The sequence below is a fragment of the Mirounga leonina genome, unplaced genomic scaffold (assembly GCF_011800145.1).
Source record: "Mirounga leonina isolate KUSES-001 unplaced genomic scaffold, KU_Mleo_1.0 Mir_201, whole genome shotgun sequence".
Taxonomy (NCBI): Eukaryota; Metazoa; Chordata; class Mammalia; order Carnivora; family Phocidae; genus Mirounga; species Mirounga leonina.
In genome coordinates, this window is record NW_023270504.1 from 6,642,784 (window position 1) to 6,714,872 (window position 72,089).

General features: G+C 39.4%; 1 protein-coding gene and 1 non-coding gene across 5 annotated transcripts; both read left to right on the top strand.

The window, feature by feature from the left end:
• Window positions 1–34,456: 34,456 nt before the first annotated feature.
• Window positions 34,457–47,015, top strand: PTHLH (parathyroid hormone like hormone). 4 transcript variants are annotated; one of them, XM_035027995.1, is made up of 5 exons: window positions 35,382–35,719; window positions 36,048–36,076; window positions 36,262–36,384; window positions 41,992–42,414; window positions 46,539–47,012. In XM_035027995.1, exons 3-5 carry the CDS (start codon window positions 36,284–36,286, stop codon window positions 46,546–46,548), a joined length of 534 nt encoding a protein of 177 aa, XP_034883886.1. In that variant the 5' UTR covers window positions 35,382–35,719; window positions 36,048–36,076; window positions 36,262–36,283; the 3' UTR covers window positions 46,549–47,012. The 4 variants fall into 4 exon arrangements, with proteins under 4 accessions (XP_034883887.1, XP_034883886.1, XP_034883882.1 ...); XM_035027996.1 differs by lacking the exons at window positions 35,382–35,719; window positions 36,048–36,076 and adding an exon at window positions 34,457–34,552; XM_035027991.1 differs by lacking the exon at window positions 36,048–36,076.
• A 15,066-nt stretch (window positions 47,016–62,081) lies between these two features.
• Window positions 62,082–62,221, top strand: LOC118025835. Its single transcript, XR_004683398.1, has one exon. It is a non-coding gene; the product is annotated as a U4 spliceosomal RNA (small nuclear RNA).
• Window positions 62,222–72,089: the final 9,868 nt, after the last annotated feature.

Below are 72,089 nucleotides of genomic sequence, written 5' to 3' on the forward strand. Positions count from 1 at the left end.
AAGGCAGGTCCTGTGAGGCAGTGTGCACCTCTGTTAATTTAGGGACAACTCTTTTCTTGGTAAATTAGTTTCTCTTTTTCTAGCTTTTTAAAATTTTTCAATGTATTTAACTCCCAGAGAGGTCATGTCATTTGAAGTAGGTTTTCTTAGAATGTTCTCAATTTGTCACTTCCCTGCTAATGCCCTTGTACTTTTCTGAGTTTTGGGGGAGCTCCGAATCTCTATTTCTCCTTGACCAGTTGGATCAGGCAGACTTCCAGGATGATTGGAATCAAGGTTTTTCTCCAGAAGTGGTTGGTTAAAGGTCTTTACTCTGAAACTAGTGAGATTTTGTTATTTCTCTCTTCGTTTGGGAAGAGCAGAGGATTTCAAACATATATGACATAAGTCTTTTGAGAGCTAACACTTATGCAACTTTAGAGTTTATATCTTGCCTCATCAAATCTTTGTTCTTCAATATATTCTATCCATAATCTAGACTTATTTCACCTACATTCCTCCTCAGTCCCCTAACCTCCAACAACCCATGACAGTTAGACAAAGCATAGATTTTTTTTTTTTTAATAAGCTAAGGACACTCAGCTATTCCTTCTGAATTCAGGACAATGATCTCTAGTTCTTTCTTCATGAGAAATCTACAACAGAATCCTCATTTTCATAAGTTTGGGTTTTCCTCTTCTCTCTCCAAGAACTCCTAAAGCAAGGTAGCAAGAGCAATAGGGGACACTGAAGCCTTGTAGAAAGATGATTGCTGTCTATTTCTAGTACTTCTCTAGAGCACTAGAGACAATTATTAATTTCATTGAACCTATATTTCTCAACACCATCTACATTTTAATTTCTCTCCTTTTTTGTACCTGTCTTCCCATTTTTAGTTGCTCTCAATCTAATGGACACTTTTAATTATGGTTAATTATAACATATACTTGAAAATATTTCCAGATTCTTCTTGTGCCTTTAAGTCCCTCCTGAATAAAAATATTTAAGGGTAAGAATAAGACTATATTCTAAATACTGTTAAAAAAGAAAAAGCCAAGTTACCAGGTGTCCAGAATATCCTTCGGATGGTGGTCATGAATCTTTGTCCAAAAACCCAGCTGTGAAAGATGTAACTTCCTGTATTTTTCTATAACTGAACTTAATGTTCATTATAAACTCTCATGCTTCAGGTAGGAGAAGCTTAAGCCCAGTCTATGTAGGCCTGTCATTCTCCCCCTGGAGTTGTGTCTAATTTCTAGGAAGTCTCATGTGGTACCAAAGCCTGATTTTTATACCGTCATCACCTATCCACGATGACATTTGTCCTGCTGTCCTGTTTCTATCAGGTCTTTGATTCTATCCATATAGGTCATTGCTCAGTTGTTCTCCCTATTTACAAGGCTTCTCCATATCTGTGTGTTTAATCTGTCTGTCTATTTGTCTATATCTTACATCTGTCTGTCTGTTAAGTCATTCTCCACTAGTGTCCATGCTTCTCCCTTTCTGGGGCATGGGATCCTTCTGTTTCTCTCACAAAAGGCTGGGCTACAGAAAACCCGATGGGACTGTGAATAGGCCATCACTCTGTCTGAGCTGCTCTTGGGTAGCTCTGGAACATGTGGAAATTCTGTGAGGCCATCCCAGTCAGCCTGAACACACTACATAGCAGACTTTCTCCTTGCCACCTTTCTCAGTTCTTCCGGGGAAAGAGAAGCCAGGCCTCTACTGCTCTCAAACCCGCAAAACCAAATTGAATTTCATCTGGCCTCCTCCTCTGAATCTGAGAGAAAGAGAGAGGCAGGAGGCTTTCTTTCTCAAGGACTCACACCTTGAAATGAAATGTCAGTTCACTTTCTGCTTCCTCTTAAATTTCCCCCCACTCCCTGGCAGAGGGACACTTTGCTCATGTGTGTACTTGTAGGAGAATGCCACAGGAATCCTCCTTTGGGCATCATGATCTTTTCCCCAAATCTATTTCATTTCCTCTGCACGCAGCTTTTCTTTCCCCTCGAGGACCTACACTTTTGAAACTCAAAAGCCAGGGGGGAAAAGTTCTTGCTCTTTTCTTTCAGGTTCTTCATCCAGCCACTGAAGCAGTTATTGCAGAGCACCCATCAACTTCCTGAATGAAAGTAGAAATCTCTAGAGCTGTGCTGTCCAGTATGGTAGCTGTAGGCCACGTGAGCCTATTGAGTACTTGGAATGTGGCTAGCCCAAACGGAGATGTGAAAAGTACATACTGAATTTCAAAGACAAAAAGAATGTACAATATCTCGTTGATCATTTTTTATGTTAATACCATGTTGAAACGATATTTTGGATATATTTGGTTAAATAAAAATACTATTAAAATTAATTTTACCTGTTTCTTTTTACTTTTTTTAATGTGGCTACTAGAAAAATTTAAATTATATATGTGGCTTGCATCTGTGGCTTACATTATATTTATATTGGATGGCACTGCTCTAACAGAATAAGTAATGGGAAACAAAAATAAATAAGTCAATATTTTAAAACTATTATCACACATCTGCAGCATATCCTGCCCAAATTTGCTGTTTAAAAAACATTGTGAAATTCAGTAATTATTCAATATGTGTTATGTACCACATCTGCACAATAAGCTGGGGGAATAAAGATGAATATTATATTATCCTTTCCATCAAGGAATTCAGTTTGGTAGGACAAACTCATGAGTATGTAACTAATGACCAAAAATGCCAAAAACTCATGAGTATGTAACTAATGACCAAAAATGACAAACTCATGAGTATGTAACTAATGACCAAAAAAGAGTGGGGGTATTATTTCTTCTTTCTGGGTAGAATGGGGAAAAGTAAGATGAGAGACAGACTCCTCAGAGGAGTTGCTATCTGGGATGCATAGACCTTGGTGTGGAGAGGACATTCCAGATACAGAGAACTACCACAGAGGAGTCAATGTGTTCAGGACATAATGAAAAGCTTAGTGTGGTTGCAGATAATCTGGGTCAGAAAGGAAGAATTTGGAAACTCTGACTGGGATCAGATTATGAAAGATCTCAAATGTCAAGCTGAGGGGATTAGACCTATCTTCTAAAGGAATGGTGACCCATCAAAGACTTTTAAGCAGAAAAATAGCATGGTTAGATTGGAATTTTAGAAAGATCACTTTGGCAGGAAAGTGGAGTGTAAATGAAAATGGGGAGAAACAAGAGGCTGGGGGGGGCGGGGAGGTTAGATTCTTATCACTACATTTTCCTGTGACTTTGGGATAGACTGATTCCATAGCAGATCCATTTGGTCTAATCATTGCTCATACGTGAAAATAAAGGTTAAAAAAAGTGCCACTTTTGGGATGCCTGGGTGGCTCAGTGGGTTAAGCGTCTGCCTTCGGCTCAGGTCATGATCCCAGTGTCCTGGGATCGAGTCCCACATCGGGCTCCCTGCTCAGCAGGGAGTCTGCTTCTCCCTCGCCCACTCCCCCTGCTTGTGTTCCCTCTCTCGCCATCTCTCTCTCTCTCTGTCAAATAAATAAATCTAAAATCTTTAAAAAAAAAATGCCACTTTTTTCAAAATCCTAGTTAAAACAGAACTTTTCTAGTCTTCTATTCAAAGCTAGCTTGGTAACATTCTATTTCTGGTTGCTCAGGAATCAAATGTTCGGGGGAAAAAAGCTTTGTCTCTTCCTAGAGAGCACTCAGTCCACTAATGGCTTCAGTTGGTTATATGCAGTTAACTCTTGAATTTTCTTAGTTCCATTTTCGGGTTTGATACAAAAGAGCCATGGGTAAAGGTGAAACAGTCCTGTGCATATTGAGCAATGTGTGTGTTCTCTCTCTCTCTTTTTTTTTTTTAAAGATTTTATTTATTCATTTGAGACACAGAGATACAGAGAGAGAGAGAGAGCACGAACAGTGGGAGAGGCAGAGGGAGAGAGAGAAGCAGACTCCCCGACGAGCCAGGAGCCTGATGTGGGGCTCGATCCCAGGACCCTGGGATCACGACCTGAGCCGAAGGCAGACGCCCAACCATCTGAGCCACCCAGGCACCCCTGTGTGTTCTCTCTTAATTGGTCTAAAAGTGATCCAATCAGCTCATCCTCCCACCCCCTAAAATTGGTTTCTTTTCTCTTTTTTTTATATTTGTAAACATTTATTCTCTTGAACTGAAAAAGGCTTGCATCAGCACACATTGTACAGCCTTGCAAATTACACAGAAATTGAAAAAAAGTTCCTTGTTCATAAGTGCAATGAATCTTTGATGTCCAATGATCCGCTGCAAACAATGAAAACAAATTTTAAACTACTTAAGAAGTTTCCAGCACTCATCAAATGCATTTCCTTAGGTGACAAAAAAATCCACAAGGAGGGGAATGCAAATAAGTGGCATTTAGTTATCAGAGGGACACTTAAAAAAAAAAAAAAGTGGAAGTATTTTCTTGCCTAAAATGATTCCTATTCCCCTTTGAATCTAAGTGGTTTGATTAAGAAGTGTTAAGAACATAATTTACTTTACACTTAATGTTCATACTACCTAAATGAATAAGGAAAGGACCCTATGAGGGAGCTCTGCATTTTCTGAAAATTGTTTCTGTGTTTAGAGATACAGGGGAAGAGTAATCTTCTATTTGAGGGCTCTCCTTAGGTACCCTCCAGCCCCCCCCCCAAAGATAGTACATGCTTTTGACTTGGTTATTCCACTCCTATATTCTTTTCCCCCAAATTCTGTGTTGGGTCACATTGTGCTGGCTGCAAAAAAGAAATACAGGTTGCAAGTGGGTTGGTTTCTTTTCAATCACAAGGCACAACGAAGGGGCAAATATCAGCCCCACTCCGCCCCATAGAGAAACAGCTGATCAACACAGCTAGAGAAGAAAAGAGAGCCTGGAACCATTAATCTCAAATTGCACCTCTACTTTGGTTGGGGGATGAATCTAGGAGAATACATCAAATTCTTAAAAAAAAAAAAGGATCCTTCCTGAATATGCTGATTTGTTGGCTGGGTAGATATGCATTCATTCTCTGGAGTTAACTGAAAGCACTATTGATCGCAGTAGATAAGTCCATCTGAAACAATGTTTAGAAATCAGCAAACAACATTTTGACTCTTCCAATGTGAGATGCCTCTTAGTTCTCTTGCAGCTAAATAACATAAGTAATCACACATCAGTCCTATATTGTATCACCTTACTACTATGAACAGCATCATGGCCTCTAAGTATACAATTTAAATAATGTGAGAGATTATATGACAGCTGACTCAGAGTTTAAATATTTTTTCCAGTAAATATTTCTGAAAATTTTATAGCATGAGTCAAGAGATTCTTGAGGATAACCCTTGGATCTAGGTGAGTCTGAGAATAACAACTGGTATGCTCAAACCTGTGTTTAAAGGGGCATTTCCACCTAATTGTCTGCATTTAGCTGGTCAGAGGCATAAAAGGCTTTGGCCTTCTGGTTCTTAGGCTCAAAAAAAAGAAAGCAAGTAATTTAGAACAAATCTGAGAAGTAAATCAGTATCAGTAAATAATATGTGACCCTAAGTGTTACATTCTTTAAATTGGTATGAACAAAATCCAAAATGCAGGTCCAATGGTCCCAGGGGGGTGCACAATCACTATGTTTGCCTCACTATTCCTCTGCAAAGGGACATGTAAGTTATTCTGAAAGCAAATAATACCTTGACATATTTGGGAGGCAGCACATAAATCAAGAACAAACTTGCTCAAGTTGACCCAGACTTAAAAACTTTTGCAATTGTATGGTGTGACTAAGCCTGCTAAAGGCTTAATTTTACCTAGTACCATAAAGAATCTCACTTAGAGCAGTGAACTATAGTTATTTAGCACAATGGTCAGGTTTGTTAGCAATAGGATAGGCCTACAAGGGAATCAGAAAAGGACAATCAAGGATAGATAAACCCAAAAGTTTTTAAAATAAGGGGCGCCTGGGTGGCTCAGTTGGTTAAGTGTCTGCCTTCAGCTCAGGTCATGATCTCAGGGTCCTGGGATTGAGCCCCACATCAGGCTCCCTGCTCAGTGGGGAGTCTGCTTCTCCCTCTCCCTCTGCCCCCCCACCGCTTGTGCTCCCTCTCTCTTTCAAATTAATAAAAAAATAAATCTAAAAAAATAAAATAAACATCTTGGCTGATTTAACTCAAAACTGTCCTCTTTTGTTTTAAATAGAAAATAATTTATTAAGCAAATGAAATTTACTTAATTGTTCTGACTTATTTCAAATATTGTTCTTTGATATATTTTAGGTAGCCAAAAAGCCTTCAGAGATTTTTAAAAAGTAAATATTGATGTCTTTTTTTAAATTTTATTTTAAAAACTAAAATACTTAGTTTAAATTCTGGGAAAAGTTCAGAGTCCTAGATTGGAGTGTTAACAATAGCAAAGATCCTAAATGCATGGCAGGAAAAAACCTTCTTTTCTTCTCTACTTAAGCCGTATTTGAGACCGTCACAGATTCTCTTACTATATTCAAACAACACAGAATTAATGTGTGTAAAACAAAATCCTTAATGTCAACCAAAATCCTAGTTCTTGATGGTACACAATTTGGAAATCATTTCATACTTTTGTTGTGGAATCTCCCATCTCTTTTTCAGGCATAGGGCTTGCATATCTCCAGAATTAAAACCACTTCAAGCTTTATAATCTCTGTAGATCATTGTTTTGCTAGGATATCCCATGCTGGTTTCATCAGCCCGATCAAATCTTTGCCTTCAGGCAAACATCTGCAGTTGTTGGCCCCCAGGTGCTTGAGAGTCCCTGTACTTCAAGACACTCCCCCTAAAGAAAAAAAAGAAAAACCTCCAGGAAGTCTGCAGGTGCACGTGTGTTTTAGGGGAAATTAATGATGGATTGCCCTTTTATGTTGTATATTCAAATAGGCGGTTATGTGTTTGCACTGATTTAGTTCTGACCTTAAGCACACAAAACATGAACTCAGAGCCTTTTCTTGGTACTTGTGATGGAGTTCCCCTTTCTCTTGGGCAAAACATGTATCTTTAAGAGTACTGACTAAAGGATTGAAGAAATGAGCTTTCTGGGGGGGAAAAATATCTACAGAATCTCTGTAAAGAACCATCGCTACTAGAGAGAATAAACTCATAGATACCATTGCCTTATCACTTTGGGAATTTATCTATGACAAAGACAAGATTCTCAGGGCTGTTTTGGCCCCAAAGCAGAAGACAATGCGAAGTAGATGGCTTACATCCAAGACCTCAGATGCCCAAAGGCACGGATTGCCACATACGTTTCTGCAAGTTTTTGTTCTTTATCCTTTTGGTTATTTTCTTCCTTATCTACTGGTTCAGGAATTTATATTATTAGTAGACACTCTTATTCTTAATCATGGTACACCCAATATCCTTACTCCCAACAATCAGTAGAAATAAGCTTCAACCTCCAGACAGCAACGAAGTTGAACTACCTCTAGCAAATCAAAGGAAAAGCCCACTTGGCTATTGAAAAACAGATTTAAGTAGTTTAAGAAACATATGGATCATGTTTGCTTACATACTTTTTTGTCTCGGTGTTTCTGTGTTGCAGTCACTAAGTGTGAATAACTCTGGAGCCACTTTCCCTCCAGAAGATTCTATATATAATTATCGAACAAGAAGAATCAGGACTGTCAGTTGAGATAGCAACACTCAATGCAAGATCACAATCAACTGAACAGTGGTGCAGATTTGGATTCGTCATTTTCCTGAAGGAAACTAGCCTATCCTTCCACTTAGACCAAGGAATGACCAGAGGGAGAGACGGACAGACGAAAACTGGCTCTGCTGGCAGCTAGTGAGGAGGGTACTAAGAATTAAGACATAAATCATAACTTGCAAATCTGCACAACTCACAAAACAGATAAACTGTATCAAAATATGATGAAGACAAAATATCTAAGCTCTAACTCTCTTAACTCCAGCTCATTCAGACCCCAATGCTCTAATAGTAATTCCAGACAGATCGATAATGTTCTAAAGATAAGACCATGGAGTATTCTAATAACTCACCTAGTTTACAAATTCTTGAGCTATCCCTGCTCAGGCCTTCCTATGACTGACTCCTGCCCTCCAAACCCTTGAAATACCCTTCCTTAATTACCCCTTTTGAGATGCCTCACTGTTCCCCTGATGTTCCAGTCCTTCAGCAACTAATGAAGCCTTACTTCGTTCGACTAAGTCATGCTTCTTTAGTCTGTGGATTTTTCCCTAAGTACACAGGGATGGGAGTGCACTACAGTATTATGCTTAAGTGCATGGACTCTAGAACCAAATCGCCTGGGTTTGAATATCATCCTGCCACTCACTAGCTGAGGGACCTTAGGCAAGTTCCTTCTCTATACCTCAGTTTCCTCATCTGTTAACTGGAGATAATAATTGGATCTACGACAGAAGTTTGTTGAGATTAAATGAGTTAATACATACAAAGTGCTTAGAAATAATGCCTGGCATAAAGTAAGTTGTTGCTGTTACCACCAGAGGTAAATCAAGGGTTTAGTAACCACTGGGGAGATACAAATCAAAACCACAGTGAGATATCACCTCACACATGTTAGAATGGCTGTTATCAAAAAGATAAGAAATAACAAGTGTTGGTGAGGATGTGGAGAAAAGGGAACCCTTGTGCACTGTTGGTGGGAATATAAATTGGTGTGGCCACTAGAGAAAACAGTATGGAGGTTCCTCAAAAAATTTAAAAAAGAGCTATCATATGATCCAGCAATTCTACTTCTGGGTATTTATCCAAAGGAGATGAAAACACTATATTGAAAAGATATATGCACCCCCATGTTCACTGCAGCGTTATTTATAATAGCCAAGACATGGAAGTAACCTAAGTATCCATGAATAATAAATAAATGGGTAAAGATGGATAAATGGATAAAGAGAATGTGATATATATACACATATATACACAAACACACAATGGAATATTATTCAGCCATAAAAAAAAAGAAGGAGATCTTGCCATTTGCAACAACATGAATGAAACTTGAGGGCATTAGGCTAAGTGAAATAAGTCAGACAGAGAAAGACAAATATGATTACACTTAAATGTGGAATCTTAAAAAAAAAAAAAAGCAAGCGAATAAACAACCCACAGAACTTAGAGAGAACAGATTAATGGTTGCCAGAGGTGAGGTTGGGGGTTGTGCAAAATGGGTAAAAGTGCTCAAAAGGTACAACCTTTCAGTCATAAAACAATTTCTGGGATGTCGTGTACGGCACGGGGACTATAGTTGATAATAGTGTATTGTATATTTGAAAGTTCTTAAAAGAGTAGATCTTTAAAAATTCTCATCACAAGAAAAAAAATGTGTAACTATGTGAGGTGATGGATGTTAACTAGACTTACTGTGATGATCATTTCACAATATATTCAAATATCAAGTCATTATGTTGTACACCTGAAACTAATAATGATGTTAAAAATATCAATTATATCTCAATTTTTTAAAAATTTTGGAAGTGAGAACCCGTCATTTGGGGAAAATCCTCTAGGCAAAGAGAAAAATAATCCTAGAAAAGCATTGATAGAATGGAGCTAGAGAGGGTGGAAATCTTCCTCCTGGACATCGTCTTGGGCTGGGCAGTGTTCCTACGACAGTCGTGCATAGTAGATACTGATTCTTGGCTATTTAAAGACCATTCCAGGTCTCCTTCTCACTAGCCACCTCCCACTATGGTCTGGAGAGCTATCTCCAGTCTTGCCAGACTTCGTTGCAGCTGGGGTAGAATGCCAAGTTCTGGCCAAGGAAAAACAAGACATCTTCGAAGGGAACTCCTGGGAGAGGTTTTTCTTTCTAGATAAAAAAATGAACCCTTCATTCTTCATCTTGCCTTAACCATGAATGTGATGCCTAAAGCTGTGTTGGCTTTACTCAAAGTTACAAGTACGAGGAAGAAAGCAAGCATATGAGGATGGTAGAAGATAAAGGTAGGAACATTCTGAATCCTTGGTGGCATGCAGAGCTACTGGACCGATGCCAGCAAACACCTAACTTCAGATTTCTTGTTAGGAGAGAGGGAAAAAGCGCCTATTGTTTAATCTACTATTAATCAGATTTTGTTGTTGTTGCTTGCCCCGAAAGCATTTCTATCAGATACAGCATGTTATTCAGAGTCTTTATGTATATGCACGTGGAGAAGTAACATCAATGCTTCATGTCCCATCAGTTCTAATAACAAGTTCCTCACCCTCTAGAGCTGCACAAAATTGGAATACTCATCAGAATCACCTGGACATCTTTTAAGAAATAAAGATTATTGGCTGATACCCAGAAATACTGCCTCAGGAGATCAGACTGATCTACTGTGCTCATGGTTTGGGAACCACATCAAGATCCACTCTAGGTCATAAGTTAAGTGAAAAAATTCTAGTTTTTGTGAGATAGTCCCTTTCTAAAAGAACTAAGGAATTCTAATTGCTGAGGATAATCCATAGCTATTATCCAAGTAAATTCAATCAATCAAGAATGGAACACACATTTTAGGACTTCATTTCTCAGTCTAGAGTTTTGGGATCCCATCCCCAAAGTACTGAAATATTCTAAGATTGGGACCCAGAAATTGGCATTTTAAACAAACACCAGACAGATTCTGATTCCTCTCCTCTAGGTGATTTTACAGGCTACCACTCACTCCCTTAACAATATTTATTAATGAATCACCATATAGCAGGCATTGTTCCAGGCACTGTGTCCAGCTGTGAGAAAGAAAAACTAGGCCTATATCCCGGTATGGCCTACATGATGGTGGGAGTGGAGTAGGGAAATAGACAAATTAAAAAGGAAAGAAATAAATCAACAGGAATTTCAGATAATAAGTTCTATTAAAAAAAAAACAAAACACCATGATGATGTAATAGACAATGCATGCTTGCAATGGCATGGAGGAAGTCGTCAGAGAAGGGCCCACTACAGAAACAACACTGAAGCTTAGGTCTGAAAGGACAGAGAGGGCCAACCTTGCAATGAATTGGGAGAAGAGCTTTCCAGGAAACAGCAAGGCAGAGGCTTAGAGCAAGAATTAGCTGGGGCAAATGTGAGGAACAGAAAGAAGGCCAGTTTAGAGGGAGAGGTAAGAGAGGAGGTCAGAGCAGAGACGTAAGGTTGTTGGGCCAGTGTAAGAAGTTTGGGGGAAATACTATTTTGGGGGGAAGCTAGCAAAAGGATACTTTTGAACAGTTTCTGCTATGCCATGAATTAGTTAACAAGGAATTAGGTCCAATCACATAGAAGCAATACAGAAGATTGTGCCAGTGAAGAATGGAGCAGTTGGGCAATTAAAGGTATTTTCCTCTAAGCTCTTGTTACTCAAATTGTGGTCCATCGACCAGCAGCATCTGCATCATGTGGGAACTTACTAGAAATGCAGAATTTATGGCCTTACTCCAGACTTTGTAAAATCAGAACTGTATTTAAAGAAGATTTCCAGATTCATGTGCGCCTTCAAGCTTGAAAGCTACTGCTGTTAAGCCTAGGGTCATTAACCCTGTCTGTATATTGGAATCACCTTGGAAATTTAAAAACACTGATGCCTGAGTCCCAACATTAGAGATCTGATTTGAAGGAGGGACAGAAGTAGGAGGAGGTGGAGGGGACATCAGGAAATTTATAAGCACAGCAAACATTAAAGCATGATTGATGTGCAAAAGGTCATATGAGAAGCTCAAACAAATGTGGATTTTTGAGCCTTCCCCAAAGATTCTAATTCAGGAGGCCTGGGATGGGTTTCGGGAACTTGCATTTTTAACCAGCACAACACAATTTGAGAAATACTGCATTAAGAAACTGTTGAAGGTGGGACACCTGGGTGGCTCAGTCAGTTAAGCGTCTGCCTTCAGCTCAGATCATGATCTCCGGGTCCTGGGATCAAGTCTTGCATCGGAATTCTTGCTCAGCGGGGAGTCTGCTTCTCCCTCTGCTTGTGCGCGTGCTCTCTCTCTGACAAATAAATAAATAAAATTAAAAAAAAAAAAGGAAACTGTTGAAGGAAAAAGAAAGAAACACTATGAAATAAGGATACCAATTAATTTGGTTGCTGATTGATGTGTATCTCTGGGTGAATCTACTTAGTAACAGCACATCTTCTGAAAGCATAATAAAATAATGTAGATGTCTGATGATTATCATCAAGATCAGAGATATCCTCCTGTCAGAAGTTACACTGGCTGTAAAGATTTTATAAAACATTCTGTAATCTAAAAAAGGGCCAAGGTCATGCACCAGCCTGTACTAAGGAAACCCTACATGTAGGAAGAAATTTCTTTCCAGGCTATAGAAGGAATTTTGCTCTTAAACCACATACTGTCTAATGATTGACAACTAAATCAAGAAGTTCCTTATAGCTTTGGAGCGCTTAAAAAACAGGATGGTACAAATAGAGTGACCATAGCTACTGTTCTGCAGTGAGCCAGCTTTTCCTAACTCTCTGAGGTCCCACCTTTTCCAAGAAGATTTTATGCAACACTCACACCTCCAGGATTCTTCTTGTCTGAACTTCAGTTGGGCTCTCAGACTGCGTATTACTTGATTCATTACTATTTCATTCCTTGTTAATTGTCTGGTATGTGACAGCTTCATTTTCCTAACAAGATTGTTAAACTGCTTAAAGACAAGGATGATGTCCATCTCATACTTTTATTTCACACAATGCCTGGACATCGCTGACTATGCAAAAGAAGCTTAGCAAATTGTTGTTTGGTTGGATAATGGCAATAAATACTTTATCCTGTCTTCCTGAATGGTTTCATTGATCATGATGAGTGATCCTTAAAAGAGCAAAAGCACACTCATTACTGGGAGATCCTAAAATATAAGCCATCCATCAGTATTAAAATAGCAATAAGAATAGCAACCGAGTAGTTTTGTTGCACTTTCGTTTTTTTCAAAGATTTATGGGAATTGTATCATTGAATTCCCATGACAACCAGTGACAGCTGTTGAAAAGAATTTTTTTAATTATTGTGGTAAGAACACTTAACATGAGATCCACGCTTTTTGACAAATTTTTGAGTGCACAATACAGTATTGCTAACTATTGGAACCAAGTTGTACAAAAGATCTCTAGAACGTATTCATTTTGCTTAACTAAAACTATATATCTATTGAACAGCAACTCCCCAATTCCCCAAACCCCCAGCCCCTAACAACCACCATCCTGACTTATTTCACGTAGCATAAAGTCCTCTGGGTTCATCCATGTTGTCACATATGACAGGATTTCCTTCTTTTTTAAGGCTGAATACTATTCCATTGGATGCTTACACTATATTTTCTTTACCCATTCATATGTAGATGGAAATTTAGGTTATTTCCATATCTGGGCTATTGCAAATAATGCTGCAATGAACATGGGAATGCACCCATCTCTTCAAAATACCAATTTCAATTCTTTTTGGATATATACCCAGAACTGGGATTACTGGATCCTGTGGTAATTTTATTTTTCATTTTTAAAGGAACCCCTATATTGTTTTCCATCCTAGCTGCACTCCATTTTACATTCCCACCAAAAGCGTACAAGAGTTTCACTTTCTCCACATCCTCGCCAACATTTATCTTTTGTTTATCTGGTAATAGCCATCCAAACAGGTGTGAGGTGATATCTCACTGTGGTTTTGATTTGAATTTCCCTGATAATTAGTGATGTTGAGCATCTTGTCATATATCTGTTGGCCACTTGTGTGTCTTCTTTGGAGAAATGCCCACTGAAGTCTTTTGCCCATTTTTAAATGGTTTTGTTTATTTATTTATTTAGCTAATTATTTATTTAGCTAATTATTTATTTAGCTATTTAGCGATTGAGTGTAAGAATTCCTGTATATTGGGCGCCTGGGTGGCTCAGTTGGTTAAGCGACTGCCTTCGGCTCAGGTCATGATCCTGGAGTCCCGGGATCGAGTCCCGCATCGGGCTCCCTGCTCGGCAAGGAGTCTGCTTCTCCCTCTGACCCTCCTCCCTCTCATGCTCTCTGTCTCTCATTCTCTCTGTCTCAAATAAATAAAATAAAATAAAAAGAATTCCTGTATATTTTGGATATTAACCCCATATCAGACATGGGGCTTGCAAATATTTTCTCTCATTCTATAGGTTGCCTCTTCACTCTATTGATTCTTTCCTTTCTGTGCAGAAGTTTGTCGTTTGGTGTAATCTCACTTGTCTATTTTTACTTTTGTTGCCTATACTTCGGTGTCATATAGAAAAAAATCATTGCCAAGACCAATGTAATGAAACTCTTCTCCTATGTTTTCTTTTGGGAGTTTTATAGTTTCATGTCTTAAGTTTTTGAGCTGATTTTTGTGTATGGTCTAAGAAGGGTCCAATTTCATTTTTTGCAAGTGAATATCCAGTTTTCCCAATACCATTTCCCCGAAAAGATTATCCTTTCCTCGTGATATATACTTGGCACCCTTATAAAAGATAAGTTCGCTGTATATGCATGGGTTTATTTCTGGAATCTTTGTTCTGTTCCTTTGGTCTATATGTCTATCTTTATGGCCAGTATCATACTATTTTAACTATGGTAGTTTTGTAATCAGGAACTGTGATGCCTCCAGCTTTGTTCTTCTTTCTCAAGATTACTTTAGCTATCCATGGTCTTTTGTGGTTCCCTATGAATTTTAGAATTTTTTTCTATTTCTCTGAAAAAAATGTCATTGGGATTTTGATAGGGATTCCATTGAATCTGTAGATTATTTCAGTTGTATGGACATTTTAACAATATGAAGTCATCCAATCTATGAATACATAATGTCTTTCCATTTATGTCTTCTGTAGTATCTCTTACCAGTGTTTTATAGTTTTCAGCATATAAGTCTCTTACCTCCTTAATTTGTTTTTGTTTTTGTTTTGTCCCTAAGTATTTTTTTTTGATGCTATGGTGTTATTTTCTTAATTTCCTTTTCAGGTAGTTTGTTGCTAGTGTATAGAAATGATTTTTGTATGTTTATTTCATAACCTACAACTTTACTGAATTCATTTATTAGTTCTAATGGTTTTGTTTGTAGTCTTTAGGGTTTTTCTACCTGTAAGATCATGTCATCTGCAAGCACAGATTATTTTACTTCTTCCTTTCCAATTTGGATGCCTTTTATTTCTTTTTCTTACCTAATTGTTTGGCTAAGACTTCTAGACTATGCTGAACAGAAGTTGCAAGAGTGGGCATCCTTGCCTTGCTCCTGATCTTAGAGGAAAAGCTTTCAGCTTTTCATCATTGACTATAATATTAGCTATGAGCTTTTCACATAAGGCTTTTATTATATTGAGGTAAATTCCTTTTATATCTAGCCTATTGAAAGTTTTTATCATGAAAGTGTGTTGAGTTAAGAGCTCCCCCTCCCCGTCAATCTGAGGTTGATGAAATTGGGGCTCAGAGAGCTCTTAATCAGGGTGCCACTGGCCCACGTATGAATTAGGAAAAGATGACCCTTCCTCCATGGGGAAGCAGCTAGGACGCCAATTTGGCAAGTGGAATATGCCCACTTTACCTCAGCTAGGTGACCTTGTGTAGAGCATAACTTCTAAAATTGTGGCAGAGGCTTTACTTGCAAAAACTCTCCCATTGCCTCTTGACACATCAAAATAAAACCAAAGGCTTAATGTTCTTTCCACTACCCACACTGGTCAGGCCAGGGTATATTTGTTTGAGTGTTTAAGAAGGCAAGAGAACAAAATTTCCAACCTATAGCCAGAGAGAATCAGCCACAGACAACGTGAATAGAGGAAAAACAACTTTTCATAGCATAGATTTTGCAACTGGAAAACTGTAGGGGAAGACATATCAGCCAGGTACTCTACCTTGAGAGAAAATGATTGTGATAGATTGCAAAAATGGCCACAGTACTTTGTATCTCCTCCCTCAAAAGGTGGAGTCTATTTCCTTACCCATTGAATTTAGAATGGCCTTGTGACTGACATGATGGATAGAATATGGAAGAGGTTGCAACATGAGAGTTCTGTACCTGGGCCTCCACAAGCCTAGCAGCTTTCAGACTATTGATGAGAGGCATGTGGCCCAGTCACCCTCCAACTTCCCCACAAACAGTGAGACAACCACTAGACACACAAGTGTGGCCATCTTCACTCACACATGGTCCCCAGCCAAGTCACCAGCTGACTCCAGACAGGAGTGAGCCTAGCTACTCACATGTCTGCCTCAGATTAGCAGAAGCAGTCAATTGACTCATAGCTCATGAATAACAATAAATGGTTGTTGTTTAAAGCCATTATGTTTTTAGAGTGTTTATTTAGAAACTGATAAAATGAGTGACCCTAGAAACAAAAGAAAAGAAGCAAGAGAAAAGAAAACAAAAGAATCAGGCAGATCATGAAGCTAAGATGCCATCTGCAAATAGCAACAGCTATTGTCAACAGCAGCAAGGCTAAAGAACAAAAAGACACATCAGGTTTTCGTGTCATAGTGTCAGAGTTAATAGTTGCCATTAGTGGTATATTTAGAAAGAAGAGAAGGCACCTAACAAATTTTACATATAGTGGCTTATTTTTTAAAGTAATAGCAGAAAAATCACAAGAAGCTACAGACGCTTCAACCATTTGATTTATTGATAACAAAAACCATGCGATTCACTATTTTCCCAGTGCATCCTTCTTAGAGAGCTAAGCTAGTAATGAGAATATATGAGGCAACAGTTCTTGAAATGACCAGATTCAGCTCTTCCAACCTTAAATATAACTCCTTACCTGTATTCATTCATTTCGCATCACAATGGATCGTTATTTATAGTTTTTAAAATATGAAATAAGAATTATGGTTTGAAGGCCAAAAGGAGAAAAGAACAAAAAGAAGAGGAAGAAATTGTTATGTGAACACTCATTCAATATTGAAGACAGGTGTGCTGAAGCATGGTATATTCCAACCTTTCTTCCAAACCTCAAACCAACACAAATTCTCTCGCTAGAGAGTGGAAGAAAGGATAAGGGATTGCACAAAGGATAGAATCCATATCCATACCAAATCCCACAGTGACTATTTTTAGAAAATAATCGTACAATATGAGCACTTCATAAAGGAAGTTGCTTAGGAGCTGTGGTACCTAATTAAGTATATATTTTTCATACCTTAGAAAATCTATTTGCAAAGAAAATTGTGTTTGAATGCAGAGTACCTCTAAATTCACAGATGTACCCTTGAACCAATCCTGTCCTTCTGGGATTATGCTGGAGTCCATGTATTAAAGCAACCGCAAAATCTTCTACTTCCCCATGGTCCCTGAAATACATATAAACTCTTAAACCTGAAATCCAAGACTTGCCACTATCTAGCTCTAGTTTACCTTTCTGAAAATCCACATAAATGTGCAATACTTTTCATTCTTACCCAAACATAAGCAATGCTTTCCTGCCTCCATACTAATTTCTCTGCTGAGAACATCTTCCATACTCATCTCTACTTGTTAAAAACAGCATCTAAACTTTGAAGTCCACCTCAAATGTCATTTCTTTATTGAAGTATGGCTACTTTTCTACATTTTGGGATATACTCATGTCCTGAATCTTATCTCTCTACCTCAGAAATTAGAAATCACATCCCCAGACTCCTTTATAGTTAGGAAAAAGTCATGTGGCTGAGTCTAGCCAATCAGGAGTACCCACTTGATAGACTGATTCAAAAAGAGCAACATGAGAGGTGACTGTGCTCAGAGGAAGGAACTTTCTGGTAAGTGTAGTAGAAGAGCATCTAGTTCTTCAGTAACAATGAGATCTGAGCTTCTAGTTACCATCTTTCACTGAATCTAAGATGTTATCGACTTAAAGAGACACCATTATTTCACATAACTCTAAAATAATTTTTAATTCTTCCAATAAAGCTATGATATGATGTGTTCTTATAACTTAGTAAGTTCATACTTACTAAAAAATATGTTAGACATACAGACATAGATTTTCTTTCATAAAATATATTGGATAAGTTATTCATATTCACCACCTGACTTTTTTTTTAAAGATTTTGTTTGTTTATTTGAGAAAGAGAGCTCAAGCTGGGGGGAGGGACAGAGGGAAGAATCTCAAGCAGACTCTGTGCTGAGTGTGGAGCCCATTGTGGGGCTGGATCCCAGGACTCTGAGATCATGACCTGAGCCCAAATCAAGAGTTGGACACCCAACCAACTAAGCCACCCAGGTGCCCCTCAAAATCTGACTTTTCTAAATGACTTTCAGACTCAGAATCAACCATGTCCATGTTTTGGCACACAATATTATCCTTTGTACCATTGGGACTATTAATGAGGCAGCATTTCTTAAAAGAATGCTCCACTCTTGTCTCTAGGAATTTCTTCTAAGCTACCAGTGCCAATTCTATGAGTTTTGGTGCATGTGAACAGGCAATGACAGCTACATCATAACTGCCACTTGGCCAACAGCAATTGTGAAAAGCAGTCCAAATTTAGAGAGGTAAATACGTTAGGAAAACAAGTGTTTTAGAAAAAAAATGAAGTACGTTCTACCTCCATCGGTGATTCCAAGGGTAGGAGTCACTTTCCAGTGTTATGATATGTTATAGTCCATCCAATGAAAAACTGGTTAGTGGTGCCTAAAAGACCATCAAATGGAATAAATACCTCTACCTCTGGTCACCTGTCTTATAGTTTCCACCAGCCTATGTAAGACTATGACACATATTTAAAGTAATTTACTGAGGGATAAGCAGTCTCAGAATGGAGGAACAAAAGATATAATTTTAGCTAATTTGGACTTTCACTGTATCACACTAGGAAAGACACTTTATTCTCTTTATTTAATCTATTTATCTATCTATTTATTTATTTGAGAGAGAGTGAGAGAGAGAGAGTAAGCATGACAGGGGGGTGGGAGAGGGGGTGGCCCAAGGGAGAGGGAGAGAGAAAATCTGGGTGTGCAGGTTCCACACCCAGTAATGAGCCTGACACTGGGCTCAAGCTCACGACCCTGAGATCATGATCTGAGCCGAAATCAAGAGTCGGAAGCTTAACCAACTGAGCCACCCAGGGGCCCCTAGGAAAGACATTTTAAAACTTAGATTCCCATGTATGTCATGCCCCAAAAGTCTCCCAGACCAACTGACTTCAACTTCTCCTTCAGGAAAACTTCACTACTTCCACAGGATGAAGTCTGACATCTAATTGCTTTCTGAGTTCTCCATCTCAGTGTGTATCCTGGGCTTCAATTAGATGAGCACTGACATTCACATCTGCTGAATTTCATGGTGCCTGGATAAAAAATGGGCTTCAGATATGGGCAAGGGCGAAAGTGGGTTCTTCTGGACCACAGAACACCAGTAAGAGCTATGGAGCTGGTTCCCTCACACAGTAACTATATCTGTTAGAAATTTCTCAGCTGCAAATAACAGAAAATTCAACCCAACGTAGCTTTATATTTATAACATTAATTATCTCTCCTAACAAAATTTCATAGGTAGGTCAGTCTTCAGATGTCACATAAGTGACCTTGACTCTGCTTCTCTAAGACCCTTTTGTCTTCCTCTGTAGGTTATTTTCATCCTCAGACTGAGAACAAGATAGCTGCCATTGATCTAGGCATCATATCCAGATACAACAGTGTTTACAGAAGTTAATGATGACTCTCTCTGCTTCTCTTAGGAACAAATAAACTCATCCCAGAATCTCTCAGTTTTCCTCCACTTAAGACTTTATTAATTTTTAAATTTAATAAAAATAGTTCTTTAAAAAAAAAAAAAAGACTTTATTGAACAGAATTCGATCACAAGCCTATACTGAACCAATCACTGGTAAAGGATTAGGACCACTATGATTTGTTTTGACCAGCCAGGACCCACCCCCAGGGCTGAGGTCAGGACTGGGGCATACCCACCCCAAAGAATAAAGTCACACAGGGAGGGGTAGAAGCCTGAATAAAATCAGGGTCCTATTAGAAATACTAGAGGTAGCATGTGTGAAAAAAAGATGTTAGTATGTTAACTATACTGGAATTTTAAAAAAATTAATAAAAAAACCAAAACCAAAATCAAACCAAACAAAAAACAAGTTAGGTAACCAGTGGTATCTCCTAAGTAAATAATCCCTCTAAATTATAAATTTTTCTTCGAGATGGTCCACTCTAATCATTACTGATGAGAGAATACTCATTGATGACAGAGCTCTGCCCTGCTCTTTAGGAATAGGTATTATTATGCTTTGGCACATTGGGCTCTTTCTGTTCCACCAGAAGCCTGGTGCCATCAGAATGAGGTAGTGGCTTCTAAATGTCCTTTCTTCCTTACTGGAAAATGACACTGCATTTGATTGAATTATTTTTATTCACGTTATCCCTCTGATAGAGAAGGAGTAAAAATGGAAAGCTTAATTGTTTTATATAGGCCTAATACCACCCCCCCAACACACAAACCTGTAAATCCCTCCAGGAAATAAATGGTGTCTTTTTTGTATTTATACATCCTATGAAGCTAGCCTTATGTAATAGGAACTCCATCGATAAAGAAATGATGGATTGTTAATCTTATTCATTCTTTCCAGGATTAACCTTTATGACAGCTAATTAAGTCTCCAAGCTAGGTGTGGTCCATATCCAACGTGTGTGCATTAGCAAAGATCCTTTGGTTTTAAGATACTTTCCTCTCTGTGTCTCCAACCACAAGTATTGCCCAGAAGCAGGGACTTTCAAGCTGGAATTCTAATGCTCTTTACAGTCGATGGTACGGGCTTAGGTTGGGGGGGAAAAATTGCATTCCCTCAATCAGACAAGCACTACCTAGAGAAATTCAGACTTCGATAAGACCTTACCAATCCATTTCCTTTCAGCTTTGCACATCAGATGGTTCCTCATTCTTAAGAATTAGTGGGTTAAAAAAAAAAAAAAAGAATTAGTGGGTTGGAAATCCTCTAGGAGAGAATATCAAAACTTCAACATGTTCAGACAGATATACACACAAATAGTAGGTTTAATGAAATTCTCTATACGATTTCAGATTTCTCCCTTTTTCTCTTTACTATCCTATTCTCTTATTTAATCCCCCTAGTTAAAAGATTTGGGTTTTTTCCCCTTCCCTTGTGGCACTGTGTATTTGCTGAATATACTGATTCATGCCCTTTGGTTCTTACTCCTTGACTTGTAATTCTTATCTCTCTATTCTGTCCCCAGACTTGAAGTTTGTTGTTATGTCTGAGAAGTCCTTAAATACCATGGTTACCCAAAGGGTCAAACTGCCTGTCCCCTAAACTGAACGTTGCTGATTCATGCGCTGCCTCAGGGAGTGTCATTGCCACAGCTGAAAGAGCTATCCAAACGAAGATGCTTAGGTAACGGCAGCTATTGAAAACGACCGACCCCTGGTACAAATCAAGTAGCTACCCCTTATTTGAAAGATATTCAGGATGGTATTCACGCTGGGAGTCAGGGAGGATGGTATTTCCTGAACTGATTCACACAGTGCTAATATTTGTCAAGTAAATGAGGGAAAATATCAAGAGAGTAAAAAGCCAAACAAAAAAATCTCAGTCTTAAGGTCGTTTTCATTGTCTAATTGTCCCCACGTGCTATCAAATGCTCATCTGAATGCCTGAGGGAAGAATTTAGGTTAATATCTATGTATTTCTATATAGAATGATGGCCAAATGTAATATATGCCTTTTTTTTTTTTTTAAAGATTTTATTTATTTGACAGAGAGAGACACAGCGAGAGAGGGAACACAAGCAGGGGGAGCCAGAGAGGGAGAAGCAGGCTTCCCGCAGAGCAGGGAGCCCAATGCGGGACTCGATCCCAGGACCCCGGGATCATGACCTGAGCCAAAGGCAGACGCTTAACTGACTGAGCCACCCAGGCGCCCCTAATATATGCCTTTAATTAAATATTTCAATGAGGCTTTACAGCCTATAAAGTCACTTCACATGTACTATTTCATTTGATCATTATGACATCCCCGTGAAGTATGTGCTAATACTGTCCCCATTCCACCCGTGAATGAACTCTGACTCTGAGAGATTCTGGACCTTTTTTAAAATTCATAAAACTAGCTGGTAAAAAGAAGAGGCAGGACTAAAATCTAGGTCTCTGACTCACTCTTTCCATTGCTCACATCGCCAATATACCTTCATGATAAGCTATAGTCCTCATTGCCTAAGCAAATGTACCAAAAATTAAAAATCAACAGGTTGTAATTCAGGTGCCCCTTGCTTTATGTGGAGACTATGGCTTTGCCTTCCTGTCGGTTTAATGTAAGATCACAGTAATGTTTCTTTAAGGAGCATCTGAGAGTACCTAATGCATGAGCACTATTCCCGTGGACACTTGGAAAGGACAATGTCCTTAAAGGCTGGCTGAGTGACACCAGGGAATATTCTTCCATTGAAATTGTTGAACACTCAATTTCCTCCCTGATTGTCACTATTTATGCATTCACTGATGCTCTAATTATTTGAGCTTCATCCTTTAAATCAAGAGTGTGATGCCTTGTTAAACACAGGATTGTCTAATGTCCCTTTTAAAACTAACACTTAAGGTCATGCTGCTCTATTATCTCCAGTTTATAATAGGAAAGTGAGTTTCGGCTACCCTTGGCCCTGTGTGGAAAAATGTTGCCAACTTTTCTTCTTCTAACAGCGTCTATTAGAGCTTGAGATAGGCTCCATTCAAACACTCTTCTTGCCAAGTACTCTAGGCCAAGATCTATGATGACTGAACAGGATCGCGACTATGATTTTTCAAGTTCTATCCAATGATGTGTTTTTGACAGGCAATGTAATGTTGCTTGCATTTTAGGTTTTAACCTATGGGGCTATGCAATAGCCTTTCTTGTCAGGATTGGAAAAAAAAATGTTTCATGCATTCACAGATGTCTGAAACTCCAATGAAAGGTAATATATAGTATTATATAAGATAGGATTTTGTAGATCAGATTTATTTTAGGTTTTCAATATAATTCTGCATTCTTTTGAATTCACATAGCAAATATATTAAGCTCATAACTCCGTGGTGAAGTGGAAGGCTATTGCTCAGAGCTATTGTAAGGAAAATGTAGAACTTAAACCACAGCTATAACAGGTCATTTGAGGGGAAAATGTGGTTTTAAAAAATAACTGAAAAATGCATTCATAGGCATTATTATACAATTGAATGTGGCAGTTAGGGAAAGGAGTAGGGAACTGACTCAGGTATGATACTATTCTATCCAACTCATCTGCCATGACAATAAAATGTATTTATTTACTGTAGGAAAAAAAGACAAATTCAACATACATAAGGCTTCAGTTGATTAATGATTCAGCTATGATGGAACCACTTGGAGGACAACAGCCAGCCTTTCCACTAGCAGGAATCCTTACTGGGGTGTGGTAAAATAACATTCTTTATTCTGGCTGTATGATCTGATAATAGAGACTAATCTAATTGTGTTACAGTTTGGGAGGTAAAATGAATGCACGCAGGAATGAAAATAGGACCAGCCTTTGATGGTAAAAATAATTCATTTCTGGGCAAGTCTAACTTATTATTACATAGGATATTTTAAAAGATTGTTATGTTTAACCCAACATTATTTTCATTTATCAGTAATCCTTTAGTTTATTGATATAAGTGTGTGGCACTCATGAGGAAAATTGCCAACTCACGGTAGAAATCTGTTTTATGAAAAAAATATGCAAATATGTATATACACCACAATGGGTATTTCGAGAAAAAGTATTTGCACTTTTTAATGTTCATTCATTCTCTCCTTCTTAGAAATATCTATTGACTTCTGAAGGTGAGTGGGGGGGTGGGCTAACTGGATGATGGATATTAAGGAGGGCACTTGTTGTGATGAGCACTGGGTAGTATATGTAAGTGATGAATCACTAAATTCTATTCCTGAAACCAATACTGCACTATATGTTAACTAACTTGAATTTAAATTAAAAAAAATTTTTTTATTGCCTTCCAATCATGTGCCAAGTCCTGCTCTAGGTTCTGGAGGTACAAACAAAAACAGACAAAGACGTTGGCCTTTACAGAGTTTGCATTTATTCCAGTAGGAGGAGCTAAACAATAAACAATGTGAGTAAAATATTTAATATGTCAAAATTTAAAGATTTATAATAAAAATATTAGTCAAGTATTTAGTAAATAAGAATTAAGAGATTCAGAGTGCTAAAGAGACTGTAAGTCGGGGCGCCTGGGTGGCTCAGTCGTTAAGCATCTGCCTTTGGCTCAGGTCATGATCTCAGGGTCCTGGGATCAAGCCCCGCATCGGGCTCCCTGCTCGGCGGGAAGCCTGCTTCTCCCTCTCCCACTCCCCCTGCTTGTGTTCCCTCTCTCGCTGTGCCTCTCTCTGTCAAATAAATAAATAAAATCTTTTAAAAAAATAAAAAATAAAATAAATAAAAATAAATAAATAAATAAAGAGACTGTAAGTCCCTTGTCATTAATGTAACCCCAGACCTACCAGTGTCTGGCCTAGGAGATATTCAAGAAATATTTGTGGATGACTGAATGAACAAATGAATACTTTATGTTCTCTGAAGATAGCCCTGACACTTTATCTCAAACTCATACTGGATTTTCCTTTTTTATCTGCTTACTTCCAAAAAAGATTTGAAGTAACTTATAACAAAAAGGTAAAGAACGTAGCTTGAGCAACAAAGGAAGAAATAGAATCACGATGTATGGCTTTTTTAAAATACAGGGCTATTGTGGTGCTACAGTGGGTGATCAATAGCTTAATATCAATAATAATAATAATCAAGAGCTTAAATGAAAGTATATTTGATAGCAATTTCCCCAAAGTTGCATACATATTTTTCACATGACTTCTTCAAAAATACACTATATCCCTTATCAAAAACTGACAGGGGACAGGTCCAAATGTGATTTTGAAAGAAAAGGGGGGGAAATGTCTTGATAAGGCATTTCCACCGGCATTAGGGCAATAATGCAAATGCATGTGTCTTTCTTTACAGTTCCAAGAGTAGGGGCGCCTGGGTGACTCAGTCGGTTAAGCATCTGACTCTTGATTTCAACTCAGGTCATGATCTTAGGATCCTGAGATCGAGCCTGAGTTCCACCTGAGGCTCAGTATGGAGTCTCCTTCCTCCTTCTGTCCCTCCCCCTGCTCTCTTTCACTCTCTCTCAAATAAATAAATAAATCTTTAAAAAAAAATAAAGTTCCAAGTGTAGAATTTAGCCTAAAGTAGAAACTCAATAAATGCTGACATAAGACCATCAGATAAAATTGATTCTTGGACTATTTCTACAGTATGGCAATAAATCAGCATGAAAAAAAAGAACGTTCTTTTTATTTTGATCTGTTAGACTATCCTATGGTTTGCTTTCCAGCAAAGATGTTCAGTGTCTCAATAACCCTTGATCAAAGAAGGGTTTTTTCCAATCTCTTCAACTAGATATACAGCTTTCAAGAACCCACATGGGTGCCTGAGAGAGGCCAACAGTTGCCTAACCAGTCACATCAGCCAAATCAACCCCAACAGATCTGTGGATATGAGATGTGGCAACCAGAGCCAACATCATACTAGAGGCAATGTAGGGTCAGACAAAACTGAAGTCAAGTCCCAGTTCTAGTAATTATCTACCATAGTTGGGGCAGCAATCTATTGTAAATGAAATGAAGTCTTTGCCATCCTAAGTATAGGAGCTCAATAATATTTGTAATTATTATTGAATGTAGATAGCTTCTGGGATGTTTTGGAGACTAGATTTCCGGGACATCAACAAGAAAGAAATTTAGGAAAATCGTATGGTAAGGTGAAAAGGGTAGGTTTCCTGAGACTTTAGAGTAGGAACTAGATAAGATCTTTAGATAAAACAATCATCTCAAGAAAGCGGCAGGTGTTGCTTACATAGAGGAGAACAATTGAGATGTTCTGGATGGTGCAAAAAGATATTAGAATTATAAGCTAGAGTCAAATTGGCCTACACAAGTCCAGATCAGCAGGGATGAAGGCTCCTATAATATCCTGCCCCTCCCTCCCTAAGTATGTGAAGGAGTTCAAGAGATTATCAACCAGCAGCCAGGATAGCTCATCCCCTTCTTTGAAAAAGGTGTGAAAGTTAACATCGTAAGAAAGAAAAATACCTTCCCCTGTCTTACAGGCAATGGGAAGAATGATGGGGAGGGCATGGGGGTTCTTACTGATAAGGAAGCCCTTCCTTTAATTCCTGCTTTATTCCATTCTTCCCCTTCCTTCTATTCCTTCCATCTTCTCTTCCTCTTCCTTCCCTCTATTTTCTCTTTTCTTCCCTACCTCGTTCTACAAGGGTCTAAGATGGAGTGATTTCCTCATTGTTATTTGCCATGGATTCTGGATAAGTCAGGTGCTAAAAGATGCTTTCAGGTTTTGGTTTGCTTGGATTAGACCTGATGTATTTTTCATTCTTCCTTTCTACATCGCCTAATGTAGAAAAGGGCAGCATTCAGATGAAAAATACATGGGTCATCAAGACAAGTTCTCCCATTGGAGAACAGGAAACGAAACTTGTGATGACTGTGAATGAACTCTCTGAGAACCAAATGAAAATCACAGAAATAGAAACCAGATGTAAGCAATCATGAATCCAGGGCAATACTCTGCCTCCAATTTATTTTTAGCAGAAATGTTATTAAAGTCTTTTCAGTACCATAATTAATTTTCAAGGATTGCCATTAACCTCATAGCGTAAAATGGGACAAGAAAATTTTTTGCAAAAGTTTAGTGGAAAATATTGATTTTTAAAGTAGTTTGCTGTGTGTTTGGTGGTTGTTGGGGGTGTTCTATGGTTTTTCGTTTTCCCAGTTTGACCTAGGAGTAATGACTCTCTCACCAGAATGTAATCCGTCTTTAGATAATAGTGGCTGTTTATATATTTAGGATGTGTCAACCTCCTCAAGGCTGGGAAGTATCATAGCCTAATATAATATTTGGCTTTCAAGCTTTGGGTGTGCAACAAGAGGACCAACAGTCTTGTTGGTTAAAATCAACCCAAGGTATTAGAGTTTGGACATGAACTTGGCCTGCCCATGCCAGAGGGAATACAAGTACCTTCTTTCAGGCTCTGAATGAAATCATTAATTATGTCAGCAGCTCCAGCGATAGACCTGGAGACACTTTGCACTACTTAGCAAACAAGCTACCTTCTCAACTGTTTAGAAGTCTGGGGAAGATCTTAAAGATCTGTACCCACTGTACTTACACAGCCCTTTCCCTGCAAATCCTCAGACTCTCCTTGATCCTGTGTCTCTTTGGTTTTACCACACCGGGGTTGGAATGAGATGAGGGAAATATGTGGCTATGATGCCCAGACTGTGTATTATAGAACTAAAAGAACATCCTGGTGCACCTCGACAATGAAACTCTTTTAAAATGAGGGTTTTTGGAACCATATCAACCACACTTGAGTTCCTTCTCCATTTAAGGCCATCATAGGTCTTTTAAGGAGTAATTTAACTGCTATAGACATGTACATTTTTGCCTGTTAAGAACAGCTTTACAAAGAATATGACCTGTGTTTACAGGACAAAAAAATTTTTTAATCCTTTCCACAAAAAGCGGCTTCCTTTTTTTTTTTTTTAATCATTAAAAATACTTTGGCAGTTTTATGTATAATTACAGCTTAGCAGGATGAGAATTAAAGAAACAAAGTACAACAAAATTCTGCTAAGGTCAGTTTAAATTTTCTTAACGTAAGTACTCTCACATAGTAATTGACTTTAGTATATTATGATACATCAAAAGTCCACATTTTCCCCCTCATTTACCAGTCTCTGGGAAGTGAAGCACAAATGAAATGAAGGGGGAAATGTCTTCAGGAAAAGCATGTAATACATGCACTGAGCATTAAGGAAAGAGGAGCTTTTGAGACTGAATGAGACATGGGATGCCCCCAAATCCACCACGATTTTAAAAAGAATATGCTTTACGAAAGGTTCCCAATAGCAGATCAAAGAGCTTCATAAACGAATTTTGAACGACAGATCTAAGATAATTAAAACTATGCTTTCATTCCTCAGAAGTGCAGGTAGAAAGAGCTATAATTCAATTTGATCCCACAGATATCTTCAGAAGACCAACTCTGGGCGCATAGCAGTGTTGGGCACATTGGGAAGGTAAGCACACAAAGGAGAGACTGATGGATTTTTTTTTCTTTTTAGCTCATAGACAATTATAGCAATTGAATGTTTAACTCTTGAAAGCAGGGGAAAAAAAAAAAAAGAAAGAATAAAACAGTCCAGCAGCTTTAAGAGAGCTGCTGGTGAGAAGGATTAAAACCCTCTCTAATAAATGTATCAAATTTAATGGATAGAAGAATGAGATCTTAAAAATCTAATAAATGAGCTTTTGGGGAAAACTAATTTTTAAAAAATAAAGAAACTGGGGGGAATTAGATAAACTTTGAAGGGAAAATTCTCAATTGGTATCACCATGGGAGAGAGGAAAATGCTAAGGTACCAATAGAGGGAGGTAGGAGGAAGAAGCACCTTAAGTTATGAGCAGATAAAGCATAAAACAATGAAATCTATTTATATCATTTTATTTTTTCTCCTTTCTATGAAAGGAGAGTTAAGAGATGTATGGGGGAGGTTCACTACCAAAGAATAGAATAGGATAGAACAAAACTCATCTTCTGAATTACAAAATAATAATATTAAGATATTATTATTCCAGTTTCATAGCTTCCAAGGAACTGGGTACACACTTAAGTCTTATTTATTTTTATAAATAGAGAACAGGGAAGTAAAGGTTTTATATCAATTTTATTGACTTGGGAAAATATTTACAAGAATATATAGAAAGATTTCATTTTTCTGCATTAATTATTTTTATTTTGTAGATCCAGATACTGAGAGAGAGAAAAGCTATGAAAAATTATTGACTCATCAGACTTTCTATTTTATATCAGGCATTCTCAAGGTTGTTTATAAGCATATACACTCTTTCTCTCTCTTTTTTATAAGTACTGCACCACATAAGAAAAAAGGGTAAAAGCAACAAGCAATGTGTTCCAATGTGACGTCTTCTGATTTATGCAGAAATATACAAAAGGTTCTGTTAGGTACAGGATGTTAATTAGATATGCACTCCATAAACAAAGGCACAAAATTCAAATAAAAGCTATAAATGTTTACAATATTTTGTAGTTTTTCATAGTATTTAAGGGAATTTGCTACTCAAATGGAGATGAGATGGCTAATAGAGATAAGTGGGGGGAATTGCCAAGAGAAATTAAAAGACAAAAAGGTAAAATGTGGTGACAATTAAGAAGACAAAACATTCTTTGCCTTAAATATGTATAAGAGCTTAATTAAGTTCATAAACAGTTCTTCAAAAGAATATGTCACAAGAACTGGGCAAAACGGACTTCAGGGAGAATGGACCTACAATATTGCATATTACATGGGAATTTCTTTGTTTCCTCCTTTGCTAAGAAGTGGCAATCACACCGTTCAGGGCTCTGGTGAATAATAAAGAACTCGCTCCTCTGAGCAATAATATTTTACAAAGGACCCCAACCGCCCCTAGGAAAGCCCTGAGACACCCGACAATCTTCAGCAATAAAGTGGTTTTGTGGACATTCCCATAGCGATACTCTCCCGCATTCAGTTCATAGATGCTTTTAACCAATAGGGGAAGCATTAACAACACCATCGTGCTCGTTCGCTGGAGAATAGAACCTTAGCACAGCGAAGGGAAGTAGGCTGCTGGATGGACCAGCGTTTCTCAAAGCAAGCTCGGTGTTGCCTGAGGGGGAAAGACACCTTCAGGAAGGAGCTGAAAGGAAACCCACAATTTGGACTCGAGTTTGTTTCCGTCTATCTCTGGAATTCTGCCTCTGCGACAGCGCGTCCCGGAGTTGTGCAAACGAACACATCCAGCCTCGTGCCCGGCGCGCAGCGGCTCTGTCGCCGGCAGCCTCGGGCTGCAGGGTGTCGCGGCCCCCGGCGTGCTGGGGGGGGGGGGGGGGGGGATTGGGAGGGGGGTCCGCGCCTCGCCAGGACAGCCCGAACACGCATGTCAAGGACTCTTAACCACCATGGACAGCTCACTGGCTTCCCCCAGCCAGCTCCGCGCTGTTCACAAACTCCACAGGAGCCACCAGCTAGGTTGGTTTTTATGCCCTGGAGACGTGCCATGTTCCACGGTCTACACCCCCCGCGATCGCCAACTGCAACCACTGAGCAGCTATATATAGACAGAGCGGGCTTCGAGAATTAATAACCCTCCTTGCCCTCCCATCAGTCCTTTAAGGTACCACTGGATTCTAAGAATCAGACGGAGAGAGTTGGCAGAGAGAACTTTGTTCCACGTCCCTTCATTTCCTCTCCTTGCCGGCGCGGCCCCTCACCCCGCCTTGGCTGTGCGGATTGTGTTAAATGAAATAAAACAGACGGGCCCCGGGGCTCTGGAGCTGCACCGACGGGAGGCGGGCTGGCAGAGGGCTAGTCCCGGGGCTTGGGGAAGAGGGAGTCGTCCCTGCACACCCCCCCGGGGACCGGGACCTGCACCGGGACAGGGCCCAGGAGGGGGTGGTGGTGGAAGGGTGGGGTACATCTGCCCCCACCCTTCTCTTCCCCCACCCCCACTGGGAATTTATGGTCACCGTCTGCCAGGGGCTTATGTCAAGTTTGAGTCATAGATTGACCAGAAGGGAGAAGGGAGGGGAGAGCCCTGCTTGGAGGAAGTTCGCTCGCGCCTTCGGACCCTGTCCTTGGGTCATACTGTTCCCCGCAGTTTCCTTTCGCCTGCAAGCAGGAGCGGGGCCCTCCTGCGAGGGGCGGGAGGGCTGGGCTGGCGACTTTGGCTGTACCCAGGAGCGAAACCACGCGCAAAACCCAGCGGGATGGGGCGGGGCGCGAAGGCCTCATTTCTACCGCTCGCGACAGAACGGATTCTGTGTGACAATCCCGAATCCAAATTCTCAGGGAAGGAAGCCCCAAAACCCAGGAACCATAGCTAGACTGCCAAGGGGCTCCCAGGCCTCTGAACTTTCCAGCAAGCCTAGTATCCCCGGGAGCCAAACCCGCATCCTCCTCGGGGATCGCATCTGCAACAGGCGAGCTAATTCTGTAGCGGGAGGCGGGGGGAGGCTGATAAAGATCGTCCAGAGGTGCTCATGCCTCTTTCGAGATCCTGCACTGCTTCCCTGAAAGACACACACCTCGCCTCGCTGAGTCTGGCGCGCAACCACTGAGCCAGGAGACCCCAGAGAGGAAGCGTGCAGCTTTCATGCTTGCTTTCCAGAGCCCTTAATTCTGACAAGAGTCCCAGGAAGGGCAGGCAGAACCCGAAGACACCGTCACCACAAGCTGAAAGCGAAAGAGACACAACGCCCGTCTAACTGAGGGTGCCGGATGTCTTTGTGCCAGACGGGATGGGCACCCTACTCCGGGTGCTGCCTTGAGAAGAGACTGAGAGCTGCCCTGTTTTGCAGAGGTGGAGAATGGTGTTAGGGGAGTAAACAGCCTTCAAGGTCCCAGTGACTCCCGTGGGCAGCGCCTTGCAGACAGCAGGGCTCACATTTTAAGAAAGGACAATTCTTCTACTCACAGAGGAGCTGGGAACCGGCCAGGAAGGCTGTGTGGCACCGCCCTATCCGGGATCAGTTGCAGGTTGAGGGGTTGTCGTCTGAGCCAGGTGGGACTCTCCCTGTGGTCTCGCACAAGTTCAGAGTTGCCTACTTCGAGGAGCCAAGAACTCGGCCCAGCCAAGGGCATCTGTCAGGCATCAGTCCAGGGTATCAGGACTCCTGTTCTTAACTGCTCCCCCTTTATCCCCCCACACCACCCCCTGACACCCCCTCGCCCAACACACACACACAGGAGCACCATCCCCAGCCAGAAGACTCCTCAGAGGAGTTATGATGGTCATGGATTTAGGAGGTGCACAAGTACTTGACCTTGGAGAACTGGCCCCTAGAGACCCCATTTCCTAAAGACCTTCTCAGCTCACATTGGCTTGTGGCTTCAGGGAAAAGTGCCTCACTACTGAACTTTCTGGTCCTGTTTGGGGAAAGCTGAACACGGCCCCGGATGTAGGGAAGGGTGAGGATCCTGTGAAACCCACTTTTCCAATAAGAGAATCCCATTAGCCCGCTGCATGTCTAGGCATTTCTCCCTGAGGCAGTTCCTGCAGATGTCAGCAACCAGCCCTATTCCTGGAGAAGGCAGCCTCTGTTTGGGTCTTATCATCTAACTAGGAAGAGATTTAATAATCACACACCCTTTCCTAAGCCTACTTGGGATTTAAATGCATTTTGCTACCTTGAGGTCAGCTGGCAATGGCCTCCTCTCAAGTCTCAGACCACATTCTAATAGAATCAAATAATAATTTTACTTGAGGTAATTTAGCAAACTTCTCTATGTAAACAAAGAAAAAATTAGGAGAAGGGATGAGTTCAGTTGTTTGGTTTCATAAGATTTAGAAAAATAGCTTGGAGCTACAGACTGGCAAATGTTATTGGTTATAAGATAAGGGATGCTGATTGGTCATAAGGGAATTTCTGAGCCCAGGTGCACTGTTTCAAGAGCTCTAGGGACCTTTTTGGTTTGTATGTTTATTAGCTTGTTGTTTGGGCTGAGGAGGGGAAAAGATGAAAAAGCTAAATATAAATGTTACGGTTTCTTACTTAATTGCAATAGGAGATATCCCTGGAGATATACTTCAATTGGTTATTTTAACATGAATTTAGGAGTAAAAGTGTACTGAAAAGTTTAGAAAATCTCTTCTTAAAATTGGCATATAATGCTGCCATTGGGGACTGGAAGATGGAAGTCTGCGGCTTGCTCATGGGCTCGGCATTCGTGTAGGTGTAGATCTCACAATGCTAACTTGTCTTCACATGGAAATACTTCAGATTAAAGACAGGCCTTCAAATCCTCCTATTTGCTAAGGTGCATTTAAGTGATAGCAAGTCCTAAGCAAGCATTCAGCCTCTATTGGCACTCACTCAATGCCTAAGCAACCCCCCCTCAAAAAAACCCCAAACCCCTCCTAGTGTGGAGTCATCTCATTTGTAGTTGTGTTCTCAGCATTATCCTGGAGGTTACTCAGTTATATTGGGAACTAGATTATGATGTCAGAAAAATATCCTTTTCGCAAGGGCAAGAAGTCAGGGTCCTGACTATATATTGAGGAGAATTTCTACTCAAAGTAATAAACAGGGCAGCTTAGCAGAGTTACCTGCTTTCTAATAATTGCCTTTAGTGAGAACAGAAAAGCCTCCTTAGGAAGTTTTTAATTCATTTAAGACTTAATTTTACTTTTCTGAAGAACAGCAACAAAAATTATTTCTGGAAGAGACCGCTGAGAAGATCCCCTTCGTTTGGCCAGAGGAGCAGAGAAGACTGTAAATCAAGGAAAAGGTGAAGTAATACATTATTAGGAAGCTTCAGGATTCCAAGTATATAAAGACTATTTATTTTTCCTGTGTCTATATTTTCTCTTTTTGTGGAGGAGAGGAAATTCTAAAAATATTTGATAGATGTTTTGCCATTAACACCAGAAAAGTGTGTGGGGAAAAGAAAAGAGGGAGGGAGGGCGGTCCATTTTGTTTCATTAGTAGAAAAAGCAACATAAATCAAAGCAGTCTATTGATGGCAGCCTTTAATTTATAATGTTCTGAGAGTATAATGAATTTATTTATGGCATAAGTGATTTGATATTTTCAACCTATGTTTTAACCTGTTATTGGGAGAGGGTTGACTTTTTAAAGCCTGAGTAGTTTGAAATTTGGCTAAGTACCTTTGGGTTTTTTTATTGTGGAAGCAAATATTATCATTTTAATATTAGACAACTTGCAAGTATTAAATAGTTCATTTGTGATTTACTTTTTAAAAAAAATTTTTTTTACAGATTTTCGCCCTTCAGATCGAATAATTACATTAAGGCTCCTGCTTCTTTCTGGAAAGAATTTATTATAAATCAGAGTGTCAGAGATTCAAAGGTTGACATTTCTGAGCTCTGATACTTTGTCTTTTCATGCCATGCAAACAGATCTAACATTTAGAAATTCTTAAACGAAGGAAATTGTGGAAATTCCCAGATTTTTTTTTTTCCAGTGGGAGGAGGCCAAGCTTTTTAAATATGGAGTTTAGGGTAATCAAATGAGGGAGAAAGGAGCTTGTGAGAAGGAGTGACTCCCACCCAAACTAAGCAGCTAATGTTAAACTGCTAGCTATCTGCACTTAAAGAGGGGAAAAGGGAGCCGAGATCAGCGAGGGAGAGGGCGCTGTTTCACCCACCCTCGGTAAAATCCGTGGTGCATCAGCCACGAAGCCAGGCTTGATAAAGGTCAGGCTCCCTAAATCTCCTCAAATCTCCAAATCACACTCGCCTTCTAGAGAGTATTGAAACGTACCAGTGGGGCTGTCTATCTAGAAGACAAACATCCTTTGAATGGTTCCCAACTACCCGCGTTCATTTCAGAAAGATAGAGGAGTCCGTGGGGCGGGCTTTCACATCCGCTCCAGTCCTTTCCTAGCTGATACTGCCCAGTAATTCAGAGCAGTCTTTCTTCCCCGCCCAATAGTTTGGGAAGAACCCCCTGCTTTCCCTTCGCTTCTCCGAGGCAGAGCCGCGTACAGCGATAGTTCCGCTTCATCTGTGGGCTGAAGCGACACGGATAGAGTCATCCCAGAATATGTAACAGGGGACTGGGCTGGGGGTGGGGTGGGGTGGGGGCGAGAGAGTAGGCTGTCTGGGAAAGGGTGGGTTAGACTCTCGTCGGTGGGCGAAGGGGCCGTGTGCGCTCCCCAGGAGTGTCGGTCCACCTCGGCAATTCCAAAGAGGGTCTCCATCACGTATGCGGGTTTTCTTGGACCAGCTCCAGACGTCCTCAGCTGTTCTAAGCCAGCAAGAAATGTAATCTCGACCTGAAGTCTGAAACCTTTTTTTACTCTTCTAAGCGAAGGATCTCCCCCCCCACCCCTTAGCCGATGCTCCCCACTCAGCGGGTCCCTGGAAAGGGCCATGGAGGAGGGTTCCCATGTCGCTCCCCAAGCTCCCGGGCGGTCTCAGGGCTCCTTAAAGCCACGGGCCAACCGCCCGCGACCTCCCCGCGGAGGATTCCGGGCGTCCGCGCTCTGCGGCCCCTGCTCCTTGGCCTCCGCCTTGCCAGTTCGCCCCCGGCGGCCTCGGCGGCCTCGGCGCCCGCGCGTCCAGCCGGGCGCCGTGACTGTTCGGGCCGCCCGCACGCCCTCGGGGACCTCAGCTCGCAGCTCCGCCGTGCAGCCTGGGGCCGGTCGGACCCAGGGGCAGCTGGCAGATCCGCTCACGCCCCCGGCCGCGGGACGGCACGGCGGGACCGGCGCTCTGGGGTGGGGCTCGGCGGACCTCCGGGCAGCGCCGGGGGCGGCCGAGCCGGAGGCGCGGGGAGCTCCGCCGCTCGCAGTACACTCCCAGCTCAGGGCTCCCCTCGGTTCGCTCGGGCCGCGCGGGGCCCGCTCGGGCCGCCCGTCGCCGCCCCCGCCCCCCGCGCGCCCGCGCCCTTGCTCGCCCCGCGCGCGTTCCAAGGGCGCCACCTCTTTGCGACTAGCTCACTTCTCCGGCAGGTTTGCCTGGGAGCGTGTGAACATTCCTCTGCTAGGCTTTCAACTCGCCTCCAACCTGCGCCGCCCGGCCAGCATGCCTCCCCGCCCGTGAAGCGGGGCCGCCGCTGCCCTGCCGCTCGGGCCGCCGCCTCCCCTCCGAGCCGCTATTAACCCGCCCTCGTTGCCACCTGGCCCTCCTGATCGACGACACACGCACTTGAAACTTGTTCTCAGGGTGTGTGGAATCAACTTTCCGGAAGCAACCAGCCCACCAGAGGAGGTAGACAGACAGCTATGTATATAAATGTGGGTCTCTACAAGTGGCTCTGGAACAAGACGGCCTAGTTCGCAAAGAAGCTGACTTCAGAGGGGGAAACTTTCTTCTCTTTTTAGGAAGGGGTTAGCTCTGCTCCACGAACCTGGGAGAACTGCCGGCCAGATTTAATTAGACATTGATAGGGAAGACGTGTAAACACGCTGCTCATCATTTGTGCATATATAAAAGCATTTCACGGTGGTTATTATTTCAGAGGAACGTCTCTGATTTTTGCTTTGTTTTGCTTTGTTTTCCTTTTGGTCCCTTTTTGCCTGTGTGGTTTTGGAAAAAGCACGGTTGCAGTAGCTGATTCCTATATAAGTAAGTGCTGAGAGGCTTCAGAGAAAGTTGGTTTTTTTTTTTTTTTTTTTTTGTTGTTTTTTTTCTTTGCAACTTGGGAGATGCCCTCGATGCAACTTGAGAGCCAGCTAAAACGGGGAGCGTGGTAGTCCCGGGAGATGGAGATTCCGGACTGACACTTCGGGCCCCTTTCCACTCTGTTGCAGGTCGCGAGAGCGAGAGGATACGATGCTGCGGAGGCTGGTTCAGCAGTGGAGCGTCGCGGTGTTCCTGCTGAGCTACTCGGTGCCCTCCTGCGGGCGCTCGGTGGAGGAGCTCGGCCGCCGGCTGTAAGTGCCCCGTCCTCCTCCGGGCGCCGGGTGAGGGCTGGGAAGGCCAGTGGGAGAGGGCGCCAGGCTGGGGCGCTGCCGAGGGCTCGCAGCGGTCACTGATGCTCCTTGCCCGAGTTAAAAAGCGGCGAGAGTCGTCTACCTGCCGGGGAGGCTGAGACCGAGTCCTCAACCCCGGCGGGAGCACTGGTTGAACCTCAAGGGGAGACTGGCAAGAGACAGATTTTCCATGAGTTTCCGTAAGAGGGAGCGCAGAATCTCCTCTAGACAAAGATCATCTGCCTGTAGTGAAAGGAAAAGGTTTTACTTCCAGGACCTGGGAAGGTTTTATTGCAAGAGACAGATAACTCGGAAGAAGCTGAGGGAGCTGGGGGACATATGTCTGTGTGCGTTTGATTTACAGACTGAATGTGGGTGGCAGTTTGTGTGTGAAAAGCAAAAGCCTTACATCTAACTTTATTATGAATGACATAATTTTAAGCATATAAAATGGACCACATTACATAATGAAGGCATATTATATAATAAAGTAGTAACAACTTTGCAATGGCACAACTCCAAAGTTAGTATTGATACAGCCCAGGAACGCTAGAGCGCTTGACTCCAAAATGAATATTAGGTGTGGAAACTTGTTTTTTCTTGGAATTATTGCTAACAGTTCTTTAATCTGAAGTCAAATATTTGCATTGTAGACCGAAAACTTGTATTTTGGCATTCTCATTTGGTGGTTCTTTTAAGGATAATTTTGACTTTAACATAATCATACATCCAGGCACAGCAGAGAAATATTACCATGTTGTATGACTGAAAAGTTGGAAGAGCAGTCAAGTAACACTATCTTAATAATCTGTTGGACCGAGCAGTACGTTAATGTGTGTAATACCATCTTTGGGTGATCTTTAAGCTGCACACTCAGTGTTCAGGATGGGAAAACCATAAAGTTTGAGAACTGAGAGGAGTTTGCCTCTGGAGAAGGAATTAAGGAGCTTTTACACTAACAATAAAAATAGCAATATCCAATATTTACAATCAAGTTCATGGTGCTTCCTTGTAAATTCCCGAGGGTGTACAAAAAGGCAACTGTTTTATATGTGCCCTTGGTCTATTATTATTAGAGCAGAAAATCCTTAAATGAAATTACTTTAGACATGTCTGAACCTTGGCACCAAAATGAAAATCTATTACGAATCTCCTAAGGCAAATTGTGTAGAACATTGTACTGAAGATAAAGCTTCATTGTATTCTTCAAATCAATGTTTTGCTGATGTATTTCTGAAAATTGTCTTCAGACTTTTTGCTCCTTTTAAGACTTGTATTAAATTATTTAAAGTCCATATATAAATATAGATGAAGAGTGAATTTTTAAAAGCATGCTTAAATACTGGCCAAGAAATACTGTCTTGGAACAGAGCCAGTTTTTTCTTTACAGTTGCTTGAGAAATACCTGTTTTCTCTTTTGAGAAACAGTAAATGGACCATGATTAAATCCACAGTTATGACATAAAAATAGTGCTAAGTTGTCCTAAAGGTTATTTTTTTAACTCTTTCTTTGTTGCACCTTGCAAAATACACATCAGAAACCATTTAACAGCCAGAGACTCTGTTATAGTTTTGTTTGTGGGTGAAATATAATATTGTAGTTAAACACTCACACTCAGCAGATGGTTATAAAACTACCACAAAACATTCTTATAGTTAATGGCTAATAGATCATCATATTACAGCCATGGTTTTTCATGAAGGCTGAAATCATCAGTAGATGAAGACGTTTCATCAAATTATTACAGCCAAATGAAGTTTAAAAAAAAACAAGTCATTATTTTTGCTTTGCTGCCAAGTAATAGTAAATTTTGTGTGCTAGACAAAACATTAGTGTACTATTATACTAAATCAACCTAACTTCTTGAAAGAAATGTTAACATATAATCAAATCATATTACTCCCCAATTACTTTTCACACCAAGTATTAGGAAACTGCGTTAGATGTTTTTTGTAACTAGGGAATGACTTTGGAGGGTATGTGTGTGGGGGGGGGGACTACTACAACAATAACACTTCCTAAGCCACGCAAAGGAGGCAATTATAAGTTGTCATAGTCCAAAAGATTTTAATTAATGGGGCTAGAGCATGAAAAAATTGGAAGTTGGAAAGGGAGGCCTATAGACATTCTTGTCCCAATGAACATGACTTTCGGCAGGTAGCAACCTTTGTGTTAAAGTTAGAGAGGGAATTCCAGCAGATTCAGAAACCTAAAACATAATTGGCTGATTTGCTTGGGAGCCAGACTGGGTCTATTCCATTTAATGAAAAGCATAACTTTTGACTGAGTCATTTGGGTTGGAAGGGACTTGTGGTGAGTCATCTTCACTCTAACACCCGAACCCTGACTCGTGCAGTACCACAGAAATTTTCTTCTCAAACCCAAACTCCTTCCTAAGTAGCTGAGCATCGGCACAAGCATGCTGCTCTTTCCTGTGTTGGAAGAGGCAGTCCTATCACTCCCTTTACTCCCTGCGTTCCTTGATAGAACCTTGAATTTACTCTTCTTCCCTGAAAACTCCCTTGAGAGTTATTTCTCTTTAGAGCAGAAGAGCTATATTTTGACTGGATTTATACTTATCTCTGTTAAGCATTTCCTCCATATTTCTGAAAATTTTTTTACAATAATCAAAGGAGACCATAAACGTACCATATGAGAATTGTAACAAATGCCGTGTGAACCACTGGGCTAGGGGATGTTTGCAGATGTATAGAGTAATAGACTATTATTGAGGCCATATTTATCACTTAAATATTTCAGAATTATCTAAATGGAAAGCCTCCTTAATTTAGATTCATTGCTCCCCACCTATGTATATCTAGCTTGTACATGCTAGTGATTTACCCTTGTGTCGGTTTGTGTCTTGTTTTGAAAATAAATAAAACGCTCTAGGGATCTTATTCCCTTGTTGACCATAAAGATAGTATTATATTCTTGCTCTTCCAGTGCAGTTGCCCAATCAGAAATTCATTCTTCACAATATTTTCAATGCAGAAGTCTTTGAGCTGTTCCTTGTGTTCACAGCGTTTGAGATTTAGCATTTAAGAAAATCTGTGTTTTCTAGTATTATGTTAACAATTACTCCTAAAAGGCAGAAAGAATCTTGGTACCTCACAAGAGAGACACTATTTTAAACTGGACAGAGTTGTGCCATCTTTGTAGACTTTTATAAAACAGGAGGGTAGCGTGAGCCCTCCTTTTCTCATGAGAACCATCCTGAGAAAGTACAGTTCTTGGGTTAAGAAGGCACTGTGACTCACAGTTGACAGGCTGGCCAAGATGACAGGTATATATGCCAGGCAGAGGGGGCATATAAGCAGGGGTGGCCTGATTAGAACAGACCGACTATTAAAAGTTTTGGCTTCGAGTTAAGCTAGAATGGGTTATATTATACATTTGGAGAGCAATACAGATGGGGTGGTTATCTGCCAGGGATTGAGAAAGAAAGAAAAGACCCAGATCCTATAAATGATCACTGGTTCGGAACTTCCTTTCATGTGACATTTTGCTAAAGGATACTTATTAAACTGCAATACTTATGAAATATGCAATTAATTCAGACCTATTCTTTAAAAATGTTATTAGGGAGTATAAATGTATTATACCAAAACCTCAAATTTGTATATTATTAAAAGTTTCCAGAATACTAACTGTTGCCATAAAGTAAGTGAATTTTAATCTAGTCACATGTGGCACCTTCAAAAAGGAAGAGAGACTCCTTCATGCCTCATTTAAACCAGGCTCCTGTTAAATTCCTTTCCATTAAGTCATGTCTTTTTTGAACAAGCTGCATGGCTTAAAGTCGGTCCACACACTAAAATACTAAAAGGAAGCTGGTATTCTGGCTATAAGGTCTAGAGAAATAATGCCTGTATTTTCATGTCTTACTCTTCTTTGATTCACAGTATCACTAGAAAATCTCTCAGTTTCCCCCAGTGATAATCCAAACTCTAGAAATCCTAGTTCCTTATTTTGGGGGATGAAAATGGCCTTGCTGGAGCAGTAAGCTTGATCTTCAAGGAAACTGACAAATTGCTCTCCATTTGCCCACTGTCCCTCATGGTTCCCACCACAGGCTTTTTACTCTATGCCCTTCACTTCTTCTTTCCTCAGCATACACTTCCACAGGAGAAAGGATTGAGGTCATTGAAAGGCAATCTTTGGTTTCAGAATCAGAGGACCTGGTTTGTGGATCCCTGGTTCTGTCATTGAATCTCTCTGACCCTCAACTTCCCTATCTATAAAATGAAGATAATGCTATTTTTATTGTCATATTTCTCTGAGGAGTTAAAGAAGTTGTACTAATGAAGGCAAATAAGGGACCCAGATACTGTGTGTGAGAGAGGTAAGAATACATGGGAGATAGCCCTGTGAAGTACCCTCAGACACTTGACAGAGAACCACTTTGAAGAGTTACCCAGTGGTAGAAATTGGAGTAAGGTAAGGCAGAGCTGAAGCAGGCATGATATGACTGATTAATCTATGTGATCCCTGCATATGGTTAATAATATACACACAGAATGATACAAGAATATGTGAATGGACATTTAAACAAGAGTCAGGGTGCCATCTAAGAGGACTGATGGGAAATTAGTTTGTTCTTTTCATTAGAGTGTTGTTTAAACCGAAAAGTCACTTCATACTTGTTCCTAGAGACATTTTTTAAGACAAAGAGAACAAGTAGAAAGGTAAATGTCTCACTTAAGTCCTAAGGATAATACCCTCTGCAATTCTAAATTAAAAAAAAAAAAAAAGTAACTTGATGCATGGAAGAAATAGAATGATCTCAATTTAAACACAAAGAAACCCATTTTAAAGAGACCACCCACTACTTTACAGAAAAATACACATACGCTCTCTCTCTCTGACACTTGGCTTTCAAATATAGGCTCCTGGTAGCCTATCCTCTACTCCTCATATTAAAATTCAGTCTGAAAAAATAAATAAATAAAATAAAATAAAATAATAAAATACAGTCTGTTAGGTAGTTCCCTAGACAGGCTCTACTGCTCACTTCATCTCCAGCCTCTCTTTGCCTTTACTCTTACAGCTTGCTGTTCTTTGAGATCCAGTATTATTATTTTCTTACGAGGGGAGTGGTGTGTGTGTGGGTGGGTGGGTGGGTGTGCGTGCGTGCATGTGCACCGGGGTGAGTACTCAAGTACATTCAGCCTCCTTTTAATTTCACGGGCTAGGACGTCTGGATTTATTTTCCCAGCACAAGTCCAAAAAACATGAAAAGCTCAGTTTTTTCTGTCCATTGCTGAGAATAACTGAATCATAATGTTTTAAGTTGAGAAGACAGCATAGAAATCTCTGAATCTGACCCTGCCTTTTCAATGGAGAGGCCCATGTTCTCACCGAAGCCACAGACCTGGGGAGCAGCATAAATGGGATTTGGGGCTGCAGACTCCAAACTGCCCACACTTCTGTTCCCTCTCTGCTCTTTCCCCACTCCACAAGCTTGCTTCCCTTCCAGCTTGTGCCTTTCCTCTTGTCTTGGAGGTCTATACCAACAACTAAAATATTATCATTTTCTTCCTCTCCTGCTGTTTTTTCCCTTAAAGCAAAAGAGCTGTGTCTGAACATCAGCTCCTTCATGACAAGGGGAAATCTATCCAAGACTTACGGCGACGATTCTTCCTTCACCACCTGATCGCAGAAATCCACACAGCTGAAATCAGAGCTACCTCGGAGGTGTCCCCTAACTCCAAGCCTGCTCCCAACACAAAGAACCACGCCGTCCGATTCGGGTCTGATGATGAGGGCAGATACCTAACTCAGGAAACCAACAAGGTAGAGACATACAAAGAGCAGCCGCTGAAGACACCTGGCAAGAAAAAGAAAGGCAAACCTGGAAAACGCAAGGAGCAAGAAAAAAAGAAACGGCGCACTCGGTCTGCCTGCCTCAACTCTGGTGTGGCTGGGAGTGGGCGAGAAGGGGACCACCCATATGACATCTCTGTGACATCGCCGGAGCTCCATTTACGGTAAGTGGCTTCTATGCCCCATAGACTTTCCTTGGTGTGGCCCCCAGCTGGGGTGTGTAGGGTCCTTCCACCCACCACAGCTTGAACAAACCTAGAATGTCCTCCCTTTCTGTGCCTCTATCCATTGCTCCACAATTTAAAAGCTTACAAAAGCAAGATGGCTCAGAATATTATCTGCCCTCAAGCAGTGTCCTCCCACCCCCTAAGCACAAATGGGGCTTGGATAACCTGTGTCTATTCCTCAACCCCAACACCAATCCTTTACTACTCTACCAAAGATTTTCCCTTCTTAGTCCGGCTTCAGAAGCCTGGGACCATCTTCATCATTTGCTGCAGAAGTATATTTATTTCCCTACTCTCGCACCTTGGCAAACTTTCTTGATCGTTTTGTCATTTCTTACTTTTTTTTTTTTCCACTTCAGGGGCGAACCCAGAAGGCTTTGATATGATCTACAAACACTACAGAACAATACTGTACCATAGACAATTCTGAGCTGGTCACATTTTCCATTTAATTATATTTAATTAAACCTTAAATTTATTTTCATTTAAATCAACATTAAACACTTAAACACACACTCTCAATTTGTTTAATTAAATTTAACTCTTGTTTCTACCAACTCATGAAAAAAAAGTCATGAATGCTGAAAATTTTTAAGTTTTGACTTGCGAAGGACAACAGTTTTTTCTCATGTATCTATTTATCCACTGGCAAGTTGAAATAATTTTTCCAGGGTATTGCAGTACGAATAATAAGACTTCACATTTACATGGCTTGTTCATCCTTGGCTCATGGATGCAGGTGGTAATGGCATTCACTGACTTCGGGGTCAAATACCTTCAGTTCAGTTCAGGTCTCGGGTCTGAACTTATTAAAGTTCACAACCGTGGGCAAGTTACATGGTCTAAGATTCACTTTTCTCTTCTGTGAAATGAAGATAATGATTATAACAACCTCACAGGGCTGGGTGAAGATTAAACGAGATTACATGGGTTACATGCTTGTCATAGTAAACAATAAAGCGTAACTTGTTGTTTTGGTACTTTTAGATCCAGTGCTGATTGTTCTATCTATCTGGGTATGTGTGTTTCTGTGAGGTGAAAAAGCAGCAAATATTAACCTCATTTTATAAACCAGAAAGCCAAGGCAATCCATGGCTAAATGACCTCAACAGCCCTGGGAACTGGGATAGGTAGTCCTCAGAACTGGATTTGTTTCCCCATTTCTGGATATTTGGACCAGCACTGTGTTAGTGCTGCCTCCTGATTCAGGCATTTTCACCGACAGGATCTTTTCTGGTTTTTGCTTTTCTGTATCGCTCTTCTGTGGGGTTTGAAAGAAAGAGGAAACCACACAAGGACGTGTCATATGCAGCTAATTATCTCATTAATTAGAGTCCCTTGTTATTTCTCCAGGCCTTTCCTCTGACTAGTAGAGATAGGATTACAGGGTGATATTTCAAAGGGGAGTTTGAACCTACTTACCATCACTTGTCTCTTAGATTTAGGTTGACAAAACTCATCATTAAATAGCATATAAAATGATAATTATATTGGACAAATACTTCCACTTCAGTAATTAAGGAGTAATGACACTAGAGAAACCTTCAGCAGAGTGAATGACCTATTTTGCAAATATCTAACGGATCTGTAATGGGTAACAAACCCTGTAAATCTTGGCTCAGTGCACATATTCAGTGTATTTTAAGATAGGATCCTAACTGTACATACTTATAACTAATGCAAGGGCTTTATTGTCAGAACCTATTTTTTATCCATTGTCTTACTCTGTGTGTACATACATTTATTAGAATTCTGAAAACGAAAGTATACTTTTTTATGGATTTCATTTATTTAGGATTTGCAATGCTCTGAAGTATCTGGGAATTTAATGAAATTCAGCACTCATCAATTCTTATGCCCAAAGCTACCCCTATGTTAAAGAGATCTAGTAAAAATTAGGCAGTGGCCTAATCAAATCCAGACCTAGAACTGAAAGAAATAGAATGTTTCTGCTTTCTCCTTTCTGTTCCCTGGTTGTGAGGGACGTTCATGGAAAGCATTGTTTGTTTGGCAGCCAGATGTTGGCCCTCTCCCAGTACAACCCAACAGAGGTGCAGGGAAGATCGGGGAAATTAAGGAGTGTACCGAGGAGACTCTATGGGGCTATGCAAATGTTCTAATCCAAAGAGAATCTTTTCAGAATAACTATTTTGCAGTTTCATAAGCCACCAACCTTTTATTAGTGTCCTCTCTTTAGGCTCTTTGCATTATTATACAGTGATCTGATGATATGGCAAGCACAAATTTTAGTAAAATATATGTATTTCTTCAGAGAAATTACTGAGCTAAAACTGTGTGGCTCCTCTCACATGAACCAGTGGGAGGTATATAGTTCAAATGTTGGAAATTACATTTTGAAATTTTTGATGTTGTAAATGAGATGTCCAGATACAGTAGGACTCATTTAATTGAGACCATATATTTTGCCTTGGTAAATATTGACTTAGAAATAATACAAAAGCTTCTCAGTATTCAAAAGAGATTCTAAAGTGTTGTCATACACACACACATACACACACACACACAAAACATACACATATACTTTCAGGTCATGTTATATGTTTTACTTGGCTATTCCAAAACGTGCCATTATAACAAGCAAACTGGCTGGACAAGGGGCAATATAATTAAAAGATCTTTTCCTTGGTCCTTTATCTCTTTTCTCTTTCCTTCCTTCTGTGGAAATAATTGTTCAAAATACTCGTCATTCCCTCCCTGCTCGCATCATTCTTAAGTTCAATTCACTAGATACCTTTCAGTACAAAAACATTTTAAAATTGATACAGCACACAAATTATTGAGTTTCACAGTCACCTTTTGGGCTTTATTCATAACGTACATCCACCCACCATTAAAAATGTTAATCTTAAGTTATTTTCTCTGCAGTTAGGAGCTATTTTGCCATTCCAAGCAAAACGATTGCTGAAGATGTCAATTTCTTAAGACATTAAAACACCCTAAATGTTCAACTTGCTTTTCTTTCTTCAAGCTGCACAAAAAGTTCCTAAATTGTCAAGAGTTGGCTCTTCTGTAGGTCTCACCCCCATATGAGTCTACCATGCAAAACTCTGCCCACCTCTGGCTGTTAATGCAATGGCACAGCCAATCAAGTTCCATTCTATAGGTGCTTCTTTAGAAACCACTGAAATAGACACACAAAGAGAAGAGAAAGCAGAGAAAATGCTGCTGGCCCATCTTAAAATACTGTCACTACAGTGTTTTAGAAAGAGTTAGGAAAGGTGTCAATCCCCGGTCGTAATTTATTCTGCGTGATAAACACAGTGAGCTGAAACACTGCTATTTTATACTTTCAAATCAATTGATTCTTATTCCCTAATTTAAGATGAGCTTTCCCAATTTCTAATTCCAGATCAATTCCAAAAACCAGCAGAGTGAGAGATAAATAGTTCTTAGTTTTGACTTCAGAAACTAAAATCCAAAAATAGCTTCGTTCGTTAGTGTTTAAGGACAGCTAATGGAATGACTGATATCATCAAATCACCAACCAAACATACTGTTCAATTCCACATCCTTCCAACATTTACTCCAAATCACACCCTCTACTCTCCTAACAGCTATTATCTTAGCGAAAGGTTGGCCAAATGGAAACCTGAACAGAATAAGCAAATTCTGGATCACCCATGTCAGGCATCGCTGGGGAATAAACTTCTAGCAAGGTGTATTTGATGATGGACTGCACAACCTAGCCTTATTTCCAGACTCTCGAATGTGTCCCTTCTCCTCCAATTGACTTTCCAATTGGCAGCTTTGGAAAATTCTCTCAGGGTCTCCTTTTTCAGACAGAGTCTATAGAATTAGAAATGCAAGCCTTTTCTCTTCCTTCACTTCATTGATCATTTGATCATATTGAAGACCCTGCTGTAGCAAAGGTTCTGGAGAATCAGGTGGATCCCACTGATACCTCCTATTGGGAATATTTACAAGAAATCCCTGGAATCTTTTCCATTGTAATTCTGTGTTCCTTTATTTTTTATGCCTTTTCATTTGTTAAGGAGAATTAACCTATTTTCTCCTCTTCATTCCCTTCCTTCTCTTTTCAGGAGGCATTGAAATTTTTAGCAAAGACCTTCAGAGGACGTATTACAGGATTCTGTAATAGTGAACATATGGAAAGTATTAGAAATATTTATTGTCTGTAAATACTGTAAATGCATTGGAATAAAACTGTCTTCCCCATTGCTCTATGAAACTGCACATTGGTCATTGTGAATATTTTTTTTTTGCCAAGGCTAATCCAATTATTATTATCACAATTACCATAATTTATTTTGTCAACTGATGTATTTATTTTGTAAATGTATCTTGGTGCTGCTGAATTTCTCTATTTTTTGTAACATAATGCACTTTAGATATACATATCAAGTATGTTGATAAATGACACAATAAAGTGTCTTTATTTTGTGGTTGATTTTAATAATGCCTAAATATAATTATCCAAACTGATTTTCCTCTGCATGTAAAAATAGCAGTATTTTAAATTTGTAAAGAATGTCTAATAAAATATAATCTAAATTACATCATGACTCAGAAGGTGAATTATGTATACCCTTTAAAATTTCTACTAGAAGGAACATGATGTAATATTTTTAACTGTATTTGAATATGGTTTTCAGTATAATATGTTTTTATTGGTACATATTCCAACATTTTCACATTAGCTTTTAGTTAAAAACCACTTAAAATGTATTTCGTCCAATATTTAAGTTCAGTTCAATAGAATGGCTGAACTATGTAGACATCTTTTTATGAGGTATGTCCAGTTGGAAGTGAAGATGGGAGAGGGCAGGAAAAAAAGCAGAGAAGTCAGGAGAAAAGATTATAGAAACTCAGTCCAGAGAGTCAGCCAGAGCTGAGAAAAGGGAATGAGGCAGATCAGGAACCTTAAGGCCAGGAGCAATTTTCACCAATGTAAAGTTTAATTTGAAAGAGCTTGCTCTTACTGGTAACAACAACAAGCATAAAAGAGCTACTTGAGAATTTTACCAGAGAAAGGGAAAAGGACTGAGATCTGGAAAATACATAATAACTCAAAAAAACATTCCCTGAGGAAGACTGCTTTCCTGTTGTATCACTCCCGGCTCCAGGGACTTGGGTTGCCAACAGCATGGTGTGACACCATATGCAATCACCTTTCCACTGTGAGTGTCATCCTACTTGTTCCTACCTCTATGTTCAGATGAAAACAGACATCTTTTCTTCTACAGAATTTTTTCTTTAACTGTCCACAGCTTAGGACCCACCCATCAGTAAAACAGTACAACAAAACAAAAAGTCTATGAATCAAGCAAGCACATATTTGGGAAGTATTCTGTTTATACTCCCAATCCTGTTAGATATCTTTTAGATGTTTGGAAGATGCACAAGAAGTAAAATATTGTAACTGTCCTCATGACTCTCTCATTCTAGTGGGTAGATTATACATACATTTATAAGAAACAACTAAATGCTGGATTCAAGAAACTATTAAATGATCCAAGGTTCTACAAACATTTTATTTTTTTTTTTTTAAGATTTTATTTATTTGACAGAGAGAGACAGCAAGAGAGGGAACACAAACAGGGGGGGTGGGAGAGGAAGAAGCAGGCTTCCCGCGGAGCAGGGAGCCCGATGCGGGGCTCCATCCCAGGATCCTGGGAACATGACCTGAGCCAAAGGCAGACACTTAACAACTGAGCCACCCAGGCGCCCCTCTACAAACATTCTAAAAAGGAAAGATACACACAAAGGGAGAGATTGGTCTGAGCTCTATGTGATTAGAATAATGTTTCTGGGATATTCAAATATTTAAAGATTGAACTTATTCATATTTTCATTTGAGTCCCATAGCCTTCAAAAGTGGACCCATCTTACTATTTTTTTGGTAAGAAATGTGGACCTATGTGAATAAGCAAAACCTAGAATTTGTGCTTAGCTTCACATATGGATTTGCTGGATATGGTTTTTAGCATTCAAAAATTGAAGGCCAAAACACTAAACCTGTATAATGCAACTAGTTTGGAGTACCATAACAACAGATATGACCACATTTTGCAAAACTCCATCTGAAACTCTAAATCTTAAGATTGCACCAAATCCATCTAAGTTGTTCACATGAAAAATATGTTTTTTAAACACTGGCTTGGTAAATACTCTAACATTAAGGCAAGGAAGTATCAGGTTCAGGTCATCTTTAAGTTTTTCTTCACCAATAGCCCATCCCTGAAAAGAAAAGGGGGAAGAGGGAACTTGGGAATTTATGGTTATCATATCTCACCAAAGCATTATTAATACAATTATTGCCTTTAGAGTCATATGAAGGTCTTCGAGCAATGGTAAAGACTAAAATCATAGGATAAGGCATGGAGTGGAAAGATGAAGGAAGCAAAAAAGCCTTTTAAGAACAAATGGTGATTTTTTTTTATGACATTGTCATTTTCTATGAAAGAAAAACTGAAATATATAATTTAAGATAATAAGTGTTTAAATATAAATAAACTCTTAGCAAATTACAATCTAAGTGAATATGATTCAGCCTTGACTTAAGTCATGTTTATAAAGCAATAACAAATAAGGGTGAGTTGGACTAAGTATTCTAGAATTAAGAAAACCTAATCCACTAACTCACTATTAACTCTCTCCAATGTCATTCAGACAGAAATTTGGTACTTAATTAGACATCTAAGATATAGTCATGGACATTGGGGAGTCCAACTCCAAGCAAAAGACAAGAAGTGATAGTTAAGTGTGAAGCCCCTATTCCTTTCTTCTGTATTTCCTTAGCCATTGTTGTAAAACAGGTACATTCTAAAGGTTTGTGCTTACAACACAACTAATACATTCAGGGCTACATTAAGTTATGAATCAAAGTCCATGTTGACATTATTGGCCCTGAAATATTTATCTTTTTTTTATTAACACACAATGTATTATTTGTTTCAGGAGTACAGGTCTGTGATTCATCAGTCTAACACAAGTCACAGCGCTCTCCATAGCACATACCCTCTCCAATATCCATCACCCAGCCACCCCATCCCTCCCACCCTCCTCCACTCCAGCAACCCTCAGTTTGTATCTTTATTTTTTTTCCTTTAAGTAGGCTCCACATCCAGTGCAGAGCCCAACGTGGGGCTTGAACTCAACGACCCTGAGATCAAGACCTGAGCTGGGACTAAGAGCCAGACGCTTAACTGACTGAGCCACCCAGGTGCTCCTGGTCCTGAAATATTTAAAGTGAATATTGGCATCTCCCTTCCTTGTTACAAAAATTAGTTTGGAATGCAGGCGGCATCAATCCTAGAAATAACGGAGAAACTGATGCTTGTCTTCAGAGACAGCAAATTCATACATTTTGATGGTTAAGAATTCAGTTTTAATTTTCTATTACCTATTCTGAGTACCAGTTGAGCAAATCAAGCATTTAAGTTTCTGTATTTACCAAGCAAGAACAAAGGGAGTCAATCTTTTTAAAATTCAGAAAGCTCTTTCTAGTCATATAGTAATGGACCCAAGAAGAACAAAGTCAAGTAGAACTTCAATTTTATCTTAGAGTCCATTCACTAAATACTGAAACACAGTTTAATAGATGCCCATTGGTGCTTGAAGAACACAAGTTAATGCCTTTTGTAAGAAATTTGAAAATACGTACACCATCACAGGGTGTTAACTTTAGGATAATCTTGAGTTTAATTCTAGAGTTTAATTCTAAAACTGTAAGATACAGTTTAACTGCTATTTTTCCCTTTGACCACAAAGTCCACAGAAAAACGTGATCAGCGCTGGGCAGAAATAATGTGTTGTAGCTGAGAGGGTTCATCTTCTGTAAATCGTATGCACTTTTATTGAGAGTTCTAAGTGTTCCCAGCAGAGCCACCATTCCTTCTTCAAATAAAGGGTAAAAGACATTCCAATCACAAATGTTTGCCACTTCCCTTTATTTACTAACGCAGCAGGTGTTAAGAACAAGACTATTACTAAAGAAGTCTATTATATAGTTAGCAAAATGCTGCTAATGGTAAGCTCCTCCAAGGACTCAATTGAACATTCCAGAGGAGGTATTAAACACTGGTAGCTACTAAGATTCCAAAGGCTAAAGGTATTACTTTAATGAATTATATTATCATGTGTCCTGGGGTAACTCCTAAAGAAAAGTGCTAGTCCTTCAAAGTTACCAATGTTACTTCCCTTTGTGGACTTCTTAAGGGCAGGAACCTTATCATTCAACACATACTACCCCATATCAAATAATAGGATTAGTACATAGCAGGTGTTCAATAAATATTCATTGAACAAAATTTAAAAGTTCTTTCAGCTTCTGAATGAATCAGCTGAAAAGCAGAGTTGAGCAAAATGTCTGCCAGAGATAGGAGATGGATCAGAGTTTTGAGTATTTCAGATTCCTAGGTCATGCCATTTTCTTATTCCAGTAACAAGAAGCTTGGAGAATAACTGCTCTAAGTTGTCAAGTGTTAGCCAGAGTGCCCTTTGTTTTTCAACCTCTGGTTTAATAGGAACTTTTTCAGCTCTGTAAGTACAAGAAGCAAGGGTTTTTTGTTGAGTACACAGCGACCTCCCAGAGGAAGGGAGGAGAATTTAAAATATCAGGTTTTCTTCCTATGAATACACCGCACAGAAGTTACCCACAGGGCCCAGTTGTGCAAAAGAGGCACACTGCTATTTTGTCAAAAGATTAATGTACACAGTTCCCAACCAGAGCTACCCAACATCAGGATGAGAACATTCACATCTCTGTGTAAGTTCCTGATATGCTTATATTTACAAGTGCAAAGCACAAGGGATATGTTTTAAAAACTGCATTTTAATTAAACTTCAAAACGTCTTCCAGAAAATGTCATTACATTTTCCTACAAACCGGAAGACATTTAAAAATTGGAATACAAAATGTGTCACGCCTGAAAAAGTGGATTGCTTTAATGGTGACTCCTACTCCTTGCCAAATCTGCATTGCTTTGGGGTCTGAAAAGATCATTCATCCATCTTCCATTTGAGTAAGGCAATTGATGGTTACAGCTCCCTGGGTTGCCACTGAAAAACTGATGGGAAGTGGCTACATTGAGTCCCATGTTCTACAAAATAAATGCAAAACAATAAGAAACTGTGCCATGTTGGATTTCATAATTCTATATTCACATTACTCTTTTTTTTCATTCATCATGAGTTTTAGTAAAACCCTTGAGTCAATGTATAAGACAAAACAATATACTGAAGAGTTGCATCATGGCTACCTACAGGTAAAAGAAACTAGAAAAACAGGTACGTTTTCTTAAGAAGGATGTTTTTCTCCTCAGATGACACAGTAAGAGATTCTAATTGCCCTGTTCCTCAAGAATTGGAAATTTTATTCCATAACAACATTTTATAACATTATAACAACCAGAAGGGTAGAGAGGATGAATTAGCCTAACACCAAGCCAACATGCTTTTTTATGAGCTTGCACTAATCAAATCCACACTCTCCTATTTAATCCTTCCAAGCATCCCCTGAGGTAGATACTTTTTGTCTCTATTTTACAGATGATACAGCATTGCATTAGGTTACAAGTCTTGTCCAAGATCACCCAGCCATTTGCACAGCAAACAGGACCCAAAGCAAGCCTCACCTGCCCTCCCAAGTCTGTACTCCATGGGCCAGAGATACAACTGTTGCAGTAAAGCTTGCTTCAGAATCAACATCTTTTAGACAAAACTATGTCCGCCTTGCTTTCAGGGAGTTCAGGGAAATCACGGGTCTGACACAATCCTATTTTGCTCCATTCTCTACCTCCCGTGAGGGCATCCTTTTACCAGCTCTGCCCTTCATAGCATCTTGTAAGGCTGACTATAATGGCCTTATATTCCACAAAACTCATAAAGTGTGCCCTCTTTCTCTCAGACACCCCCCACACACACACACGCACACGCACGCACACACATGCGTGCGGCCAAGAAGCCCAGGGGTTTGCACAGTCCCATGAATGAACAGCTGTTGCTTTAAAAGGAGGGTGGCAGAGGAGGGCAACGGAGCGCTGGCTGGCTGGCAGGCGGGTGTGTAAACGTATACAGAGAGCCACTTTCTGTAAGAAGGCTAAAACATGTTTAAAATGGGACCACCTCAGAGATGAAATCTTTCCCCTCCTGCTACCGCTCAACCTGCTCCAAGACTCCAATATTCAGTTTTTCCAAGCCTCACTCTCCCTCCCCCCACTTCCCTGGAGAATGCTGATTTTCTATGGGAACACTTGGCACATCGCGGAGCAGTTCTACTCCTTCCTTTCGCAGTCAGAAATAATCTCAGCAGTTAATTATTTCCCCGGGGAACAGAAGAGTGGGCCCAGTCTGCGTACTCCTCTAGCCACTGCCCACACGGGGCAAACAATGAGTGTGCCATCATCGTTCTTTTCAGCGGGCTTTCATCTCGAAGCTGGCTTTTGGTTACTGATTTACTTATTTTTAAATTACATGGAAAGGGAACAAGAAAATGTTTCCATTGAGATCCACTTGATTCAGGAAAGAAGAATGCCATTCGTCACGGGAGGGCGCTGTGGAGAGAATGAACGGGGCGACTGGAGTGCCCGCTTCTTTCCATTTGGAAACCAGCTGGGGGCAAGGGTGAAGATAACACACCAGCTCCTGGAGGAAGGGGCTTGACTTGGTTTTGAAAGCACGGCTGCTGCAGTCTCTTGAATTCTCCCGTTTCCCTCAGAGTCTGAAACTGCCTGCCTTTTCTCGTCAAGTACATATTCTTCCATTTCATAGCTCTCAATCTAATTGTGAAGAATCCTGCCCTGCTCAAAGCTCTCTTTGCATTTCACACTAAGTGACTCTTTTAAAGAGATATGCAATTAAATATATTTTTTTTATCGCCCAAAGGAATACACAAGTCTTAGGGTAATGGCTGCACATACTTTATTGATGCACTGAACGCGGGAGATGATATTTTTACCTTTTACTATGTTAGACTGTTCGACCATGTCACTCCAATTGGCTATAGTTCTCATTACAGTTCTCCTTGTCCCACGTTTTCCAAGAATCACAGATTCTTGTGCCCAAGCAATGAAGGCTACTCTGTAAACCTAAAGGCAGATTAAATTCTATCTTCCTCTGTGGAGGACTGTTATCCTGGTTGTCTAATTCTGTCCTTATATCACCTTCTCCTTTGGGGTCACAATCAAGAGGTGGATTAGCTTGAAAAGTAAATGTCAGGCAGACTCTGTTCAACTGATTGGATTGCTGGGCTGGCAGTTCATATAGTACTTAGTCTCTCTGGATGCCATGCTGAATCTACAATTGTTTATCTTTTCTTATCCTATATATATTTTTAGCCATTATTTCCTATTGAGTTTATGTTTTTCTTTGAGAATTGGTCTAGCAGCAACCTACTGGCCAGTAAATAGATATTTTGTTAGTTGGAAGTGACTGGGTCATCTGGAAACATCCCTATTCATTGGAGATGGAAGCTGCATTTCTTGTATTTGACATAGACTGTACCTTAATGCAAATCCCAGACAGTTTCTATCATCTTTTATGGTAGTTGTAATGGTATCAATAATAACCCCTCATGCTTGTTTAGTGTTACTGTAGCCAACGACCACAGAAATAATATCTCCATAGAAACCAGAGTCTACCTTGAGTAATCTACAGTACAAATTCAAACTTCTAATGTTTTAAGTAAATGCAATGGATTTTGTAGTAATAAAAATTATAGGGCTTTTCCGCTAGCTGAGAACTAAGAGCTCCAGAAAGGTTCGAGGTTACATAAAGGTAAGGATACTTTTCTTTTATTCCAGAGGAAGTCCACACAGCAGGTGCCCTATTTAACATTCACTGCACACACTTAATAAACATTTCTCATATGTTGGGCACACAGGACACAGAGACAACTGAGGCACAGTCTCTATTTCAAAGAACCAATAGATTACCTATTACAATCCATTTTAGGTAAGCTTTCTGCTGGTACCACCTGGTATTAGGAGAAATATTTCTCCTTCAAATACTGCATCCCTTGTTTCATGAACACATGTTGTTTGTCTTCCCAGTGTAGGGAAAATATTTGTGTTTCCAGTTGAAAACTATGCAGCAAGATTCTAGAGGAAACTCCTGTAGGTTATCAGATTCTGATTCTGTGGGAAGTATTTTATAATGCTGTGAATTGTAGGTACCTGACAGCAATGTAAAATAATTCTTGTCTACAGTTTTGTACTGTCTGGTAGAGGTTGAATTGACTTCTTTCCCCACCCTTGGAAAAAAGTTTCGCCTCCATTTGCATATTCATTTCAATCTTTTTGAACACGTTATATCATCCATCTGTCCCCTCATTGATTAGTGCATAGAGTAAATCTTTAACACATGTTCTTTTATAGCTCTCTATATATTAGATTACAATTTTTTTAATCATCTTGTAATACCAGTATCTTCCACGTAAGAGGTCCAACCTTTCTTCATTCCATGTGTTTTGGGAGGACCGGAAGGTTAACACAACCTTCCAGTCCACAGAGTGGGCAAATGACCCAAATTTCATTTAGGGATGATTGGTTTAGGGATGGGCACATGATCAAAAGTGACCAATCAGAGTTCTCCCTGGACATTTCTGTTGGACATTATGGGAATAACGTTACGGCTTTCTTGGCAGCCTTAGGTTGTAAATAAAATGTCTATGTTTTTCTTGTATTCCTATCGCCCCTAGCTCCATGAAGGAAACTAGTATAGGAGGGAAAGAAGCAACTTATAAAGAAACGCAGAGAAAAGAAATGAAGAAAGATAACCATGAAACCATGGTTTGTGCCTTGGATCCACCCATTCCTAAAATTTTTAGTTATATGGCAAGGGGCAGGGGAGGAGGGACAATCTCCTTTTTCTTAAACTAGTTTGGTTAGGTTCTGTCACTTGGATCTCAAAGGTTCTAAAAATCAAGCCTGACTTCTGACTTTTCCTGATTTTCCCTTCTCCTCCAACAGCAATCTATCCACTTCCGAAAATGTCTGTGAGCATCTAAACTTATTTGAGCAGCTAAGATCATTTTAAGATAACAGAGGTAAGTGAGATAAAGGAGTAACACACTTCTCATTTATATTAAGACAGGTTTAAAGCAGAAGGCAGTCTCTTCTGGGATTTTCTGCTACCACACACCTTTCAAGGCTGTAATAACTTCCTCTGGCAATTGACCCCCAAGTTTATAGTTCTTTTCTATCATCCCAGGCAGAATAGCACATCTTCAAGCACTGTCCACCTCCCTCCCAGCCCAACAACATGGGGTGCCTATATGAGTCTGAGTTCTCTAGAGAAATAGAACCCATAGGATATATGTAGGCTTTTGATGACAGACCAGACCTTAGACCATCAGTTCTTTTGGGTCTCTAGCTTGCCAACTGCAAATCTTGGATTTAGCCTCCATAGTCCTGTGACCCCATTTCTTATAGTAAATCAATCAATTTCTCTTTTTCTTTAAGAGAGTTTTTTTCTCCTCTTAGTCTTGCCTCTTTCATAACAGATTAATTGATGTATATGTATATGTAGATTTATGTCCTAGATTTATATATATAATATATAGATTACAGATATAGAGAAAGATCATAGATTTATATAGATTATATAGACATATATATAGAGAGAGGGATGGAGAGAATGAGAGTTTCAAATAGAAATCAGAATAAAACAGAAATGCTCAGATATACTCAGAAATAATGTTTATCTTCATGATAAAAACTCTCAACAAAGTGTGTTTAGAGGGAACATACCTCAACAGAGTAAAGGCCAGATATGAAAACTCACAGCTCACATCATACTCAGTAGTGAAATACTGAAAGCTTTTCTTCTAAAATCAGGAACAAGACAAGGATGCCCACTCTTGCTACTTTTATTTAACGTAGTACTAGAAGTCCTAGCTCTAGCAATCAGATGAGAAAAAGAACAAAGGAGCATCCAAATTAGTGGGAAAGAAGTAAAACGGTCACTGTCTGCAGATGACATGATATATGCAGAAAACTCTAAAGACTCCACCAAAAACTACTGGAACAAATAAATGAATTCAGTAAAGTTGCAGGATACAAAATTAATATACAGAAATCTGTTGTGTTTCTATACACTAATAATGAAGTAGCAGAAAGAGCAACTAAGAAAATAGTCCCTTTTACAACTGTATCAAAAAGAATAAAATCCCTAAGAATAACTTTAACCAAGGAGCTGAAAGAGCTATACTCTGAAAACTATAAGACATTGATGAAAGAAATTCAAAATGACACAAATGGGGAAAGAAAACACACACACACACAACACAACATACTCATGAATTGGAAGAATTCATGTTGTTAAAATGTCCATACTACCCAAAGCAAGCTACAGATTCAGTGCAAGCTCTATCAAAATACCAATAGTATTTTTCACAGAACTAGAACAAATAATCCTAAAATTTGTATGGAACCACAAAAGACCTTGAATAGTCAAACCAATCTTGAGAAAGAAAAACAAAGCCTGGAGGTATTACAATCCCAGATTTCAAGATATACTGCAAAGCTACAGTAACCCAAACAGTATAGTACCAGCAGAAAACCTGACCTATAGACCAATGATATAGAATAGAGAGCCCAGAAATAAGCCCACACTTAGATGGTCAATTTGTCTCTCTGACAAAGGAGGCAAAATATGTAAGAGAGAAAAACAGCCTCTTCAATAAATGGTGTTGGGAAAACTGGATAGCAACATGCAAAAGAACCAGGCAAAAACTATACCAAAGGAAGCCATCAACAAAACGGAAAAGGCAACCTATCAATTTGCAAATAATATAGCTGATGATTAGAAGCTAATATCCAACATATATAAAGAACTTCTACAACTCAATGCCAAAAAAATAAATAATCTGATTAAAAACAGGCAGAGGACCTGAAGAGACATTTTTCCAAAGAAGCCATCCAGGTGGCCAACAGACACATGAAAAATTCTCAGCCTCTCTAATCAGCAGGGAAATGCAAATTAAAGCCACAATGAGATATCTATCACCTGATACCTTTCAGAATGGCTAGCATCAAAAAGACAAAAAAAAAAAAAAAAGTGTTGGCAAGGATGTGGAGAAAAAGGAATCTTCATGCCCTGTGGTAGGAATATAAATTGGTACAGCCATTGTGGAAAACAGTATGGAGTTTTCTCAAAAATTACAAATCAGAATACCAAATGATCCAGTAACTCCACTACTGGGTATTTACCCAAAGAAAATGAAAACACTAATTCCAAAAGATATGCGTACCCTTACGTTTATTACAGCATTATTTACAATAACCATCAATAGATGAATGGATAAAGATAGGGTATATAAATACAATGAAATATGACCCAGCCAAAAAAAAGAATAAAATTTTTCCATTCATAACAACACGGATGGAACTAGAGGGTATTATGCTAAGTGAAAGAAGTCAAACAGAGAAAGATAAATACCAGATGATTTCATTTATATGTGGAATCTAAAAAACAAAACCAATGAGCAAATAAACAAACCAAGAACAGACTCATAAATACATACAGAGAACAAGCTGATGGTTACCAGAGGCGAAGGGGATTAAGAGGTACAAGCTTCCAGTTATAAAATAAATAAGTCACAGGGATGAAAAGTACAACATAGGGAATATAGCCAATAATATCGTAATGACTCTGTGTGGTGCCAGATGTTAACTACACTAAAAAAAGAGGGAGGAGGAGGATGAGGAGGAGGAGGGGTAAGGGGAGAAATGTTTAACCAATATCTGGGTACCCTGTAGCCCAGTCAAGTTGACACAGAAAATTAACTATCACAGAGCCCCACTCACATGCTCCTATAGCACACTGCAGAATGGAATCAAGACCAAGAAAAATGAGCCAACAGTGAGTGCCTCTTCAAGTCAGTAATTAATTATTAAATAGAAGAGAAGCCATATGCTATTGTGGGGGAAGAGTAGAGAGGGAAAACCTCTCGGGGTGGCCAACAATTAGCTTCTCTTGTGTTGCCTGTATCTGATTCGCAATCCCAGTTCAGCAAAAGGAAAGCCCCAAAGACAACCAGCCTCACCTCCTTCGAATGCAATTTCGTGACCCGTCATTAGTATTCAAGCTAAGTCCTGAGGTGTCTCACTTACCCCACTTCAAGATGCTTGTGAAAATAGTCCTCCAATCACAATCTCACTCCCGTGAGTTTTAAAAACACAACTTGTGCCATTTTGTACACGTTCAGTGATGTTTAACACCCTGCACAGCTATAATACCACCCCTTGAGTCTAGCTCTGGCTCTCTGCATTTTTCCTACAGACATTCCTCTTAACGCTGTGTTGTAAATTGCCCACCTACTTCTCTATATCCTGATAGACTGTAAGGTCCATGGGAACTAGCACCACCAGCATATGGCATAGCCTGGCCAGTATCAGATGTTCAGCAAGAATTTGCTGAATGGGTATGAATGTGTTACTTCTAGATTTTAAGCTCCCTAAAGGCAAGGATCTTATCTGCCTCACCTCTTTCCCTGGAGATTTGTCAGAGCAGAACCTGACACACAAAAATACATATGTGTGGATGTGTGCATATGTTATTACTCCTCCTGACTTTCCCACAGCAAGTCTCCAACAAACCACCCTCCTGACTGTGGGTTTTCCTTATTTGGGTTTTGTGAACTGAATTGCCCACCCGCATTGGCATAACCATTTTTCCCTCACGATTCGACAAATATAGTTTACTTATTTTCAGATAGATTGCATAATAAATATTTTCTGGTAAATTATGCTCATAGGCTACAATCTCTAAAGTCATTTCTTTTCTCTTTTTGTTTCCTTTGATCATCATTTTGACCATATCCTCTAATGAATTGTAGCCTTCCATCAATTTCCTATCACACTGTGAGCCAAAACACAAATTTCCGAGTATTTCTTTCAAAGGCTCCTCCCAGGTAGACCCACCCTTTCTAACTGTTTTCATCTCCTACTCTAACCTAGCCTTCACCTTCCAGACCAACTAAATTTATTGTCATGTGGCTCCTTCCACTGGTTCTTCCTCTGCTGGCTGTGAGCCTTTGTTCAATTTTTTCCATATCTATGGAACAACAACCAAACCACAAGTTTCTCCTCTTTAAATCATAGCTCAAGGACCAACTGCTCCAAGAAGTTTTTTCCCCACCCATCTTCCTATCCATCAGATTATCACTGACCCTGACTTCTACCACAACATAACCTTGAAATGACTGAATTTATAAGTATGGTGTGGCCGTAGTCCAACTTTTGGCTTACGTCAATACTAATGGCCTAATCTCACTATTAATCAATGTTACATTTAGAAAGAACCAAAAGAAATGTTCAATAGTCATTAAATCAGCACTGTAAAATTTAGCATTTTGGGGTGAATACAATTAGGTGTACTTCATTTGAGTTTCATGAATTTATTCCTGCCTTGTTCCAGGGGAATTTGAGATTATAGTAACACATAGCATACAATGACAATTAAAGTAGTATCAGGAGCAGGGAAAATGTGGATAGAATAAAATACCAAGATTATGGGGAAAACTGCAAATAAATAATCAGGCCATAGACTCCTTCATGGTTATTAAAGTTGAGCTGTTCATTTAGCTCTGATCTTGGCACTAGACCATTAATCATTAAGCCCTATTTCTTACTTAATAGTTAAAATTAATCCATCCTCTTTGAATGATGTGAAAATAGTCAGGTTACTAGTACTTTTCAGGGTTGATAACTGTAGCATAAATTAGTGTTTCTAAAAATGTTTTGCCTGAAACATAGTCCCAAAAGACATGGCATAAACATGGCATAAAAAGGGGGTCCTGTGTTCAGTTTGGGAAGCTTTGAGTAATTCTGCAGAAAATAATCCTATTTTATTTTGTTAAAATCCAGTACTTCCCAAACGAATTAGAACATAATTCCCCAAACTTTGCCTCACATAATACCTTTTCCCATACAACACCCCACAGAAATAGCTTCCAAGTGGCTCACTTGGAAAAAGCTGGTGTAGGACAATACCAAAAAAATCAGAACCACCACATCTTAAGATGCTTCAGCTGTATTTGTAGTGTTTCAGTTCTTAAGCTGGGTAGTGGGTATACAGGTATTAATTATGTAATTGTACATTCTTTTTGATGTGCTTGATAGATTTCCTAATTGCAAAAACAAAACAAAACAAAAAAAATCCCTGTCATAGAACTCTAGGTTCTAGCAGCTTCCCCCGGGCAGTAGAGAGCGAAAGGGCCGCTGACTTCACCTGAGGAATGGCCCCGACTGCATGCCTCCATCATTATTTGGAACAACAATAAATCAACAGTAACCATAACAGCAGCCAATACTTACCGAGTACCTACTATGTGCCAATTATTCTTTCAGGGCTTTATTCCTATGAATTCATTTAATCCTTATGACGCCCCTTGCATCAGTCTTATTATTCACATTTTACACGTGAGGAAACTAAACCATAAAGAGGGTTTAATGTCTGACCCCTGAATTACATATTTTACCAGTGCCCCATCCTGTATAAACCTTATGTTATCCAGGGTGGTCAAGAGGGACTTCCCACATATGGAGACACTTGAGCAAAGGCCTGAAGGAATTAAGGGAGAGAGATGTGTGGGTATCCGGAGGAACAGCATTCCAGGCAGAGGGAATGCCAATTGCCCATGGGGCAGGTGTGCTTGGCAAGTTTGAACAACTCCATAACAATATACGACCCCACGTAATCAAAGACCTGCCGACCTCCGCAGACATGTTTTTTTATTCATTATTTCTAGTTCCCTCGACGCACTTTTTATTCTCTCTTGCCTCTAGAATTTTTCTCCTCTAGAACTACTCCTCTTCTCCAAGTCCCCACGTCCCTGTCTTTGTAAAGCTAACTTCTTTGGGTCTTATGTTGTAATAACATCTTCTTTGGCTTCCCCATAAGTGGACTGTTTCCCGTATATCTCATACCTACCTCTATGGTTTTCCCAGCTAACATGTATTAGGTACTCCCCACAAGCCAGGATTATGCTAAGAACTTGGCTGGCATCATATCACACAAATTTCATGAGAGCCTAAATGAAATAGGCTTTGTTAGTGTCCCCGTTTTATGGGTGAGTAACCTGAGGCTTAAAAAGATCAAGCAACTCACCCAAGGTTACACAGTGAGAATGCAGGTCCAGATAAGGCCAAACCCTTGCTCTAAGCATTCTGCTATAAAGCCTATTGAGCACTTACCACACTGCTCTGTAATTTCAAGTTCACATAGCTGTCACTACCAAGATTCTTGAGGCAAGGATTACGTCATGTTCTTTAGTAAATTAAGTAAACATGACTAAATAAGTGGAATAGAGCAGCTCTCTTCACAAGCAGTGCCTCCTTGACTCAGGAGCACAGAGGCTAGATCAGCACACTGGGATCTGAGATTTAATTCTAATGTTTAGCAGAGGCACCATCCAGGCATTCTTTCTTTGGCCAAACCACACCAGGTATATTTCAAATTCTGCATTTTTGCCCACTCCATCTCTCCTGCTTGGATACCTTGACCACCGTCCCCTGTTTCTCAGGGTCCAGCAGAGATGCCAACTTTTCCATCCACCAAGCCTACCCTGACCAGCCTGACCTTTGGTCAGAGTCTCACTCAGTACAAGACAGTCCATGACAAGCTTTGCACGGTGGCAGTATCGTAGCCAATGAGGTTTATCCGAGGCGTGATTATTGCTAATTGAAAGACAGTCCATGACAATGTCTCCAACAATCCAGAACTTTGTCAACATCGCACCTTCCAGAACATTCCATAGATGACTTCCTTACTCCACTGAACGCGCCCGATCTCGTCTGATCTCCTTACTCCACTCCTAACTCAAAGCTCTTCTCTGCATCCCTCTGATTTCTGTACTTAATTTACACTGTACATATTTTTACTTCTGGCACGTTACATCATAAAAGATTCTCCAGTTGTTCTGTTTCCCCAGTTAAACAACATGGTGAGCAACAATCAATGCTTTAAAAAACCTCAAATGGCATTTGGAAGCCTTGTTTATTAAAATGACTTTTAAATTTTAACCATATATTGCTTAATTCAAGAGCTATTAAAACTTTACTTAAAAGGCACTGATGTACAAGAAGTTATTTTAAATATTTTGGAGTAGGAATAAACTTTATGTAATATTTGAATTATTATGCCCTTTTAATTAAAACTCTATAACAGGTCTTATTCTCAGTCAAGCTCATTTTCTTGTCTCTCTTCTGAACACTCTGTTCCAGGATGGATCTCTAAGGAAGAAGAGACTCTAGTATCCATATGTGATCATCATTTCTTCAAAATAACAACTCCTAAATAAAAGTTACTGGAGTTAAGTGTCAATTATTCAACACACAGACAACAAAGCTTTAAAGCAATCACACCACTGATGTGGTGGAAGATTTTTGAGTAATGCTGCTTTGATAATTATTGACCTATTTCATTAGGATAGACTCTCTTCATTTGTAATAATGTTAGCTAAGATTGCTTAAGCATTTCTTACAAACCAGGTATTATAAGTGCCTTGTATGCATTATTTCATTTAATCCTTCAAAATCCCTACAGGTCAGTAGGGTTTTTACCCCATTTTGCAGACAAGAACCATTAGACTCATTTGTCCAAGCAATATGTATCTAGAAAGGTCATAGTCAGAATTGGAAGCAGACAATCTGAATCCAAATCCTCTCTCTGTTTTGTTTGTTTGTTTGTTTGTAAAATACGGATTCATTCATAAACTGAGACATCCTTTGGGAATTTAAAAAGTAGAAAAGTTTGCTACATAGTTTTTACAACTGATAAACAAGAAAAGGAAAGGGGAAAAAAAATCCCAGATGCATAAGGTAAGATTTTGAAATATCTTACATCAGTTTGATGTGTAAGGTCTATTTTTTCTTCTGAAAAAAAAAATTAACATTTCCTATTAATTATAACATAGTTTTAAATTATGGGATAAAATCCTTACTTTCTTTCATATTTAAAAATTATTAATTAGCAAGTGCCACAGATTTTCTTATAATAAAAAATTTTTTTTTTGAATCTCCAAGTATACCATTTTTGGTCCCTGTGGATTATCTGATCATACACTTTAGGAAGTTTCTAACTGCAAAATAACAAGTTGGCAAAGAAAATATCAAATTTGCCAATTTAAAAAATTTAGCCATGATATCTTGATATAAAAAAATCATTACTTTTATAAAATCTCTAGTGTCCTTTCATTACTAAATATTGACATTTTTAAAACCCTAACAAACAGAATTTCTTATTGTGAATATGCCATGTTAATATAAAATTTCCAGATTTAAAAAAAAAAAATTTTTTTCCAATTTAAACCACATAAAAGAAAGCTGGAAGGGATTTAAAGAGATCACAAGGTTCATCCACCAACCACTTGCAATCAAGACTAGTATACAGAGACATACTTTAAGGTTATTTACTAGAATAATGTCAACCATATTCCTAGATTGGGCTGTGATTATTTGACATGAAACAAAATGTTATGGGCATAATCTTAATTCCTGTTGACAGCTTGGAAGTTACCACTAGGTGGCAGCACAGGAGACACTCAGCCTCTGAACTGCTCTTTAATTGGCATGACTGGAGGGGTAAGCCAAGCAAGAGAAAGGTATAGAATTCTGTTATAAATTTCAAATTGTGTGGCTCTGTTGGCTACACCCTTTATGGGTTAGAGAAGACAAGAACAAGAATTTCTTTAAATGAAGGGAAACAGACACCCATAAGCTAATGCCCTTTAGTTTTTTCCTTCGTATGCATATTTTTGCATAGTTGTAGTGAATAATTTTATATTCATCGAATCCACTTTCCACACTGAAATTTATTTTCTATTTTCTAAATGTAAATGGAATCATCCTCTTCCCTTGCTTTAAAATTTTAGACGGCTTCTGCTTGCTCCTTCCAAATGGCCCTGTCTGCACCATGTGGCCTTTACTTCCCCAAAGTCACCTTCCCTCTGGCTGCAGCACCCAGCACAGTGACAAGTACTCAATTCATATTTACTATTTTACAAAATTGTTTAAACTGTGGTAAAAAACACATAATATAAAATTTACCATTTCAACCATTTTTAAGTGTATGCTTGAGTAGTGTTAAGTTACATTCACACTGTTGTGACAGAACTTTGTCATCTTGCCAAACTGAGACTCTATATCCCTTCAACAACTCCCCATTTCTCCCTTCCCCAGCCCCCGACAACCACCATTTTACTTTCTGTTTCTATGAATTTGACTACTTTAGATACCTCATAAAAGTAGAATCATACAGCACATGCTTTTTTGTGCCTGGCTTATTTCACGTAACATAATATCTTCATGGTTCATCCAGGTTGTAGCATGTGACAGGATTTTCTTCCTTTTTAAAGCTGAGTAATATTCTATTGCATGTACATATATCACATTTTCTTTATCCATTCATCAGTTGATGAACATTTAGGTTGTGTCCACGTCCTGGCTATTGTGACTAAAGATGCAACAAATATGGGGAGTGTAAATATCTCTTCAAGATTCTGCTTTCAGTTCTTTTGTCCATTTTCTCCTCTTTGGAGAAATGTCTATTCAAGTCTTTTGTCCACTTTTTAATCAGGTTGTTTTTCTACTGTTGTTGTGTAGTTTATAGGAATTCTTAATATTTTCTGGGTATTAATCCTTTATCAGATATATGACTTGCAAATATTTTCTCCCACTCCATAGGTTGCCTTTTCACTCCGTAGATTGTTGTTTGTGCACAGAAGCATCAATTTTTTATAAAAGGAAGCTCCATAGTCTTCACAGTTATCATTCTTTATGGCAGTCACATCCTTCCACCCAGCAAGTGGAATCATAATTTACTTAATCATTCTTCTAATGGGACATTATTTCCTATTCTAAATAATGCCATAAAAATAGTATTAGTGATTATTTCCTTAGGATTTATCTTGCCAGAAGTAAAATTATTGGATTAATTAATATAAACATTTTATTTTTAACTAATTGCTTATGGCCTTGTTACTTAATGCTGAATTTTTTTCTTTCTTAATTTATTATACCAACAGTAATATTATAATAGTTACTGTTTGTTGAATAGTTATTACATGCCAAGCACTCAGCTAGATTCTTTGCACATAATATTAGTCCTCATATCAATGCTATAAGGTAGGAATTATCACCTTTTTATAGTTAATAATACAAATTCCGGATTGTGTTAGTTACCCAAGATTGCATAGCTTATGAGTGACAGAATTATCATTTGATATTAATCTGCCTTACATTGATTGTCTATGCTTGAGAATATACCACTTTCACCCTTCCTTCACATCATCTTTAAGACTTATAATGTTTGCTAATTTAATAGATGAAGAACAGGTAATTACTAAGGCACACACCTTTGATTACATGAATGGATGCATATTTTTTCACATTTTGTTTACATTGCCCCTTATTATTTCCTTGCCCTAGACTGAATGGATATTTCTTTTTTCTGCACAACCACAGCATAAAGCCTTTTATTTTTTTTAAGATTTTATTTATTTATTTGACAGAGACACAGCGAGAGAGGGAACACAAGCAGGGGGAGTGGGAGAGGGAGAAGCAGGCTTCCCGCTGAGCAGGGAGCCTGATGTGGAGCTCGATCCTAGGACCCTGGGATCATGACCTGAGCCGGAAGCAGACGCTTCATGACTAAGCTACCCAGGTGTTAAATTTGTGGTTTCTTCTTTTGTTTCTAACTATAGAAATTTATTTTATCTCCATATATAAATACCCAATAAATATTTATTTCTACTTTTTTGTTCTGCTTTTTCCATGATTCAATTTTGATGTTTAAATCTTTAATCCCTCTGAAATTTATTTTAAAGCACAGTGTAGATGTAAATTTATTGCCTTCTCAAAATTGTAAAGTAGAATGGTCCCCATGCCATTTATTAAATAATCTTTCCTCACTGTTCTTAATGCCTTAATTATATATTAAAGCCATTTATATGAACTCATTTTTAATAGTGAGTTTATTGAAACATAATTCACACTAAAGTGTACAACTGAGTGGGCTTTGTACATTCAGAATTGCACAACCATCATCACACCTAATTCCAGAATATTTTCATTATCCCAAAAGGAAACCACCTACTGTCAGCAGTCACTCACCATCCTCCCCTTCCCTAGCCTCAGGCAACCACTCATCTACTTTCTGTCTCCATGAATTTGCCATTTCTGGATATTTCATGTAAAAGGAATCATACAAAATGTGGCCTTTTATGACTGATTTTTTTCACTTGCTTCCAGTGTTCATCCATGTTGTTGCATGTATCAGTACTTTTTATGACCAAATAAGATTCTAATATATGTAGGGGTGCCTGAGTGGCTCAGTCGGCTAAGCATCTGCCTTAGGCTCAGGTCATGATCACAGGGTCCTGGGATTGAGCCTGGGCTCTGCTCAGCAGGAAGTCTGCTTCTCCCTCTCCCTCTGCCTGCCAATCTGCCTACTTGTGCTCGCTCTCTCTGTCAAATAAGTAAATACAATCTTTAAAAAATATATTTTAAAAAGATTTTAATGTATGTATACACATTTTGCTCATCCATTTATTAGTGGATGGACATTTGAGTTACTTCTACTTTTTTGGCTATCATAAATAATACAACTATAAACATTTGTGTACAGGTCTCCATGTGTGTGTATATATATAGACATATAGATATTTTTTCTCTTGGGTATATACCAAGGAGTAGAATGTCTAGATCATATGGCTTAACTTTTCAAGGAACTGCCAAACTGTATACAAAGCAACTGTATCATTTTACAATCCCACCAGCAATGTATAAGAGTTCCAATTACTCCACATCCTCATCAACACTTGTTATTATCTATCTTTTTTTATTATAGCCATGCAAGTGGATGTGAAGTTGTATTTCATTGTGGTTTTAATTTGTATTTCTCTAATGACTAATGATGTTGAATACCTTTACATGTGCTTATTGGCCACTTGCCTACCTTCTTTGGAGAAATGTCTATGCAAATCCTCTACTCATTTTTTAATTAGACTATTTGACCTTTTGTATTTGAGCCAAAAAATTTATTTATAATATTCTGGCTTCCAGTCCTTTATTTCCTCCCAATCTGTGGGTTTTCTTTTCACCTTCTTGATGATGTCTTTTGAGGTGCAAAAGGGGTGTTGTTGTTTCTTTAATGAAGACCGATTTACCTATGTTTTTCTTTAGTTGCTTGTGCTTTTAGTGTCATTTCTTTAAACTATTGCCAAATCCACAGTGACAAAGATTATGCCTATGTTTTCTTCGAAGAGTTCTATACTTATAGCTCTTTCATTTAGGTCTAAGCTCCATTTTTAGTTACTTTTTGTATACGATGGGAGGTATAGGTCCCACTTCACTCTTTTCATGTTGATATCCAGTTGTTTAAGCACCCCTCGCTAAAAAGTCTATTTGTTCCCTACTGAACTGTCTTTGACAAATTTCTGGGCCATTTATTTGTTCTAGTGATTTCCATGTTCTTGAAGGTCTACTGTGCCTTAATTATGTTTGCTTTACAATCCGTTTTACACCTGGAAAAGCTACCCTTCCCTTATTAACCACCTCCATCACCCACCCTCCTCCCCAACACACATACTCGAATATTCTTTTTGATTCTCACCTGCTTATTATTCTAGATCAATAGTTTACAAACTTGCTTTTCCAGACAACAAATTGAAAGTTTATGGTTCACTGCTTGCATTTCTACTTAGTGATCATTTCCTTCCTCCTTGAATTGCTGTTGTTGATGATTTATGTATTTTTCTCCATCCATTGTTCTCCTCGAACAGGTATTACCTCCATTTAAAAAAGCAAATAAATATTTATAAATAGACATACAGCACAATGGAGTTAAATTCTGTGACTTGACCTAGTTCACCCAACTAGACAGTGGCAAAGACATTTGACTATCTCAATTGCTATAAAGTATATTTCTGAGACTGGTTCCACTTAAATCTTACTGCTCTTGATCTAGCAATCTGGGTTTTTAAGAAAAATTGAAACATATGTTAGTCGATCTAACTGTACTTTTTTTTCTTCATACTGGTTTATTGTTTATATCACCACACAGATTTACAATTTGATACTCTCTGACCTGTCAAAGCAGCTGCAACTTAGATAAAGCCACTAGCTGTTGGCTGTGTCCAACTGTTGTTTCAGTTTTAACTTAGAAGTATTCCCAAGGGATGGACAGTATGGTACCCTACTGGGTAGACACGCGTAGTTTAGGATAAGCAGTATTTATATTGCTCTTCTAATATATACTACAGTTAGTAAAGCTCAATAAAATCTTCAGAGCTGGGAGAATATACCAAAGATTGAATGAGAAAATATTGTAGTGAACATGTATCTACCTTTCTCAAAAAAATAAAAGATAAGACACTATTTTGGAGAATAATGTTGCATCTTTTCCATCTCCAGGTCTGTATAAGCCAAAAAAAAAGTTATGTTTTCCAATGATTGGGCAATGCAATCTGCTGCCTTTCAAATATACAGATCATTCTCCTAGTACCAAAAAAACTACCCACAAATAGTCTAGGTCAGCACTTTATAATAGAAACAAAGTGTGAGTCACATATAGAAATTTTAAAATTTTTAAATTAAATTTTTGAATTTTCTGGCAGCCACAAACCAGTAATCAGAAATAGTCAAAATTACTTTTAATATATATTACTTAACCCAACATATCTAAAATATAATTTTAACACATAATTTTCATGAAAATTATTGGTGAGATATTTTCCATTCTTTATTCATACTAAATCTTTGAAGGCTAGTATGCACTTCACACTCAAAGTTCATCTCAATTCAGACTAGCCATGTGTCCAGTGCTCCGTAGCCACAGGGGCTGGTGGCTGCCATAGTGGACAGCACGGGTCTAGACAGAAGACCTCAGGAACCTCTCCAAGCCAGAGGGCCACTGGGAGAAGGGAGGCATGGGAAGGGAAGGAGAAAAGATGAAAATTGGCAAAAGGAAGAAAAATGGAAGGAGAGGAGGGGAAATGAATGAGAAAATAAGAAAAAGATAAATGAAAGGAGAGAAAGGGAGTGAACATTTTCTGATGTGCCAGCAGTTAAGTATAATGGGAAGTGCTCAGAAGCTACTTGGAAATAATCTTTAGCATCGTCCGTGTCCTCAAGTAAGGAAGTCACATTGGTAGCGAACTATTATTCCTGGTGATGACTCAGTAAGTTAGAAAAGTACTTTAACACTCAGTCATGGGAAGATGTTATTCTGGTTCACATGCTCATAGTACGTAGACGAATCTGCCTCTGGCCTGGAACGTAAACCACTGAGAGGGCTGCCTTTGAGAGAAACTGTTTCTCACACTTTTTTTCTTTCCAAGACAAAAAGACACAGTACCAGACATCCCCTCAGAGGAGATCCAGGCCAATGGAGTTTGCAGTGCAAGGGGAATGGAAAGGGGGATGAAGGAGGAGAAAGAAAAGAGAACTCTATCTGTGATTTTAGGGAGAAAGGGATTCTTGGGCCCACTCTATAGGTAAGGAATAAATGAAAATTGGGCCTATATTGGTACATAGCACTTTCATATAGACTCCCCATTTTAAGCATTGTATAATAGTGCAACTTCTTCTCCTATTTGAGTGGGAGAGACAGGCCAGGTTTCTGCCTTAGATTTGGGTCGAAGGAACTTTGTCTGATTTGGGGAGTGCCTAGAGCTGACCTTCAACTGTGAAGCAAGAGCAAATGGTAACTGAAATGTATTCTCTAAGTGAAGGTGGTTCAGAAAGCAAGAAAACATCTACAGCATCAACACCAAGGTGGAGAACAAGACAAGAATCCAAAATAGAAGTTGGCAAAAGCAGAGAGGCAGGCAAGAAGGAGCAGGCTTCTACAGCAGAGCCTGAAGGCCATTGTTATACTTGTGGAAAGACCTCTGGCTGAGTCTATGAGGGGAAAGAGCTTGTAAAGGACATAATACCATGTCTCCACTCCAGTTTACTGGATAATATGTGAATTGCTGGCAAAAATATTAAGTATCAGTTTTTTAAAAATAGATTTTATATATTCACCAAATAACTTAATAATAGTCCTAATACATCTGCCAGACATATACTTTAAATGCCCCACACAGATGAGCTGCAGTGAACTGAGCAAACCAAAATTTTCCATGCTGATTTAATTGAAGCTTGGCATCTGGGTAGGGGCTGTATGTAGGATTAGCGCATTGTAAATTCATGTTGTTTTTGCTCATTCCCTCAACTGGACCCATGCTCTTTACACCCCCATCCAACTCTGAAACATGGAAGTCCTTCCCTTTCTTAGACCACCCCAATCCCAATGGAACAAGCTGAAGCACTCCCAGCCAATGGAGCTACTGCTTTAAAAAAACACTCAAGACACTAATCATAATAAATATGGAGACTTTTCTTTGGGGTGTTTTATTCCTTTTTTTTTTTTCAGTCATTTATATGTGCCCTTTTTACTTTTGCAAACCTTTCTGGAAGCATCACTCAACTCTTTGTTTTCTACTTCATTTAATCAAGTTGGAATTTTTTTCATGTACATCTTTAGATATTTGCTGTCTTTCTTCTTGGGAGGCAATGAAGAGCCCTGTGACTTCGGTTGCCATAGACCAGCAATGGCCTGCAATCACCTGGCAGTGCTGTTCTTGGCAAGAGCAAAGCCTTTAGAAACCAGCCCTCCAATAAAGCGCCAGTTCTCTTTCGTGCCTGACATCTGCTTTGAGGATGTACAAGAAGTGTTATGATTTAAGCCCACTCTAGGCTCGATGCAGGCTACCTGAACGACTGGCTTTGCTCTTGAGCCATCATGAAACCGACACATACGTGTCTGTAAACTTAGAAGAGTAAGAAAAAATACTGATGTTCTGTGTTGCTTTCGATTTTACTTTTTTAGATTGTTGTTTTTAGTTAACATTACCATTTGGTTCTTTAATTATCTGATGGGAGTGAAGGACTGCAGGTGAGGAGTGGGGTGGAAAGAAAGAAAGGAAGAAGAGTCCTGTGGTGCCAGGAAAGAGGCTGAAGAGGATATTTAAGGCCAGGCAGAATGGTTGAGTGATTAACACCATGGAATTAAGTAATGGCTTCAAACCCTGGCTTTCACACTCTCCAGCTGGGTGGCTTGGGCAAGCTGTTGCATTCTTCAAGCTTGTTCCCTCAATTGCAAAGTGGGAATACTACTCAAATCTACCTCACGGGGTTGTTTGAATGAACTAATTAAAATAAAGCATGTAAAGCAATTAACAAATGTCTGGCACACAGCATTCACTAAGTGCTACTGATTATTAGCACAATTAGTAGTAGTAATACAGATGGGATTACACAGAATGAAATAAAATCAATGCTACACTTCATTCTAAGCATTCCGTTCCTCCCATTTTTCACACTGATTTTCTCTCTTTGGTGTCCAGGGAGAGATGTGGTCGTGGAAATTCGATGGGTAAGAAAAGTGCTTTCAAGGAGCAAATTTACAAGGCCATTCAACAAGCACCATAGGGCTACATCACACCATTCAGGAATAGAACATCTCAAAGAAAAGTAACAGTAGGGTGCCTGGGTGGCTCAGTCGTTAAGCATCTGCCTTCGGCTCAGGTCATGATCCCGGGGTCCTGGGACTGAGCCCTGCATCGGGCTCCCTGCTCCATGGGA

Excerpts from the sequence above, each read along its gene's own strand:
- PTHLH (XM_035027996.1), top strand. Across the intron at positions 36,385-41,991 it reads GAGGAGCTCGGCCGCCGGCT|CAAAAGAGCTGTGTCTGAAC; the intron begins GTAAGTGCCCCG and ends TTTCCCTTAAAG.